This window comes from Panthera pardus, unplaced genomic scaffold, assembly GCF_024362965.1.
Source record: "Panthera pardus isolate Hobbes unplaced genomic scaffold, ASM2436296v1 HiC_scaffold_27, whole genome shotgun sequence".
NCBI classification, from domain to species: Eukaryota; Metazoa; Chordata; class Mammalia; order Carnivora; family Felidae; genus Panthera; species Panthera pardus.
The window spans coordinates 85,235,501-85,307,205 of NW_026526843.1; the positions used below are offsets into that span (position 1 = coordinate 85,235,501).

At 45.3% G+C, this 71,705-nt stretch overlaps 2 long non-coding RNA genes across 2 annotated transcripts; both read left to right on the plus strand.

Annotated features, from left to right (window-relative positions):
• The first annotated feature begins 3,434 nt into the window (after positions 1-3,434).
• On the plus strand, positions 3,435-15,928 carry LOC109248057 (uncharacterized). Its single transcript, XR_002071926.2, has 3 exons — positions 3,435-4,794; positions 12,287-12,437; positions 15,163-15,928. It is a non-coding gene; the product is annotated as an uncharacterized LOC109248057 (long non-coding RNA).
• Positions 15,929-40,576: 24,648 nt separating this feature from the next.
• On the plus strand, positions 40,577-64,413 carry LOC109248056 (uncharacterized). The gene is made up of 3 exons (XR_002071925.2): positions 40,577-41,562; positions 41,701-41,867; positions 64,195-64,413. It is a non-coding gene; the product is annotated as an uncharacterized LOC109248056 (long non-coding RNA).
• Positions 64,414-71,705: the final 7,292 nt, after the last annotated feature.

Consider the following 71,705-nt stretch of genomic DNA (forward strand, 5'->3'; position numbering starts at 1 on the left):
CACTCCCTCTGCGCGTGAATTATTCATTTTGCTGCCCTTGTGATAATAGCCACAGTGTTCCGTCTCTAAGACTGTCTTGTGATATATCCCTTCTTGTGCTAAAAGGCTCCATATGATTTAGAAGCCAATCCTTCCTGCTATGAAAATGTCATGCATGCTTCAAATGACAAAGGTTGTCGCCAGCAGTAGTTTCGAGTACTTTGTAATTCTTCTAGAATCTTCAAAGCAGTTTAATTCGAGGGTTCTCATTTTCAGTAAGAGAACTCGCTGAAATACTTGTTCTGCTCCTTAATATCCAAATGTTGAATTGGAAATTGAGAATGGCCAAAACGTACGGTGAAGGCAGTGTGTGTGTGTGTGTGTGTGTGTGTGTGTGTGTGTGTGTGTGTGTTTAATCGTGGTAAAAAAAAAAAAAAGAACTCGCATACCATAAAATGTGCCATTTTAGCCATTTTTAAAGGTATACAATACAGTAGTGCAACGGACCTGTAGAACTTTTTCATCTTGTAAAACCGGAAGTCTGTACCCATTAAACAGCCCCACCCCCCGCTTCCCCCGCCCCTCCCCCAGCCCCTGGCAACCAGCATTCTGCTTTCTGTTTCCAGGCGTTTGACTCCTTTAGATACCTTGTATAAATGGCATCCCACCATATTTGCCTTCTTGAGACTGGCTTATGTCACTTAGCGTAATGCCCTCGAGGTTCACCCAGGTCGTAGCATGTGACAGGACGTCCTCCTTTTTTTTTTTTTTTTTAAGGCTGAATAATATTCCATTGCCTGCCTGTACTCCATCTTATGTATCCATTCGTCTGTGAAGGTAGCGTATCCCGTTTTGTAAAGTGCTCTTCTGAAAGCTTTTCTTTCGAGTGAAAGCAACCGAACCACGGAGACCGTAGAAAAATCCAGTCTGAGCCCCTCGTGCTGAGAGAGATCAGACTTCCGGTGATGTTTTGTATCAGCTTTTTATACTGGCAAAACTTGGCATTTCCTCAACTGAAACTCCAGTGTAAGAGGTTCAGGCTCACACTCCGCCCCCGCCCCCCCCCACCTCCCTCCTGTCCCCCCACACACCCCTCTTAGCATTAAAGTCCCTCAGATTGGCCGTTTTAGGGGATGGTGCGCCTGGGAAGCAGGACAGTGGAGAGCGTGTGATGAACATGGACGTTTTCTCCTCAAGTTGTGCTTCCCTCCAAGGAATCTTCTAGAAGGAAGAGATAAGGGGAAAGGGGCGGGGTGGGCAGGCAGCCGTTGCAGCAGTTGCGAAGATGAATGAGCTCATTAGGGTGAATAATGGGTTTTCTCACTGGGCTCTGGATTTTTCTCACGCACGGGCCTCTCTGTGGATTCCAGCCCCCGACTCGGAGTTGAAGCAGCTCTGGCTCCAGCGAAAGCACACACACACAGTAGGCTCCGTGGTCTGGGTTTGGTCTAAATGTTGCCCGAGCGCCAGAAAGGCAAAAGGTTGGACTTGAAGACGGAACACACGGTTTGGGAGACTGAATCCTGTAGCGTTACTCTCGCCTTTTCTTGACCTAGGGTCTTCCTCTGAGCCAACGGAGGAGGCAGATTGGGGAGGCCTGATGTGGACGGTGGAGGCCTCCTTGTCCTTCCAGAAGCCGTAGTGGCAGCCGTGTCCTGTCTTCAGAGGTATGAGCTGTGAGGATGAGCCTTTCCTTGACTATTCTTGGGTAAGGGTGAGGGAGGAGCAACAGAGGGTGGGAGCCCCTCTTCTCCTTCTCCCTGCAGGAGTGAGTGATCTCCATTCTGTCCCGGAAAATGGCCGCCCCCGTCCCAGGCCCACCCTAAGGCGGGCCTTGCCCGGCTCTGCGGCTGTTTTTCCTCCCAGGAAAGCCCAGCAGGGTGCCGTGGGGTGGGTGAGGGCAGGAGGATTGCCCGTGGCCGTGCCCAACAGCTTGAAGGAGAGACCTGAGGTGCCTGGGGCAAATGCCTGTGTGCTTGGAATGTGACTCCCTGGGGATCCCCAACCCTCAGGCGCTTCCGCGATGGAGGCCGAGTATGGGGTGAACGGGGCAAGGGGGGAGGGGGATTGAGGGGCCAGGTGTACCGTTCTTCAGCTGGCTCTGGCCTGCCTCCTGGGATGCCCAGGTAACTGCCACGTGTCACGGACAGTCAGCTGACTGACTTTCAGGCACGAGTCGGTGAGGGCCCTGACAGATCCGTGTGCCTCATAGCAAGGGATCGTTTTATTTAGGAGGCAGATGGGAAGGGAGGCAAGGACTTTCTGCCTCGCGGATGACCGTTCGGAGACCCGAAGAAAACACTTTTCAAAGATTTTTGGCAAGCGGCTTCTAAAGATAAGTTTACAGTGTGGGATTCGTCTCCAAACATTTTTTTTTTTATTTTTTTATATGTTTATTTATTTTTGGTAAAGAGAGAGACAGAGCATGAGCAGCGGAGGGTAGGGAGAGAGAGGGAGGCACAGAATCGGAAGCAGGCTCCAGGCTCCGAGCTGTCGGCCCAGAGCCCGACGCGGGGCTCGAACCCACAAACTGCGAGATCGTGACCCGAGCCGAAGTCGGATGCCTAACCCACTGAGCCACCCAGGCGCCCCTCCCAACATTTTTCTTTCTTTTTTTTTTTTTTATGAAAAACTCCCAAGTCTACAGCAAAGCGGAACCTACCTGGATTAGTAGCATCTTAAGATACTTGCTTTTTCAAATACCTAACCATCTAGTTGCTCATCTAGCCATCCATGAGCCCATCTTATTTTCCGATGTGGTAAAAAAAAAACAAAACAAAACACTTTTCCCCAAATGCTTCTGCATTAGTAGTTCAGTATTTGTTTTTCAAAGGCTTGGTAGGTAAAATCTGCATGCGAGGAAATGCACAGATCTGAAGCGTAGGGTGTGGTCTTTTCCATCATTTTGTCAGATGTTACCAAACCAAGCCTCTGGATCTTGTCGCAGAATTTCTATCAGTTATTCAGGAAGTGCAGTTTTAATTTTTTTTTAACGTTTATTTATTTTTGAGACAGAGAGAGACAGAGCATGAATGGGGGAGGGTCAGAGAGAGGGAGACACAGAATCGGAAACAGGCTCCAGGCTCCGAGCCGTCAGCCCAGAGCCCGACGCGGGGCTCGAACTCACGGACCTCGAGATCATGACCTGGGCCGAAGTCGGCCGCTTAACCGACTGAGCCACCCAGGCGCCCCATGGAAGTGCAGTTTTAAAAGCCGTTGGGAATGAGACCGTATGAGGAGCATGTTGTAAAGATTCTGTTCGCTGTAACATGAAGTTTGTGCCTTTACCACCCTGGCCTTTCTCTTAGTTCTTTTCCCTTCTCCATTCCCTTTCTCCTCCCCACCCCCTCCCCGCCAGGAGGGGGTGGGTGGTAAGAAAGCAGAGTGGTTGATTGAAGATTTTTTTTAAAATTTTACTTCGATACCTTTATGAGGCATTCTTTTTTTTTTTTTTTTTTTTTTGAGGGAGGAAGGGGACAAGAGCAAAGGGAGAGAGAGAGAGAGAGAAAGACAGAGCACAAGCAGGGGAGGGGCAGAGAGAGAGGGAGGCACAGAATCCGAAGCAGGCCCCAGGCTCCGAGCTGTCAGCACAGAGCCTGATGTCGGGCTCGAATTCCTGAACCTCGAGATCGTGAGCTGGGCTGAAGTCAGACACACCTTCTAGAAGGAGTGTACCGTTTACTTGGGAAGAGAGGATGGAGGTATGTGGTAGGTCGTGAAGAAGCAGGATATGGTAAGTGTAGGAAGTGCTCCAAGAGTAAGCAGTGGTTGGCAGCCAGCGATTAGGGAAGGTTCTGGAGCGGTATCTGCTTTGAGGTGGTTCTGTGTGGAAGGAGAGGAAAAGGGGAGAGGGCTTTCAGGGTCCCTGTGGCCTGCTCACAGCAGGGACGTTTTGGCCTTCAATCCAGCAGAACCGATGGCCGATTCGAGGAGGTCTTGACCGATAATGTTGAAAAGGCAACTTGTCACAATTGTGACGGGCCGTTAAGTGACGGGTCCTTTGGAAAGGCCAGTACGGTCTCTAGTGTTCCCTGGATTATTTTCCATTTCTCCCCTGTGGTTAGCAGAAATCTTACTCTTTGATTTTTTTTTCTTTTGGTCAGGAGAACGAATGGTATCCATTTCTCGATCCATGGTTTGAATAAGAAACTTTTCATCTGAAGGTTTAAAGGCGAGGGTCCCCTTTTCACGAGAAGAATGAAGAGTTGTACTCCTTTTATTAATGGGGACTTGGTCACTGTTGAAACCACAAACAAACAAAAAAGGCCCAGCAGCATTTCTTGCATATAGTTACTGGGCTCCTTAAACGTTGCCAAATACCGAGGGGAAAGGAAAATCAGAAAAGTTTTGGGGGGGGGGGTTGGTGGTTTAAAAAATATAGTGACTAATTCCTTGTGCTGACTAATGCCAGTGAACTCATAATGAGTAACAATAGTGAATTTAGAAGGGAGATTAAATAGAACAGCTATTTAAAGGTTGCTTTAATTCAAAAGACAGCCGAGTTGGTCACACAAGTCAGGATTCCCTTTGGGAAATTCAGAAGTAGTTCATTTCACCCCTACAAGGAAGGTTCTGTCTCTCTCCTTTATCGAAAGGAGTCCTCTTAGGGTGGTTAGAGATCAGCTCTGTCAAGGGTGGCTCCTTTTCCACTCGTCTCTTGGGGTGGGGGGATTCTTGGCAGATGATCTTGCTTGTGCTTTTGTGTTGGAGAAGTAACATAGGAGGCCGCTGATAAGCAAGAACAACCAATCGATGTAAAAGAACAAACAAACAAACAAAACTTGGTTGGTGATGCCCGTGAACTGGAAACACAAGGTTTGCTTGAGTTTATTTTCTCAGTTTTTGTTGCTAACCGTGGCATACAAAGAGAGGAACTGCCCGACCATCCTTTTCGTATCTGTAAATTTTTTCAACTGAATATTTTTTAAAATGAAGATTATATAATCGAGCAACAGTGCAGCTGACCAAAAGGTACAAACATGGGAAAGTCTGTTGTGGAATTTTCAATGATCTGAGTGTTAACCGGAAAATGGTTTGTTTGTTTTTTTTCCATCCTTGTTGAAAATATTTAAAAAATATATTTTTTCAGTTTATTTTTTGGGAGAGAGAGGGAGGGAGAGCAGGGGAGGGGCAGAGAGAGAGATAGAGCGAGAATCCCAAGCAGGCTCCGCACTGTCAGTGCAGAGCCTGAAATGGGGCTCGAACCCATGAACTATGAGATCATGACCTGAGCCGAAATCCAGAGTCGGATGCCTAACCGACTGAGCCACCGAGGCACCCCGCAAATATTTTTAAATGTTCATTTTCCTTGGAACTCCTTTTTCCCAACTTCACTTGACCCTGAGACAGATAAGGGGACTTGTCATTTCCTATCACACCATCTGTCGTATTTTTATTGATGCAGATTAGTGAACCGGTCTCTAAGTCCCCATTAGACTCCAGCCCGGTGCCCAGCATGTAGTAGGTACTTACTAGTTGATCAAGGAAAAAAGGTAATCACATTAAAGATGGATTTGTCTAGATGTGTTTTGGGGATGATGACGTCGTAGATGATTTTATCTTGAAAAACATATCACACTCATCTAAACCTGCGACATGACTGCATATTCACCTTTTAGCTAAAATCTTTACATGAGTTTATTTTCCCATTGCTTTTTCTTTTTGTAAGTTTATTCATTTTTTAGTAATCTCTACACCCACCGTGGGGCTTGAACTCACAACCCCGAGATCAGGAGTCCCAAGCTCTCCCGACTGAGCCCGGCAGGCGCCCCTCGTATTGTTTTTTTCTGTTACATTTTGTTTTCTCTCAGTATTTGGGATTTCCAGGCACTTAGGTCACTCTTCAATTTTATATTGTGTATGTATTGAGAACATAATAATATTATAATTATAATTCTATATAGATAAATAATTTTCCCCTTTTAGGATGATAAATAAGTAAGAAAATTATCTCAAAATGCATGAATTTGAAAGGCATGAATAGAGAAGACAAAGCCTCGTTTCCTTGGTGAAGATATTATCTGAAGGTCTTTGAACAATTTATTGAATGGGGTATTTATTTAATGAAATTCAAGTCCATAGGCAAGTTCATGAGCAATTTTGCTTTTTTTAAAGAAACCTAATGGCTTGGAAATAATGAATTGAAATTCTTATTAGAGCATATGAGTTTTCTCTCAGTTTAATTTCTTCAACACGAAGAAGCCAATATTTGCATGTAAAGCTGGAGGTAATTTAAGTAATTTTGCCTTCAATTCAGCGGACTTCTTTTTCAGAGTTCGAGGTGCTGAGGGCAGACTCCCAAAATACCCTTCCCCCCCAAACTGGTGGTTCATTTAGATGAAGTTTTAGAGCACAAGAAAAAGCACACATACTATAGAACTTGGTGTGGTAGTTAAGGAAGATTTCTTGTAAAAATTTGGCTTTCACAATCAGAGGAAACAGTTTTTAAAAGGAAATCGTTTGTAAGATCCAATTTGGTCATTGTCTTCTACCCTTTATAGACTTTGTTGCTTATAGGAGAGTGAGAAACGAATAGAGAGAGGGATTTCTATGGACATTTAATTAAAGAATTGCCTCAAGCTTTTTGCGTGCCACCTTAACCTAAACAGGGATCGTCTCCTGTTTTCCTGTCTTCTGGTTGGGGCTGGGGCCAGGTGCTAGAAGTATGTTCTCTCCTGTAGAATCACTATTTCCAGTTCGTTCGGATGTACTATAAATGTTTATTCCGTACCATTCAGAGATCGAATGCTCTCCAATCTTATCCGATCCAGAACTTGGGAAATAGGTTCGTGAACAGCATGACTCGATTTTCATTTTGACATGTAAGCACCCCCAAAGGCGTTTAATCCTTTCTTTTCTTTTTCTTTTTTAAATTGTTTTTCTTTTACATTTTATTTATTTTTGAGAGAGAAAGAGAGGACACGCGAGCGCCAGTGGGAGAGGGGCAGAGAGAGAGGGAGACACAGAATCCGAAGCAGGCTCCAGGCTCCCAGCTGCCGGCACAGAGCCCGACGTGTGGGGCTCGAACTCACGAACCGGGAGATCGTGACCGGAGCTGAAGTCGGACGCTTAACCGACTGAGCCACCCAGGCGCCCCTGATCCCTTTAAAAAAAAAATCGGGGGGCCTGGGTGGCTCAGTCCGTTAAGCAGCCGACTTCGGCTCAGGTCACGATCTCGCGGTCCGTGAGTTCGAGCCCCGCGTCGGGCTCTGTGCTGACGGCTCAGAGCCTGGAGCCTGTTTCAGATTCTGTGTCTCCCTCTCTCTCTGCCCCTCCCCCGTTCATGCTCTGTCTCTCTCTGTCTCAAAAATAAATAAAACGTTAAAAAAAATTAAAAAAAAAAATCACATTAGCGATGCTGGAAATCCCTTGCCTAAACTCAAATTTCAGAATGGAATGGAACTCAGTCTCTTGGGCCTGTTAGAGCTTCTCAGCAGAGAGCAGTGGCAAGGAGCACGGGTGACCGAAATGTTTTACAAGGAAGTTATTGAATGGACCAGGAAATGCTACAGGTCCGTCAGATTAAGGTGCAGAAACCAAACCATCCTGGATCTCATAGACTCTTAGCTGTTTGTGGGAGGACGGGAAGCTTTTAATGTCGGTCGCCGCTAAGGAACATGGGTTGCTTCAGGACGGGGCACGAATGACGGAATTCCTTAAACTTGATCTCAAAATTCTGGAATGCGAATGAAGCTTGAATCCTCAAGAAGACATTTGAAGAAAATAAAGCAAACATTGTTTCATGTAGCGAGAGCCAAGTGATAGAACCCATTGTCCAAAGACGTGGTGCCCGTTGACGCCAGTAAAATGAGCTCAAGAAAAATTTCTATCAGGTGACGCTGAAAGAGGGGTCTCTGGTCACTGCAGAAAATAGGGTGCCGTCTACCCGGACCCTTTCCCTAGTGGAGTCAAATCCTGTTGTGCATTAAATACTTTCAGAAGATGCAGGTTCCTCCTAAAAACCCGTAACAATGGATTTTCTTTCCCCAAGGGTGTGTGTGTTTTTTTTAACCTTTTTCTTTTGAGCTGATTTTGCGTGTGCAGAAGAGTTGCAGAAAACACCATGAACAGTTCCTGTATACCCATCAGCCAGTTTCCTCAATCTCACGTTAACAGTGGTACACCTACCAAGACCAGGAAATGAACGTTGGTGCAAAACGGCCAACGAAACTCCACGTTTTATTCAGCTCTCTCACCATTTTCCCGCTTGTGTTCTGTTTCCGTTCCAGGATCTCATCCAGGATCCTACAGTCCTTTTAGTTATCTCGTATCCTTTCTCCTCCAATCTGAGTCGGTCCCTCCGTATAAAGGGTGTTTATTACCAAGAATCCCTGGAGATCATGGCTGTTAGGTACATTTGATAATAAAGGGGATTTAGGGTGTTGAAAGGTAGTTACGAAATAAGAATTTTAATCTAGACACTTGTGAGCATCACTGAACGTATAGAGTTATCAGCTCTATTTATTTATTTAAAAGTTTATTTTTGAGAGAGAGAGAGCAGAGAGAGGGGAACAGAGGATCCCAAGTAGGTTCTGTGCTGACAGCGGACAGCCCGATGTGGGGCTCGAACTCACGAACCGTGAGATCACGACCTGAGCCGAAGTCGCATGCCTAACTGACTGAGCCACCCAGGCGCCCCTACGAGATTTTATTTTTAAGCAATCTCCACCCAACCTGGGGCTCAAACTCACAGCCCCAACTGAGATCGAGAGTCGTGTGCTGTACTGACTGAGCCAGCTGGGCACCCCTTGAAAGACCCCCCCCCCAACATCTTCTAAAATCATTTTTTTAATATTTGCAAAATGCTTTAGAAAGTTCTACTTGCTCTGAAAAGTCGTGAGAGGCAGGAACCAAGCTTTGACAATTTGCTCATTTTACTTAAAAGCAAATTGAGCCATAGGGGAGTTGTATATTTTGCGTGCACTTGAACAGCAGTTTCAGGCACACTGGCAGGTGGAAAGAAAGACGGCAAATTACCACAGCGATTGAAAAGTAAACCTCACTTCATCAACCTTTTTTTATTATGACAGTAACTGAAATTGAGAAGGAAAGGCAAAATCTTCCAAAATTGTATACCCTCGAATAAATCAAATGTTTTACTCGTCAAAAGGTGAGATCGTAAGTGCTTTCAAATGCCTTCAAAATATTTGTCCCGTATATCTAGTTTGTGTTAAGATTATTTATTTATGTTATGAGAGAGAGAGTGAGCATGAGCGGGGGAGGGGCAGAGAGAGAGGGAGCGACAGAATCCGAAGCAGGCTCCGCGCTGTCAGGTCAGAGCTCGATGTGGGGCTTGAACTCCGTCTCTCTCTCTCTCTGCTCCTCCCCCGCTTGTACTCTGTCTCTCTCTCGAAAATAAATAAGCATTTAAAAAATAAAAATAAAAAGAAGATGCTGTATATGAAAGACGAGAATGACAAATTGGGGGACACAGTCCCAAGCTTATTTTATTGATTGATGGCTTCACAATCCAGTTCTGGTGGAACTGAAAGCAGTGGAAAGGCCCGGAATTTCCACAGAGGATGTAACATTTTCCTTTCGTGCTGCCCCACACTCAACCTTTCTCGAATCAACCCCAACGTGGTGATGCCATTTGAAATGAAACCACCTTCTAAGCAAAGAGGCACGATACGGGAAGGCCTCCCTTGGCCAACACAAGACCCGTGATTTCGGAAGACTCATCATCAGGTTGATGTCGTTGTGAAGGAAGCATGGATGTTCTGTGGTTCCCAGATGCCAACGGTCTTCTGAGTCGAGGTCTGCCCATAAAGTAGCCAGGCTTGCAGAGGTCGCGGGACTTAGGGGAGTCAGAGCGTCTGCTTTCCCAGAATGCTTCACTTGACTGGGCAATACAGACGCGTTGCTTTTCCATGACCTGTGTACCTGGACCCTCTACATCTTCTGCCCAGTACATTTTAATTTCTGTGTTGACCTGTGTGCATGGGTCAGGTTATTTGAGAGTTTCGAGCAAATGCCAAACAGTATTGGCTGCTTTTAAGAAATCAGTGTTTGAGGTTTCTCACCTATTCGGAACCTCCTCTCATTTCCTTGACTTCAGGAAACCCAGTGGGGGTGGGGGAGGGAGGTAGTTTCAGTTGCTTCTCACCTGGGGTCCTCTTTGCTGACGAAAACAGATTAACACGCAGTATTTATTCCTATATGAAGCGGTTAGCTATTACTCCTTTCGGGTAAAGTGGTTGAAACTTAACCAAAGCCTTGCGGAGGTAATAACTGAGGGCCAAGGACTTAACCATTTCAGGTTTGGGAACACTCGAGCAAGCGAGCATGTTTCTGTGGCTCGCTCTGTTGCTACACACACTGGGGCCAGCCCTGCCAGTGTCGAGTCACATGAGAAGCACGCAAAAGTGAATCTTGTAAGAAACTACTAATTATAAATACAGTTTCCTCTGGAACACAGGAAGCAAGCATTTGTCAGGCCTGTGAATGGAAGAATGCTTTCCAAATGAAGCCATTTATGCAGCGTCCTAGGTAGATTGTATTACGTCTCGCGAACTGAACCTACAGGCTACGTGGGCACGTTCCGAAGGATATGGGAGAAATAAAGAACTTGTCTCTTTGGCCGTATCCTTCGAGAAATGTGTATATCTATCTGTTCGGTCTAGACTGGACCCTTCAATAAGTTTTACATTAAAAATAATTTTTATGGGGGCGCCTGGGTGGCTTAGCCGGTTAAGCATCCAACCCTTGGTCTTGGTTCAGGTCAAGATCTCACAGTTCATGAGATCGAGCCCTGCGTCGGGCTCTCTGTCAGCACAGAGCCCACTTTGGATCCTCTGTCCCCCCCCCCCCACTCCTCCCTTGCTCGAGCTCACTCTCTCAAGAAATAAATAAAACTAAAAAAAAAAAAATATGTCGACTCTCAACATAGGTGCTTTGTTAACTTTTGAGTAATAGTTCATTCAGTTCTTCAGAATGGACATTTATCACTGCAAATCAAGAGCCCTTCAGGTGGTCAGAGAACAAGGCTGTTGTAACGAACAGACCGTTAAACTGTTCCCTCGGTTGGCCATTGTTAACCTGCTCGAGTCTTTATGTTCTGTGAGTGAGCAGTCTGTTTGTGCACTCTGTATGGTTGTTATTAGCGCGTAAGAAGTGTTCGATATCCTATAGCCGCATTGGGTTGCCAGGGCACGTAGCATTATCAGATTTAAGGCCTGTGAAAGAGGCTGCTAAGGTTTTCTCCGTATTGGGGCTTAGGAAAAATACATTTTTCTTCATGTACTTTGAATACGGCATGCTTTTGAAACAGGCCATTTTGGGCTCTCCTTTCTTTTCGTGACTTTGCCTTCATGAGGATTTGATGGCGTTACCAGATAAATCAGAGCGCTCTTTTAAGCCTTAGATTTTCTTTTGGGAACACCTTGCCCTCCGAGCTCTGGGCTAAGGCAAGGGTGCTGATACTGTGTTCCATCTTGTGCTTCTTGTGTTCCTGGCAATCACGTACTTCGCCGGAGGGTTGCCAGCCCGTGAGAAGATTTATTCAATCTTAAGACCCGCCTTGGCCAGTAGGAGAGAGGTTTGTGGCACTAGGAGAACAGTTACGGCAGTTTTTAAAAAAAAATTTTTTTTAATGTTTATTTTTGAGAGAGAGAGAGTGAGCGAGCGCAAAGAGAGAGGGAGACACCGAATCCGAAGCAGGCTCCAGGCTCCGAGCTGTCAGCACAGAGCCCGACGTGGGGGCCGAACTCATGAACTGTGAGATCGTGACCTGAGCCAGAGTCAGACGCTTAACCGACTGAGCCACAAAGGTGCCCCGAGTTACGACAGTGTGACTGAAAGAAAGGGGAGGGATGTGGCCGGTCCTGTTTTGGGGTGAACAAGGTGTGTAGGAAATTTCCCTTTAAGTCTGCGTTTACTCATTGTGTTGTTTTTTTTTTTTAATTTTTTTAACGTTTTTTTATTTATTTTTGAGACAGGGAGAGACAGAGCATGAACAGGGGAGGGTCAGAGAGAGAGGGAGACACAGAATCCGAAACAGGCTCCAGGCTCCGAGCTGTCAGCACAGAGCCTGACGCGGGGCTCGAACTCCCGGACCGCAAGATCGTGACCTGAGCCAAAGTCGGCCGCTCAACCGACTGAGCCACCCGGGCGCCCTGTGTTGGTTTTTAAACCCTGGTCCCTCTCACTCTTCTGGGGAACCACATGTTAGAAGATAGGCATATTTGGTAATACAATACCTGGCATAGGGAGACGTGGCGATAATTGCTATTTTCAGAAGAGAAGCATAGCATTTTAGAGTTTGCCGGATCCGTCCCTCCCTGCTTTTCTTTTTTTTTTTTTTTTTTAGGCAGATGGAGAAACTGAGTCCTGAAAGGCTGAGACATCCTTGAGGTTATACAGAGAACTCAAGTGACATATGGTTCATCTAGAAGGTAAAGACGAGAACCATTTCTACTTGATGGACACCCGCTTGCCGAGAAACGCTTTTGCTCCGCTCGGTGAGTGTTGCCCTTCTGATTGCATCACGTTAAGATTTTTAAAAGCCTGTTAAACTTACGTTGAACAAATACGTGTGTCGCTTTTCAAATGGAGGCTTGCGACAGCATTTCGATCTCTCCGTATGTCACGGCTGAGGCCAGATTAACCAGCCAATTTCAGATCTGGTGTTGGGAGAGCTCAGATGTAGATTCACTCGAAGTTTCTGTCAGATCGCAGCTTCTGGAAGCCGTTTGCAAATGGTAGTAAACGGTGGAGGGCATTCGTTATTTTTGCGTGTCCGATTCCACCCAACTGTTCTCCGAAAGAAAAGAACAAAACAGGTGTTTGGTCTTCCCTTCCATCCCTTTCTTCCTTGCGTATCGCTGTGAAAACAGAATAGCGATTTTTCAAGGCACATACTTCCGGTTTGGCAGAATCACTGCCTCATCGTTCGACTGTGCATTTATGCAAAAACACACCCCACTTTCTGAAGTTGTACTACGTGCCAGGCTCTGTGCTAGGCACTCTGGACACAGCCGGGAATGTATTTAAAAATAAGTATTTTTTTTACCAAGGCCGAGATAAAAATTAGACGCTTCACCGCATTTCACCGTGTTCTTTCTTTACTTATCAAGGGGTCGAAACAAAGCGCCTGAGATGAATTGTCATTTTCCCGTCGACTCACAGAATTACTGAACTGATTGGGTACGTCTGAGATTTCGTAGCCAGCTTCTGAGGGTCTGGGGGAAATGCAAACTAAATCATTCTATTATTAATAATTTTTTTAAAATTTTTTTTAATGTTTATTTATTTTTGAGGCAGAGAGAGACAGAGCATGAACGGGGGAGGGTCAGAGAGAGAGGGAGACACAGAATCCGAAGCAGGCTCCAGACTCTGAGCGGTCAGCACGGAGCCCGACGCGGGGCTCGAACTCACGGACTGTGAGATCGTGACCTGAGCCGAAGTCGGCCGCTTAACCGACTGAGCCACCCAGGCGCCCCTCTATTATTAATAATTTTTAAGGAGGGGGATTCCATTAAGCCTTTACCATGGGTGCCGCTTTAGACTCTTACAGCCTGCTGTGATGATGATAAATGATTTCTGCCCCGTCAGAATTGCCTGGTATACATGTGCATTTTCAGGTGAATACGTTTTAAAATCTTAAATTCTATACCTTTAACCAAACTAACCACCAACTTAACATGCCTACTTTGTTGTTCTTCTGTTAATTGTCATGGTTAAAAGAGTCTGGTCTTCTGTTGTAATAGAATTAATCAGATCGTGGGTTACAGACTTGAGTCTTTTTTTTTTTTTAATGTTTATTCAGTTTTGAGAGAGAGAGAGAGAGAGAGAGAGAGAGAGAGATGGAGGGGCATCGAGAGAGGGAGACACAGAATCCGAAGCAGGCTCCAGACTCTGAGCTGTCAGCACAGAGCCCGACATGGGGCTCGAACTCATGAACCCTGAGATCATAACCTAAGCTGAAGTCGGATGCTTAACCGACTGAGCCACCCAGGGGTTCCTGAGTCTGCTTTATCAAGCACTCTCCCATATGGTAATTTGCCGTCTGTAAAGCTACTTTCACCTCAGGTCTCCGATTGTAGGATTGCATTTATCCCTTGAAAGAATAGGGGGAAATTCGAGACGCTTTAAAATGATTCCATCATGAGAGTGCCAGTTGTAGGGGAAACATCCCCTGCAAGAATAACTTGACCAAACATCTGTAAAAGTTTCCCATTTAAAAGTGTTCTGACCGATCAGGTTCTGAGGTAAACCAGAAATTCTGTCTGTGTGTGTTTCTTTATGTCCTTTCTTCACTGTCAGGGTGTTGAAACACGGAATCCTAGGTTCATTCCCTGCTCTCCAGAACTACCTGGTTTATTCAGCAGAGAGCTCTTGCTCTCTGGAGTATGTCATGCTTGGTTGCTGGAGTCTGTGTCAGGGCCTTCGTGGCTCCAGGGCTATTTCCCCTGGAGTATCTGGGTCATGCTTGGCTTGAGTCACCACACAATGGCTCCTTCTTCTTGGTCCCACAGAATGCCCGGGGCTAGAATCATTACTTCTTTGAATGTCGGTCTTTACTTCTTTGAATGGCAGTCTTTGCTCCGTGGTCTACTAATATGGCGTCCCCCCGCCCCCCGCCCCCCGTAGCTACCCGAGATGGTGCTTCAGATACAGGACTCAAGCACTTTCTAGGTTGTAGACTTCACCAACGTGAAGTTTTATTCAATCACCGAAAGATCCCATATAATAATTTCTCAATTTGCCAAGGTGAAACTTTTCCATTGGGACCACTATGGCCGACTCTTAGTGCTGGTGGTGGTGAAGTTCTCATTAGTAACTTAACGCTCATTTCTACTTCAGTTACCTGTGTCACTGTTTAATGCCTGTGTATTCCCCGCCGAAGTTCAAATTCTGCGGTGACAGGAAGTGTCCTCACATTGCCTCACGTATGCAGTGGGTGTCCAGTGAATACTTGTTTTTATGTGTAGTGTAAAGAACACTGAGCTGGGACCCTGGGGGAACTTGGACCCCAGTCCCATTTTTGCCTCAGCAAGGTATGCGACCTTGAGCCGGTCACTTCCCTTATCTAGAATAGAGTCTCCTCATCTTGCGAAATGAGGCCACGGGCAGGGAGACTCATGAGGTGGCTCTCAGCTTTATGAGTCTCGGTTTGTGTCTGACTAAACGGAGGAAGAATTTCAGCCGGCCAGTTGAATGCCACGACTTTGTTTCCATACCCAGGCTGATTCCATTGGAGTGCCCTGCCTTGGGCTGGGAATGGCTGGCCCCTTGCCCTCTCGAGAAGCCTGTGCCAGAACCCGAGTCATCTCCTTTGGGACGTCTGAGTGGTTTCCCAACTTTTTCTGTAGCAGCTGAATTCTCCTTACGATAATAAAAGAGTTAGAAGGACTGGTCCGTATAGGTGGGTAGAAGCCATGTTGGCACTTAGACCTGACTTCATCTCCCACCCCCAGCACCAGCTCCAGTCCTGTGGTTCCAAGCTCACACCATAGAACATTCTGGTCTGGCCAGGTAATAGGCATTTGGATGACTAGGAGTCTGAAATGTTCCCCCTTAACACCCTTCCCTAAGCCTCCCTGTAACCTCCCCCTCGGTCCCCCCGCTACTGCTCTCTGACTACTACCAAGAAGATTGGAAACCTCTCCGTGACAACCTGAAAGATCCTGGGTCACCTTATCTCTTCTCTGATCCAGGAGGAATCAAAGAAGACTCCAACGGGAACTTACTTCTTCCGCCAGTTCCCCCTCCCCACCCCCCCCAAAACCCCACAACCTATCCAAACTCACCTGAGTTGAAATGCACACCCCCAGTGATCCTAGCATGATTAATAAAACTGGATTCATAGTTACAAGCCTGAAAAAGGAACGTCCAGTCCCAGATGGCTTTTCACTGGTCAATTCTAACAAGCGTTGAAGGAAGAAATAACACCAGTTTGAGACTGTCTCTTTGAGAACAAGAGGGAAAACGTCCCATTGTATGACATGAGGCCAGCATTTAAGGATACTAACGGTGGTAGAAAGCAAGACAGCAGCGACAAAACCACAGTCAACTCTCATGAGCACAGACCAAAAAAAAAAAAAAAAAAAAAAAAAAAAAAAAAAAAAAAAAAAAAAATTCATCGAAAGATAGAAGCAATATTAGGGGGCAAATTTATGTGTGTAGAGTTGTTACGTGCCCCTGTCCTTTTAACGTCCGTGGGATCTGTGGTGACACCATTTCTTTCCTTAGGAAGAAATGAGTTTTTTCTTCATCAGTCTTGGTTTCCATTGATTTTTTTTTTTTTCTGTTGTTTGTTAGCTTTCAATTTCATTTATTTCTGCCTTTGTCCTTGTTACTTCCCCTCCTTGCTTCGGTGGTATTTTGGTAGTTAGGGCAGGTGGAAACAGATTATTGATTAGAGACCTTACTTTTTCTCTAATACAAATATTTCATGTAAATTTCCCTCTAAGCACTATTTGAGCTGCATCACACACGTTTTGTTGTGTTGCATTTTTATTTTGGTTCAATACAAAAAAATGTTCCCACTTGAGACTTTTTTTTGGACCTGTAAGTTATTTAGAAGTATGTTGGGGGCGCCTGGGTGGCTCAGTCGATGAAGCATCCGACTTTGGCTCAGGTTATGATCTCATGGTTCATGGGTTCGAGCCCCACGTCGGGCCCTGTGCTGACAGCTTGGAGCCTGGAGCCTGCTTCCGATTCTGTGTCTCCCTCTCTCTCTGCCCCTCCCCTGCTCTCATTCTGTCTGTCTCTGTCTCTCAAAAAATAAAATAAAAATGATTAAAAAATTAAAATGAGAAAAAAAGAAGTATGGTATATAATTTCCAAGAATTTAGAAGTTTTCCTTTTCTCTTTTTGTTGTCTCTTTCTGTTCTCTTTTGTTTTGATTTCTAGTTTAATTTCATTACGGTCAGAAGACATACTCTGTATTATTTCAATTTGTTTAAGTTTTATACTTGGAGGTATGGTTAGTCTTGGTGAATGTTTTTTCAGTAGTTTAGAAGAATACATATTCTGTTTTTGTTACTGTTTTATAAATACTAGATTTAGCTGGTTGGTGGTATTTTCTATTTACCATTTCCATATATTACTGAGCGGAATGTTGAGGCCTCCAACCGTAACTTTAGATTTATCTCTGTCTCCGAAGTCTGTCAGTTTTTGCTTCCTCTATTTTGAAGGTTTGTTGTTGGGTGCAAACACGTCCTGTCTTGTCAACTTGACCTTTTTATTGTTATGTAATGTATTTCTTTGTCCCTGGCAGTTGGCTTTGTTTTGAAGTCAGCTTTGTCTGATACATAGATATAGATACAGATATAGATATAGATATAGATATAGATATAGAGCCACTCCATCTGTTTTTTTAAGTTGTCTCTGCATCCAACTTGGGGCTCGAACCCACAACCCCGAGATCGAGAGTCACACGCTCCTCCGACTGAGCCAGCCAGGCACCTACCCCGACTCCAGCTTTCTTTTGAGCAGTGTTTGCATATCATCCCTTTCTCCCTCCTTTTACTTTTAACCTACCTACTAATAGTATATTTCACGTGAGTTTTTGTTAAGATATAGTTGGCTCATATTTTTTAATTTATCTCACGGTCTCTGTCCTTTAATTTACATGTTTAGACCATTTAAGTTGAATACAGTTATTGATCTGCTTGGATTTATGCCTACCGTTTGATTATTTATTTCTTTTCAGTTTCTCCCCTTGATTTTCATTCTGGGTTCCCGTGTTCTGCCTTCTTTTGCGTTATTTGAATATTCCTTAGTGTTTTATTTTAATTGATCTCTTGTATGCCTCCTATGTCTTTGTGTGTGTGTGTGCGCGCGCGCGTGTTTGGGTGCATGCTGTAAGGATTCCAATATACATACTTTATGGTGGATTCAGAGTCAGCATTTTACCTCTTGAAGTGCGGTGCGGAGACCTTACCCCTCTTCTTTTGTTACATTTATCTTCGGGTTACAATGGCATACACTGAAACCCCCATAGACAATGTTATAATTCTTGCTTTCAACAAAGAGCTCAAGAGGAGACGAATAGTGTTTTATATTTACTCAGATGTTTACCATTTCTGCTGCTCTTTCCTAATTTTTAATGTTCCCCGTTTCCATCGTGGTATCATTTCCCTTTTGTCTGAAGAGCTTTCTTTAGCTATTATCTTAGAGGAAGTCAGCTGCCAGTGAGTGAGCTTCTTAGATCTGAGAATATCTGTGTTTCACCTTCATTCCCGAAAGACAGATTCGCTGGATATAGAACTGCGTGTTGACAGTTCTTTCCCGAAGTGCTTAAAAAATACTGGGCCACCTCCTTGTCTCCTCCACGGTTTCCAGTAAGGAATCTGTAGCCTTTTGAGTTTTTGTGCTTCTAGGTAATAGGCCATTTCTCCCTCGCTGCCTTCAAGATTGTTTTGGGTCTCGTTTTTTCTTTGGGCCTATCCTAGGTGAGGTTTGCTCTGCGTTTTGAATTTGCAGATTTGTGCCTCTGGGGAAATTTAGCAAATTCTCAGCCACTAGTTTGTTAAGTTTTTGTTTGTTTGTTTTGTTTTGTTTTGTTTTCTGCCATGCCCTGTCTCTCCTCTCTTTTTGGGACTTCCAGGACACAAAATGGCAGACCTTCTGTTACTGTCCCTTGAATCCCTTGGGGCTCTGCTGTTTTGTTTTCAATCCTGTATCTCTTTGTTGTACAGATCGGCCAATTTCCCTGGCTCTGTCCTCAGGTTCGGGCACTCTTCTCTCCATGCTGTGTTGAGCCTGTCCAGGAGGTTTTGTTTTCCGTTATTTGATTTCTCAGTTCTAGAATTGCCCAGCTTCTGTGTCTCTGCCCAGACTTCTCTCTCCCGTAGGTTTCACGGTTCCCTGTGACTGGTTGCCGGAGCAGTGTTCTAATAGCTGCTTTCAAGTCTTTTGGATTTTAGCCAGGACGTTTTGAATGTTATGTTACGGGCCTCTGGATCTTGTTTAAATCCCATGGAGAATGTTGATATCTTTGTTTTAGCAGGCAGTCGACTTGGTTATGTTCAGAGAGCAAGTTCTAACCCAACCTCCTGTGACTGTGGCCCCCCCGGTGTTCTTAGTCTCAGGTAGGCTGTTTAGGATGAGATCCATGCTGGGGGCGGGGGAGCCTGGGTGGCTCAGTCGATTAAGGATCCGTCTTCGGCTCAGGTCATGATCCCACGGTTCATGGGTTCGAGCTCCGCATCGGGCTCTGTGTGGACGGTTGGGATTCCCAATCTCTCTCTCTATCAAAATAAATGAACTTAAGGGGGGGGGGGGGAAAGGACAAGATCCATCCATGCAAAGCTCGTGGGTGAGCACAGGAGTTTATAAACAATTTATGGGGTGCCTTTTCCTGAGCTGCTCCCTCTACATAATTTCTTTAGTACTTCCCGATTGCAAGGGGCTTCCCTGTTTCGGTCATTTAGCTACCAAGCTTGGTCAGGAGGACAGAGAATAAAAAAAAAAGGCATGGTCTCACCCCATCTTCTTGGAACCACAGCTCCGAGGAACGTAGAGGAAGGCTCTTGGCCCTCAGAGTTCTGGCCCTGCGGGCTGCCATTGCCACTGGGGGGTGGGGGTGGGGGGTTGTGACCTGAGAGGACAGAGCGAAGGAAAACAAAACAAAACAAAAAATAACCGGGGGATTTCCCCCGCTCTCTGAGCATCAGGAGTTCTTTCCTGCTCCCCGAGCCAAAGCTGACAGTGCGTTGGGGTCAGGCCGTGGGGTAATACTGGAGGAGACAGTCATGGGAAACTCACTGGCCCTTTGGTGGCATTTTGAATTCCTGCCTTTCCTAACCTTTCCTGTCTTTCCTAGCTGCTCTGTGCAGTCTCTCCAGGTTTTCTAGTCTGGTACCCTGGGAAAAGCAGGACGATGGAGTGTGGGCGCTCTCTTTTTTGCCCAGCCGGAACCTCTCTGGCCATTTTTTGAATATGGAAAATAGTAGGGGTCTAAACAATGAGTGCATGAACTGCCTCTTACCCAGCTTTACGTCTTTGCCTGAGAAACCACCTTAGGACCCACATGCATCTTTTAGGAGGAAGGTAGGATTAATACTGCCCGTCACCTGATGAAACAAACAATTGCTTCTTTCTTGATTCTACAGCTGAAAGGAAATGGGGAGTACTTTTCTCATTAAATCTGTTTTATTTAAATGAACGTTCTTTTTCAAAGAGCAGGGTTATGCATACAACTCACATGTTTCTTTTTTTATTTAAAATAATTTTTTTATAGTTTATTTATTTCGGAGAGAGAGAGCTCACGCGAGCCGGGAGGGGCAGAGAGAGGGGGACAGAGGATCTGAAGCAGGCTCCGGGCTGACAGCCGAGGGGCTTGAACTCACAAACCACGAGACCACGACCTGAGCCGAAGGGGGACCCTTAACCAACTGAGCCTCAACAACTCCCAAGATTTCTAAAATCCTTCTAGTCCCAACTAGAAAAGGACCGGGAAGGTCATGCTTCTGTAAATCTGAATCCAGCAGGCAGCCTCTGTCTCCTAAGGGAAGAAGCATTTCTTTAATGAAGATCGCTTCGTTGTGCACATTTTTCAGCATCCTGTTTTCCATTCCCAAGGTCCTATGTGCTTATTGTAATTCCTGGAGAAGTGATGATCGTGAAAATCGTTTAGTTAACACGAGAGAGAGAGAGAGAGAGAGAGAGAGAGAGCGCTTCTGCGAACATCCAGAGTGAAGTTGCAAATCCCTCCCTTTGCGCTAAATGGTTAAAGGGGTCACCAGGGTGGTGCATGATATTCAAAGACCTGTTGTTCAGGAGGGGTGGGGAGCAGGAAGCTCCTGGTTGTTAGAAGAGAATGGAATGTTTCAGGGAGTGAGGGTTTGTCACGGTGGGAAGGTCTGGCTCCAGCTTGAGCCCACTCACAGGATGTCAGGGGGAAGTGTGACTAAGGTCACGGCCACGCCACGTGGTGGGCCAGCTGGAGCCAGAGCAGGGGCCCCTGTGGCCACACATCCTGAGTTTCCATGGTCTAATGCAGTGGGCTTGACCGAAAGGGTGGATGCAGGATGCTGGCTGGGCGTGCGGAGTGCGTGGGCTGTATGTCTTAAGTGACAGTGGGTGGAGATTACAGTATTTCATCTGCTTTTCCTTTGACACCTTTTAAAGCTACAGCCCACGTTTTTCAAAGGTGTATGCCTGTGTCAGCCAGAGGCCTCTTAAACCCCTTCGAGTGCTCCAGAACACAGGGAAAATTTCCATTTGACCGCCATGTGCCACAAATGGGGAAATTGCAAGTGAGATCGAGAACCTGAAACGCCATGCCCGTTGAGCAGTTTGTCAGGGGGTTATTTTGAAATCCTTCTCCCACGATTTTAAGACGCTGCCGTATCTGAACGTGGCTCCTAACTTTTCTTGGGAGAGAAGGGCTGGCTCTTCAGGATGCCTCGCAGCCCGGGTCTCAGGATTTCAGCAGCTCTTTGCTGTTGTCGCCCCGTCTGACGGGTTGGATGTGCCCTTAGAGGAAACGGAATGTATTTTTCGTCGCCGGGGTGTATATGTCAGGTATATGTCAGCTGGGAAGAGTATTTTGCCGATGAGTTTCAACACTGGTGGCGTGCTTCAACTCTGCGCCTCCTTGAACAGTGCCTAGTATTTTCCTCATTGCAAAGCGGTTAAACGAGGCTCCGAAGATTGGTCTTAGAAGTTTTATCCTCCGTCCCGATTTGAGAAGGTCTCACGTCCGCCTCACTAAAACTGGGGAAGCGTTCCTCTCTCCTCTCCGCCCTCCCCCAACAAAAGATTTTGAAAAAAAAAATGCTCCAAGGAAGGGGGGGAGGGATTTTCTTCAGATTAGTTAGGTAGTTTAAATTCAGACCTTTTGAGTTCAAGTATCACCATAGAAACACGGGTGGGAGGCTGTTAAGTACTGGAGGCTGTTATTGTTAGACATCATTGTTGAGGAGTGCTGCATTTTTCAGTCCGTGCCTCCTGGCAGGAATTCATTGAAGTGTAAAAAGCATTTCCTTTAAAGTGCTAAGTATTTATTTAGTTCCGGTGTTCTTCCTAAAAATTAAAGACTTGCATTCCTCCTACGGGGAGCGAAAAGATAGCATAAATCACAATCCTTAGTTGTATCATTTTGACTGTAATTGCCACGTTCAAGGTAGGAGTGTACCTGGAAAACAAGGTACCTGAAAGAGACAGGTAACTGCTCGAGAGGCTGTGAAGTCTTCAGCAGAAAGGAAAAAGTGGGGAAACCACCCCCCCCCCACCCACTTCGTTGAAGTGAGTTCATAGGTTTGAAAGAAAATCAATTGAGCGGGGTGGTTCAGTTTGGCTTTTGTTGGGCGGGGGGGAGGATCTGAAGGAGAGGATACACAGATGGGTGTGTTTGGGGACTTATAACACTGGTTCTCAGCTGACTTTGCCCCCAGGGGACATTTGGCAGTGTTTGGAACCGGGTTTTCATTGTCGCCTAAGGGGTGGAGGCCAGGGTTATATAATGCATAGGACAACGTCCCTCCCTGTCCCCCCAAAACAAATGATCTGGCCCCAAATATCAACAGTGCTCATGTGAGGCAACCGTGACTTATTTTTTAACGTTTATTTTTGAGAGCGAGCGAGAGAGAGACAGAGTGCGAGCAAGGGAGGGACAGAAAGAGAGAGAGAGAGAGAGAGAGAGAGAGAGAGAGAGAGGGAGGGAGACATAGAACCGGAAACAGGCTCCAGGCTCCGAGCTGACGGCACAGAGCCCGACGCGGGGCTGGAACTCACAAACCGCAACATCATGACCTGAGCCGAAGTTGGGACGCTCAACCACCTGAAACACCCAGGCGCCCCAATAACCGTGACTTCAAATTAACCCAGAAAAGACACTAAAACCAGGGCCCTCCCTTCGTCACTGAGCTGTGTGGAAGAAATTTCAGCTGGAAGCATCCCTCTTAGCACATAGCTATATCTATCTAAATATTATTTCTAGACTTCTCAGAGAGTAGTTGACTACAGCTCGCTCACGAAAAGGATTGCCTTGGCGATTTCCGGGGTCCATGATTTTTTTTAGGTTCTCATTTTCAGGGTTCACTTCTTTTCCTCAAGCCCAGATTTCCCATCGTATAAATTTGGCTTCTACTTCATTTCATCTCTCCACTGTGGAGGTAATAATTAGCTGGTGGCCATTCGGCGTGAAGGACTCTTTTGTCCAAGGTATTTAGAGGCTGCTCCTAACATTGCCCCTGAGACTTAGATAACCATCAACCAGTCAGCAGCGCTAGGGGCTGTTAACCTTGCTGAGATCCCTGCTAAGTACGAAATAGTAGGGTGGAAAAGTCAGAATACAATGCATTGTAAGAATCCGGCTGTGTTAACATCAAGTGGCATTAATAATTAATTTCTTGCGAAGGAAAGCCTAAGTTCTATTCTTTTTTTTTTTTTTTTTTTTTACTTCTTTATTATTTATTTATTTATAGTAATCTCTAACACCCAGTTTGGGGCTCGAACTCCCCACCCACGAGCCCCCCAGAGTTCCGTTTTTAAATGTCGAGATTGTGCCCGGAGACTCACAGATTGAGTTGCAAGGCCTCAGCAGTGGAGAGGTCCCGGGCTCCCATCCACCATCCAAACAGGTTCCTTTCTTCAGTGTCCCAAGTGGTCACAGATTTGTAAAAGGTAGTGGACCCGTGGTATCTGGCGCGATCTGTCATTCTCAGGCATTTTGGAACACCTAACTGCTGTTTTAAATGTCAGAACGCTAAAATCGATGAGGACAGAATTTAGCCCAAACCGAAAGGATAGGTGGACGGAACAGCAAATAGAACAATCTGGTCTGCTGGTTTTAGAAAACGAAACCTTTTCTCATAGTCCTGGGAGAAGACCAAATGTCTGCTTCTTAGTTTTAATTAGGAAGTGTGCTTTAGCTGCCCGAAAAATAAATGATCTCTGCCCTCTTAAAATTACATTTTGAGAACTATCTCCACCAAAAAAAAGAAGAGGTATGTATGGCTATAAAATAACACATAAATAGAACCATCTTCTCAGTTATAGACAGTAACTGTCAATTTTAAGAAAAATAAAGATTTTTCCCCCCTATATAACCTTTTCAAAAAACCTTGAACATGGACATACAGGCTTTTGTTGTCATGGTTCACTGAATATTAACCTTTTGCTTGCTAACAATTGAAATTCCACAGAAAATACAGAACGGCCTTATCATTTAAAGCAGTATTTAAAAAATACACCCGTTGGGGATGCCTGGGTGGCTCAGTTCGTTAAGCATCCAACTTTTGATTTCAGCTCAGATCTGGATCTCACGGTTCAGATCGAACCCCACGTTGGGCTCTGCACTGACAGTGTGGAGCCTGCTTGGGATTCCTTCTCTCCCTCTCTCTCTGCCCCTCCCCCTTTAACATAAATAAATAGTCTTAAAAATATATATATATATATATATATATATATATATATATATATATATATATACATCTTGGCTTGAAAAGACTTCTATATTATATTTTTATATGTTTTCCTACTGATTTTTTTTTAATTTTTTTTTTAACGTTTTATTTATTTTTGAGACAGAGAGAGACAGAGCATGAACGGGGGAGGGGCAGAGAGAGAGGGAGACACAGAATCGGAAGCAGGCTCCAGGCTCTGAGCCATCAGCCCAGAGCCCGACGCGGGGCTCGAACTCACGGACCGCGAGATCGTGACCTGAGCTGAAGTCGGATGCTTAACCGACTGAGCCACCCAGGCGCCCCCTTACTGAATTTTTAAAAAATTTCCTGAGGGGGAGAGAATCTACTGAAAAGGGTGGTAAGTGATTTTCACTCTGGGTCTGTTCTTTTTATTTTTGTTTCTCTGCAGTTTGAATCTCTCAAAGAGCCCATTACAATTACTTAGAAACTTGGCCTGAGATACAGTTTTCTATCTGATTCTAACAAGGTGGCACTGAGTGAGGCCCTTGCCCTCTCAAACCAATTTTGTTAGAATGATGTTTTTAAAGATTTTTTAATGTTTTTATTTATTTTTGAGAGACAGAGTGTGAGCAGGGGAGGGGCAGAGACAGAGAGAGACACAGAATCGGAAGCAGGTTCCAGGCTCTGAGCTGTCAGCACAGAGCCCAACGTGGGGCTCGAACTCACAAACCTCGAGATCAACCGCGGACCCTTAACCGACTGAGCCACCCAGGCGTCCCCCAAGTTTGTTAACTATTAAAATGAGAGAGGAAAACCAGTGCTGGAGGGGATAGATGAAACAAGATTGGCAGAGACAATCTTTGAAGCCAGGTAAAGGTAACGTTGGTTCATTATACTACTCTCTCAACTTTTGTATGTGCTTTTTAAGAACATCCTTATTAATAAAAATATTTTTATTTATTTTTTTAAGTTTATTTATTTATTTTGAGAGAGAGAGAGAAAGAGAGAGAATCTCAAGCAGGATCCGCACTGTCAGCACAGAGCCCGATGTGGGACTTGAACTCATGAACTGAGAGATCATGACCTGAGCTGAAACCAAGAGTCGGATGCTTGACCAACTGAGCCAACCAGGCACCCCCCCCCCAATTTTTTTTTTAAAGGGCGACAGAAATAGATAAAAGTGTATCTTGCTCTAGGACTACCGTTGGTGTTCTCAAAAGGTCAGGGGGAAGATCTAAATATACTTCAAGGCCAAGTGCAAAGGCCGGCCTGGCATGGGATCAGTTCAGGACCTGTATTTGGTGAGTGGAAGATGAAGGGACTAGATGTGAATGTTTGAGGAGGGTTACACCTAGAAATTCCTTAGTTAGACCCGGCTGGCTGTCTCTTTTTGAGGGGGGGAGGGTATATTCTCAAAAACACCTTTTTAAAACCAGTTTATTTATTTAATAAATCTCTTTGCCCGACATGGGGCTCGAACTCACAGCCCTGAGATGAAGAGTTGTGATGCCATCACAACACGTGCCCTCCTTCATCCCCATCACCTGTTTCCCCCCTCCCCACCCCCCCCACCTCCCCTCTGGTAACCATCACTTTGTTCTCTATAGTGAAAGAGTCTCTTTCTTCCTTTGTCTCTCGTTTTTTCTTTGCTCGGTATTTGTCGATATTTTTCTTTGCTCGGTGTTTGACGGTATTTGGCTTTCTCTGACCGACTTATTTCACTTAGTGTTACACACTCCAGGTCTGTCCCTGTTGTCGCAAATGGCAAGATCTCATTTTTTATGGCCGAATGATACTCCATTTTATATATATATACACACACACACACACACACACACACACACACACACACACACCCCGCGCATCTTCATTCATTCATCTATCCATGGACGCTTGGGTTGCTTCCATAATTTGGCTATCGCCATAATGCCGCTGTAAACATAGGGGTGCATATAGCCTTTGAATTAGTGTTTTTCTTTTAATTTCTTTTTGTACATTTATTTATTCTTTAGAGACAGAGAGGCAGAGCACTGGTCGGGGAGGGATAGAGAGAGAGGGAGACAGAATCGGAAGCAGGCTCCGGGCTCTGAGCCATCAGCACAGAGCCTGACATGGGGCTCGAGCTCACAAACTGTGAGATCATGACCTGAGCCGAAGTCAGACGCTTAACCGACTGAGCCACCCAGGTGCCCCTGAATTAGCGTTTTTGTATTTTGGGGGGTGAACCCCCAATAGTGTGATTACTGTATCAGAGTAGAATAGTTTTATTTTTAACTTTGAGGGACCTCCATACTGTTTTCCAGAGTGGCCGCACTAGTTTGCATTCCCACCAATCGACCTGGCTTCCATAAAGCCTCCAGCGAAGGCACTTTTCCAGTGAAGCCTATTGTGTGCTCATCCTCTTCAGCCTGTTGTTTTCCTTTTACCTGAAAACTGGCCCAAACCATTGCCAAAATCTTACATGCTCTCAGCAAGACGATCAGGAATTCCTTCAGCCCTGGCAATTCTACGATCTGCTCATTTCGGGGACGCTTTGGTCTTTGCCCTCAAGCTCCGATTAAACGTCTCATGTCAGTGGTTGCCTTTCTGGAGCCATCCCCTCATTACCTTGGTAAGAGTTGTTTCTTTCTTTTAAAAAAAAAATTTTTTTTAATGTTTATTTTTGAGAGAGAGAGAGAGAGAGAGAACGAGAATGAGTGGGGGAGGGGAAGAGAGAGAGAGAGAGAGAGAGAGAGGAAGACACAGAATGAGAAGCAGGCTCCAGGCTCCAAGCCTTCAGCACAGAGCCCGACGCGGGGCTCGGACTCACAGACCGTGAGATCATGACCTGAGCTGAAGTTGGACGCTTGACCCACTGAGCCACCCAGGTGCCCCAGTAAGGGCGGTTTCATTCTGATGTATGGGATACACCTTAGGTAGAACTTCCCCCGTGTGCATCTTGGAACTCCCTTGATTCCTCAAACCTCACACTTGGCTTTCTGTAAAGTCCAACCAGAGCTACTGAGAACAGAGTCTTGGGACCCATCTTTAAAACCCCAGAAATACATTTTGAGATAAGAGCTCCAGAGCTATTTCTAGCAACCCCATGAGTGTGCACGTGTCCTTCCTAGGTCTCCTAGCGAGGAACAGGGCTCAGAAGGGCAGACGCTCAGAGCCCGCCCAGGTCCTTGCTACCTTCTGAGGCTGGAGACAGATGTAACGCCACCTGCCACCCTGATGTGCAACTACAATACGCTCCCCATTTACTTTGTGATAATGACTTTCTTTTCTTGGCCCAACTCCAAGTGAAGTCCTTGAAGAGGGTGAGAAGGGAAAAGAGGAAGGGAAGCATTCGATTGCGATTATGCGTAACTGCATAATAAATGAACTTGAGGTTCAGTGCGGAGAGCAAATACAGTAACCCTGACACTGTTCATGGTGACTTTGTAATTTCTACATAGACCTCCCTTTACTTAGAACCTGCTACCCCATCTCTGTCCCCCAAACTGCAGCGTTTCTCTAAGGGAGGAGAGGCAAAGAAGCCGGCTTACCGTTGGCTGCCTATTCTGACATTTGATTCTCACATACTCATTGAACAGATAAATATTGGACACACCGTGTGTGTTGGGACCCCGGGCAAGATGCTGGGACCGTTGTAGTAGGCAAGACAGCCTCAGACCCCTCTTCTAATGTGGCCTGTTGGTACGTTCTCTTTGGCTCACCCAGTGCTATAAACGCTACGGTGTTTTTTCCTCTTGAAAAATTGGGAGATTTGTATCTGGTATTTTAGCTCTCGGGGGCCCCTTTGGTTGGGATCCCCCTCTTTATGCGCCTCCCTACACAGTGATCACCCTCTGAGATGGGGAGCCTTGGGTGAGAGCCGGGGCAAGAGGCCAGGTTGGTTGGGATGGGAGGTGTGGCTCCCAGCAGTTCTCTCTGCCAGTGGGCAATGCTCTTGAACTCTGCCCTTCACCCCGCCCTTCCCAGGCCACTCTGGCTTGCTGCGCAGCTAGCTGCCTTGAGAGGTTCAGGATTAGAATTTAAATCAGAAAGGGGAAATTGTGCTGCCAGTTTTTTCTAGTCCTCCACACCTGTCTTTGCAGTTCTTACCTGCTTGTGGTGCCGCTCACCTTTGAGAGCACACCCTACCTCTCCTTCTCGAGCATTCTGAAGGCTTGGCACTTTTGGGGCTCGAGGCTGGGGCGCAGGCAACAGAGAAGAGAGCTGCACGCTGGGGCTCTTCCAGCTTCTGCCAGGTCACTTGCTTTGATCTGATTTACATATTGGGCTTCCTTTGTACATTTCCTTTGAAGAAAGCCTTCCAGAGCTTAAGGTATTGTCTGTTTCACTAATTTAGAGCCCACAAATTGCCTTAGGTTATTCGTTATCTTTCCTAATCTTTGTATCTGGTCTCTCTAATTGCATCTTGAATTCTGGAGGGCAGGGTCTCTGTCCCTTATGTTTCTACTGACCCAGAGCCCAGCCTTGGACTGCACGAAGTGAGTTAGAAGAATAGATATTTGGGGCACAATCAAACCAATATTTCACTTACTGATGTTTAGGGCACAGGGTCTATAGGTGATACAAATTTAAATTTTTCTTAAAGCATTATTCTGCTTTAACTTTTTTTTTTACATTTATTTATTTTTGAGAGACACAGACAGAGCACAAGTTGGGGGAGGGGCAGAGAGAGAAGGAGACAGAGTCTGAAGCAGGCTCCAGGCTCAGAGCCATCAGCACAGAGCCCGATGCGGGGCTCGAACTCACAAACTGTGAGATCAGGACCTGAGCCAAAGTCGGGCGCTTAACCGACTGAGCCGCCCAGGCGCCCCCAAATTTAAATTTTAATACCCTGAGACCCTCTTCTGAGGGCACATGCATTCCTTGCTCCTCTTAAAATGTGTATAATTTTGAATATGGAAGCCATCCATAGCATCGTCTCTTTATTTCCCCAATCTGTTGGGATCTGTCTTATTAAATCAAGGGCTAAAAGTAAGGGACAAGTGGTGACAGGCCTGGTTGGAACAATCCTGGGAGCCTCAAGCCACCTTATGTGAGGGAGAACCAGGGAGGGCCGGGCACTTTGACAGTATTCAGGGTGGAGACCACAGTCCTGTCAGAAATACCCTGGGGATTCCCAAACTCTCCTGCTAAAAAACATCGTACTTACAACAAGGCATCTCTCCCTAGGCAACTAAGTACCCTCTCGGGAAGACCCCACATCCCAGGTCAAGTTGGAGGCATGACTGAACCTGCAGTTGGGAGCCCTGGTTTACTTGTTAACCCCACCATATTCTATGTATTTAACCCTCAGCAGTCACTCACCTTTTTTTTTAAGGTTTATTCATTCTTTAAAAAAAATTTTTTTTTTTACGTTTATTTATTTTTGAGATAGAGAGAGACAGAGCATGAACGGGGGAGGGTCAGAGAGAGAGGGAGACCCAGAATCTGAAACGGGCTCCAGGCTCTGAGCTGTCAGCACAGAGCCCGACGCGGGGCTCGAACTCACGGACCGTGAGATCATGACCTGAGCTGAAGTCGGACGCTTATTATTATTATTATTATTATGAAATAGGTACTGTTAGTTACCTCCATTTTATAGATGAGAAAACAGGTCCAGAGATGTTCAGGAAGTTGCCCAAAGTTATACGGTTTGTAAATGGTGAAGCTGGGACTTGCTTGACCCTGGCAGTCTGGCTCTTAAAACCTGTGCTCTTAACCTTACTCTGCTGTCTGCAGTGTAGACAAGCTTGATAGAGTAAACGAATTCAAGAAAACCAAGTGATTGTCTGTGTGTGTGTGTGTGTGTGTGTGTGTGTGTGTGTGTGTGTGTGTCATTAACAATGGTTAGAATTTTGGTGCTGCTTTTCACAGCCACTATATGACGCACAGCGTTTCTGCAATCAATTGTAATGTCATTTCCAGGTAACTTATTTATCTAGAACTCAAGAGGCTCAATAGTGGGGCTTCGTGTCCTCATTTAGCCAGAACTTGGTCAGCCTCAGTTCTGTGGCCACAGACAGACTCTACCTGATAACCACCAACTCCTCAGCTTCTGAGAGATGCCACAGAGGGAGTGCCTCTCTGATTGGAGTGACCCGTGTCAGACTAGAGAGAGATTCGGTCTGAAGTTTGTGTCGTGACATCAGGTGATGGATCTCCATAAACCATGTAGTTGGGGTGTTTTTCCAACAGTGTGGCTCAGATACAAAAGATACCGATACTGAAGTCGCTGTGGTGGCTTTGCAGTGTTATTTGGTACCGATGCTCTTTACTTAGCGTGCATTGTGTTTCGTAGCTATGTAAACTAAGGCTAATGCCATTCATTACCCACAACCCCGTTTAATGTTTATTCTTGATATGGCGAGAGACCGAGCATGAGCGGGGGAGGGGCAGAGAGCGAGGGACATCCAGAATCCGAAGCAGGCTCCAGGCTCGGAGCCGTCAGCACAGAGCCCCATGTGGGGCTTGAACTCGTCAAACTCGAGATCGTCACCCGAGCCAAAGTCGAGTGCTTCACCGACGGAGCCACCCAGGTGCCCCCATGTTTCTTTAGTCATTTAAAAAATTGTTTAAATATTTGGATCAGGACGGTAGGCTTTCTGTATCCATTAGGGCAACAGCAACAACCCAAAGTCACGGAGGACAAATGAATCCAGCTCTAAAAAGAAAGGTCTTAAAGAGACGTATGACATAGAATTTAGACCTTCCACACATCCCACCCTGGATCTACTGGCATATCGCAATGGGTGTGCATGGGGTTGTTTTCCTGTACTGCCTTACGAAGGCCGACCTCTCCGTGGCAAACTGGGTCCTATCCTCTGTCTCCTAATTGAGGCTCCCGCACTTATCTGTGTTCCCCAGCATCATCCGTTTCTTCCACCCGCATCGTCTTCCAGCTACTGTGCTATTTCTTGGTGTTTACGTTATCTACTGCCTCAAATACGTTTCCTCCTGTGCCCCATTGTTTGCTCTCCAGTTAGGTTGTCTGCACCTACAGCCTACACCCCAGCCCCCCAAATGACTCCTGTCCTGAGTGCCTGGGACCTCCATGTGTCGCCTCCAGTGAGGAGCTCCCAATCCTTATCTTATTCAGCCTTCAGGCAAGATTCGACCCCGCTGCTCCTGAAATCGGTTTCCTTTTCCTTGAAATCATTTTCTTTACTTGGCTTTCCTTGGTGTTTTGCCCGCCCGAGGGTGTTCCTTGCCAGTCTCCTTTGCTCATTTCCTGGCATGGCCCCAACCTCTTCATACTCAAGTGCCTCGGTCCTCCTACCACTTCTCTATCTGTCCTCACTCCCAAAGTCAAGTTAATCCCTTGGCTTTACATGCCACTTAAACACTGATGATTTCATCTTACAACTCTGCTCGATTTCAACTTCATCTCTGCTTGGACGTCTGATTGGCATCTCCCACCGAGCATGTCTAAAACTCAGCTCTTCCTTCCCCTCTGTACACCTCCCCACCCCTGCCATACCCAGCCGGTCCCGGCTTGAGAAACGGCAGCTCCTTTCTTCCAGAAACCCTGGAGTCCCCATTGAGTCTTCTCTTTAGCTTACCCCGCGTCTGCAAGTCCCGTCGTCCCTTCCTTTAAAAGATACCCTGGGGGCGCCTGGGTGGCTCTGTCCGTTAAGTGTCTGACTGCGGCTCAGGTCATGATCTCTTGGTTCGTGAGTTTGAGCCCCCGCCCCGCCATGCGGCTCTCTGCTCTCCGAGCAGAGCCCGTTTCAAATTCTCTGTCTCCCTTTCTCTGCCCCTCCCCCGTTCATGCTCAATGTCTCCCCCCTTCAAAAATAAATAAACATTAAAAAGATCACTCAGATGTGATCAGTCACCATTATCTCCACTGATAACCACCAAGGCCATGTCACTGTCCTCTCTTTTGGTTTAGTCAGCCAGGTGCTTTGTCCTACCTACCCTTGCCTCACGAGCAGGGGAGGGGCAGAGAGAGAGGGGGACACAGAATCCGAAGCAGGCTCCAGGCCCCGAGCTGTCCGCACAGAGCCCGACACGGGGCTCGAACCCACGAGCCGTGAGATCATGACCTGAGCCCAAGTCGGACGCTCAACCGACTGAGCCACCCAGGCGCCCCCGGCCATTTGAAAAATCTGGATGCATGTTAGAATGGAAAGCCTCTCTTAATAGCCATCTGTCAGGCAGTCATCACGATGCTGTCGCCCGTGCATGCACAAAGTTGGCCACGGCCGTTTGCACGGGCACCAGTTTAGTTGAGTTGCAGTGTTGGTTCTGTAAATGGCTGAGGGTATCTGCCATTTGATGTGCTCTCAGTAAGATTACACTTCCTGAAATAGAATTCTATTGGCACCAAAACCGAATCCTATTGTGTACATAAAAAGGAAGGCACTCGCACCGCAGGGAGTAAATTTGACATTAGCGAGGTAGATGTGCATTGTTGGAGACATGAGGTGAAACCCCACGTCTTCTTCTAAAGCAGCAACCAGGCAGACAGAAGTAGTTGAAACTGTCCCTGGCTGCTCGAGGTGCATACAGGGGGACTGCCAGTCACACGCCAAGCAACATAACTGAAGGCACGAGAAATAACCCACCTCCCGGACAGCGCAAACGAGACTGTCTTTGAGGCGTGGTGTCATCGGTCCCAGCTTATCGGCGAAGTTTGTTTCTTTCCTAATGGCACATAGAAAAACGGAGCGTCTTAAATCCACGACGTTTCAGGTTGGGTGAAATAGGGCGGGTCTCTTTTCTGCACCTTGGGATTCTAAAACTAACGTGTACATATTAATGTCATTTTCAGCTACTCACTTTAGCTTCGGAAACGCCGGCGTATCTTCAGGTCGTGCGTATTCATGCACACTCTAGCGCAGGCATTCCAAAAGAAGGGAGAGGCTTGGGCAGGTAACTGGAGTTACGGTGTGCTGGGTTTCTTACCGAACGTTTTCTCCGGCATTGAGAGCCACCGGCACCCTTGGGAGTAATTATCCAAAAATGAGTTTTGCCTTTGGTTTGGGAACGATGAGGCGAAGGTCAGTTTTTCGGACAGCGGCACGTTTTGCTTTCCAGCTCTTTCTTTTGAAATAGTAATAGGCCCCCAGGAAGTCCCGACCAGGATGCAGAGGGCTCGTACACCCATCTCCCAGCTTTCTCCCCCGCTGGTGACATCTTAGGTTAACCGTAGCACAGCCACGGGTGTTAACTGGATCATCTTGTTTTCTCCCAGTGACCTGTGGGGGTAGGAGTGGAGATGATAAGCGGCTTTGTCCTACGGTACAACCAGCCCATTCACTTTATAGCCCCCCCCCGGCGCCGTCACGGGAGCTGAGATCAGAGGCAGAGACGTCACAGAGGGATTCACGTATTGATTGTCACGTCACGGAGGAAATAATCAGGTTGAATTAATTTGTGACCTGTTTCTCCAACAGGGGAACCCTGCATCGACTTGTGTTTTTGCTTCAGCACAAGCTGTCTTGTAACGAAATTTAGAGTGAGTTACAATGCTCTACAAAAACTCTGGAAATAGTGCAGTTCTAGAATCGCACAGTCAGAAGGGACTTAAGGCCAGCCACACGCTGGATAGGGTGAGTTCTCTTTTAACCTCCCTGCCAGGTTTCTGTTTCAGCCCTCCCCCCTTTTTTTATGTTTATTTATCTTTGAGAGAGAGAGAGAGAGGGAGAGGATCTGAAGCAGACTCTGCACTGACAGGCTGACAGCACAGAGCCCGACGCGAGGCTCGAACTCACGAACCGTGAGATCGTGACCTGAGCCAAAGTCAGATGCTCAGCCGACTGAGCCACCCAGGTGCCCCATCCACATGATAGGACTTTTCTTAACCGCACATCACACAACACACAGGTATCTCTGTGCCTCCCTGCCTTCCTTCCGCTTAAATACGTCTAGATCCTTTAATCCCAGGGTGCTTTAGACCCCCCCTCATTTCCCTGGCTGCTGCGTTTTTTGATAGCTTGGCCACATCCTGGAGACAGGATAATGATGGGTCAGGTATTTTAATTAGGGAGTGAACTGGGAGATACAGTATAGGAAAAATAATAATAAACAGGACTTGGTACAAGCTTGGAAATAAAAGCTCGCCATTAAAATAGTAGTGGTTTTTTTTTCCATTTTTTAAATTTGTTTTAAAGTTTCTTTATTTTGAGTGAGAGCGCACGCACACACAAGCCGGGGAGCAGCAGACAGAGAGAAGGAGAGACGGAATCCCAAGCGGGTTCCGCATTGGCAGCTCGGAGCCCGACGTGGGCTTTGAACCCATGAACCGGGAGATCATGACCTGAGCCGAAGTCGGACACTTAACCGACTGAGCCACCCAGGCGCCCCTACTGTTGAGGACATTTCAAAAAAAAAAAAAAGAGAAAGAGCTAAAACAGGAATAGAAAATTTCTGGTCACTCCTAGCCCCTTGCCATAGAGACAGTTCAGGATGTGACAAAATCAAGTTTGGGAGTATTGGTTCTGCTGCAAGAGAAACTAGACAGTCTAAGTGGGGAGAGTTACTGGCTTGAAATGTAGAAAGTTAAATACTGCAATGTCGTGAACTTGGCTGTGACCAGGTAGCAGGTAACTGGGGGGCTGGGGCTATCCAGAGATCGCCAAGTCACCTAGTCTCAAAATACATCTGGCTCATGTTGTGTGAACCTTCTATTGCTATATCTTTCTAGATTATGTAAATAGATCTTGACTAAAATCTCCAAAATGTTAATGTTACATGACAGGTTTGGAAGTGTGTTACAGATTACAATTTCCAGATTGAAGAACACAGAGGCATGGAAAAGTTAAAAAGTTTTGCTTATTCAGAGTACTCTTGAAATCATTTATTTGGAGACCCTCCCGCCCTCCCCCCCCCCCAGTAAAAGTTGTACTGGCACAAAGTACGTTGTCCCATAAATAGAAATGAACTTTGGAAAACGTGACAGTGTGATAAAGACACTATCCTCCTCGAGCTCCTGTGTGTGGAATGTTCTGTAAGGGTACTGAATTCACAGGGTGCACTTGCCTATGTATAGAATATCTATAGATATATCGCGCCTTTCTCTTTAGGTAGCCAGTTTTTTCCCATGGTAATATTTAGATGCCATGAATTACTAAATAGATCGGGTTTAAAAATACGGCCTAAAAGGAAGTGCCTTTCTATAAATCTGGTTAGGTCTGCTCCCTGACTACAAATAACTGAGCTGTGTTCTTCCTCTTTACGTAAATTCCAGAAAACCTGATTTTATATGTTCTGAGCCATTGTTGTCTCAATATGACTCCTTGTAAATTCTCAAACCGATGAGGATCCACTTATGCCAGCATAAGGTAGTTCAGAAATGTTGTGCGGCAGCTTTATTCTCGCCGAAAACCCTTGTGAAAGGATGCCCACTTCCCCCCCCCCCCCCCAAGGGTTTGTTGTTGCACACAGCATTCCCCTTGGAGAGCTCCGGAGAGGTTAAACTCATTTCTGAGCAATTGTTTTCATAAACTCAGTATTTTGCTTCCAGCCCTCACGGCTAGAGCCTATGTAACCTGGTCTCTACCCAGCGCTAGCCACGTTGTTTTCACACTTGTCTCCAAGGGCCAAAGATTATCTCACAGAAGCTCCGAAGTGATTCCTGTTTCTGAAATTCGTGTGTAAAAGGAAATTTTTAAAGGGAAGCGGGCGAGGATCAAGTCCAAGCCCTTAAGAGGTCTCGTAAAGGATTATATTGATGAACAAAAGCTCTCCGGCATCTTCTGGCAGACGAGCGAGAGAAGGCAGTGATTGTAATTAATTTTCAGTGAGTGCCGCATATTTGATAATTGCTCTGATTCATGCTATTATATTCCTCTTCCTTCACCCACAGCAAAACAAGCTTAATTTGATTCATACCCTTAGGAAGAAAAAAAAAAAAGCCTAAGATTACTCACATGGCTGTGATTCAGCTCTTGGTTCCTACCACCACCTTCTCCTCATCCCCCTTTCTCCCACCCTGCCGCCCCCATACTCACTCCCACCCGGTGGCATTGCCATCAGAAAACTGAGTCAGTTCGTTCTTTAAAATGGGTGGGGGAAAGCAGACGACGAATAAAAACTTTTCTGAGCACAGTATACTGCTCAGCTCTGAGAGCACTGCAGGAAGACGGGCAAAGTGGCTGCTTATATAACACACAAAAAAGCGTGGAACCAGAGGCAGCGCTCTCCTAGAGAAACGTTCAGATGGTCTTACGTAAGCCTAGACTTCGTTTGCGTGCATGTCCATAGGGCGTGCACACCCGTCGCCACGTAGGCAGGTTTTCATTTTGTTCAGATCGGGACTCTCCCTTGTACCGTACACACACGAAGGTGGTCTTCTGATCTCCAAGTAGGGTACTTCGTGAGCAGCCAAAAAGTGAATCGAGCAGCCGTCCGAAAGATTTTTGATCATTGGGCCATGATGACGTTGCTCTGGAACCTTCAACCTTCAAAGGAGCAGTGTGGCTTGGAAGCCTAAGATTGTTGGGTTCCCCCTGCCCCCCTCCGAGCCCCGCCAGGAGTCGTCAGGTTGGTAACTGGGGATGGCAGCCATGGAGTTCTTCTCATCGATTCCCCTTCTCCAGATGAAACAGACAAGCAAACAAAGCCTCCGTGAAATGAAGTGTCTTTCCCACGTCCCTCCCCACGTGCTAGTCCCAGAGCCAGTCTTGGAACCGGGAACCCAGGCTGTTTGCGTCCTGACCTGTAGTTCCAGTTCGTGGGAACCCGACACAGTTGGGTCATTTGGTATTTTAGCGATTGCCTGGGGACAGGAGTGGTGGCCCAGAGGAAGCTCTGTGCCGGGGCTCCGGACCTGCCTTTAACTGAACTGTTGAACCGGGTCTCCGGGCGTCTCGGAACTGACATGCAGGGGAGCAAAACCAAACCGTCCCCCAAACACTCATTTGTAATCCTAACCACCTTCTCCCCGTGTTGCCGGCTTTCCCCCCATCATGTTACCATCTGTCTCACAAACGTTGCCTGGATAAAGACAGGTTGGAGCAGTTGTTCGCCCTCGAACAAAACCTAGAATTACTTCTCATATCCCCCAGAGCAGTGTCGAGCACCATATTTGAGGAGCTCCATATTTATAAAGCTTGCCTGAGCCTCAGAAATGTCTGGTTGCTGTCCTTCTTATCATTCTTCAAATATGTTATATGCTGGATGGAAACGATTAGCTTTTGTTACTGAAGGGTTTGTGGGATGCTTGAGTGTCTTCGTATGGTTTTCAGATGGAAACCCATGTAGTTTTCTCCTTTAAGAAATGAAATTTCTTGGGGCGCCTGGAGTGGCTCAGTCAGTTAAGCGTCCGACTTCGGCCCAGGTCATGATCTCGCGGTTCGTGAGTTCGAGCCCCGCGTCGGGCTCCGTGCCGACGGCTCGGAGCCTGGAGCCTGCTTCGGATTCTGGGTCTCCCTGTCTCTCTGTCCCTCCCCCGCTTGCGCTCTGTCTCTCTGTCTCTCTCGAACATCTTTTAAAAAATAAAAAATAAAATTAAGAAAAAATCAATAAATATTAGGATAAAAAAAGAATTGAAATTTCTTAATGAAAGACCACAAAGGAGAGAATGCACCCTCCGTTCCATGATTTTCCCTTAGGGTTAACCATCATAAAGTTTTGTGTCTTGACCCTGTATAAACAGTGGATCTCACGTACTGTTTTCTGAGCCTGGGACCCCTTCCTCATACCTCTGTTTGCCCCCCCCCCCCCCGCCCGTGGCCCCAACAGGGATATAGTGTTACCCCTAGTCTTTGACCCATTCACCTTCGTTTCTGGCTGATGAGTTTCATGTCTTGACCCATCTGGGCCGCCTGGAATGGAAGTTCTTTTTGAACGTCTTCCCTGGCCGGCCCGGACCTGATTCTGTACCGGATTTTGGAAACTCCGAGAAGTTTGGACGGAAAGACCCCAAACAGATGTCAAATGTAAAATCAGAGGAATATGTACCGAAACTTTGGTAGGAGAATATGGCCTGGTGAGGTATTTGTCATCATTAGTAAAATAGTTACAAGTGAGTTTTTAAAAAAAAAAAAGTTACAGGATTGTATTTTTCTCGGGCAGAACTGTTGTTTAGACTAAGGTGTCTCTGACTCTAAAACAGTGGCACAAAGAATGGCGAAAAGGGTAGAAGTGACATGATGACAGTAATAGAAAAGCCAGCCTTTATATAGTGCTTACTGTCCTCAGCACCTACATGTATTACATTTTTAACCCAGGTGCTACAGCTAGGAATGACAGAGCCAGGATTCGAATCCCAGCAGGTCTGGCTCCAAGCTTTTAAAATGTTATAGATTCTTTTAGATGCCAAAGTTTTCAGTGTTTGGTTTTACTAATGTTCTGTATTCATAGCCTGTTTTTATTTCCATTGAAAGCCACGTAATTATAGATTTTATGTTCTCTGTCATACGGAGGTAACTTTCTTTAAGCCAGTAAAATTTTACTCAAAAAGTCCGTGGCTAGATTAACACATCCCTTTTGAAGTATGAATATGTTTTAATAACTGAATGACAACTATGTGCGTGCAGTTAAAATACCAAGGCTTCAAAAGTATAATTCAGAAATGCGCTTCCAGGGGCGCCTGGGTGGCTCAGTCGGTTAAGCGTCCGACTTCAGCTCAAGTCATGGTCTCACAGTCTGTGAGTTCGAGCCCCGTGTCAGGCTCTGTGCGGACAGCTTGGAGCCTGGAGCCTGCTTCCGATTCTGTGTCTCCCTCTCTCTCTGCCCCTCCCTTGCTCATGTCTGTCTCTCTCTGTCTCAAAAATAAAGAAAAACATTTAAAAAAATGTTAAAGAAAAGAAATGGGCTTCTGAATTGTATCATGTGACTTTAGTTTCCGAAAGTCAGTTCTCTATGTATATTTAATGTAGGGTTTATTGCAGCAAAACCCTCAAGGGAATCGTTTTGTAAAGTGAATAGTCGGGCCCGGAATTAGCTCTTTTTCACTGTTTCAGTGTGTATACCCTTTCTCTGGCCTCATCTACCAATTTGAAAGTTAGGTGTTTGAACAATTTTGTGAATTCTAGAAATAGAATCTTTTTCCTGTTGTAACAGAATTAGTCCTCCATCAAGGCATTGTCAACCATAAATGTTAAGCCTTAGTCCAAGCGGTTGCTGGCTTTGCTCAAGGTTAAAGGAAGCACTCTGACAAGAGATAACTCTAGTGAAACTTGCTCAGACCAAGCCTTCCAGATTTTTCGGGTGGGGAATTGCACTTCTTAGGACTGCCTTCTTCCTGCCTGTGTAATACCCGGGAACAGTTTATTCCATATAATGCCTCTGCCATCTTGGTAGTAAAGTTTTTCCTGAGGTGAAGACTTTTCGGCATGGCCGTGTATTTAATGGGAATTTTCATAGATGACAGTTGATGATTTCCAAGTTTTTCTCTTGCAGCTCTTAGCATGTTGGGATGAGAGGACTGTATAGATTTGTGTGAGTGTGCGTGTGATGTGGTTGAATTGCATGAGTGTGTGTGTGTGTGTGAGAGAGAGAGAGAGAGAGAGAGAGAGGGAGAGGAGCTCAGGTTAGTATGTGAATTGCAGTAAATGCAAAAGTGAAAGCCTCAACGTGGCTCTTATGCTCCCGACCACTTCCTGAAGAACCTGCCACGTGGGCCCCAGACTTGGACTTGCAGTTGGGTCCTGAGGACAGAAGGAGTCTGAGTCCCCCCTCCCCCAGTGAAAGCCTCTAGTAGACCTAAATGTATAAAATTCGTTTACGGCTGTCCTGTGAACTCAAAGGTCAGGTTGCCTCAGGTATGACATTTTCAAGGGATAATCAGGAAGTTTTAAGGATTTGGGACTAGAACCAGAGCTTTGCCGTACCTTAAAAATCATCTTGCAACTTTCTCGTTTCCGCGGTCCAGTTCTTTGAAACTGTTTAGAACGTGCATTCTGATCCTGAAATGTACACGTTATAATGGAAAAAAAAAATGTGAGCTTGTCAGATGAACTACAATCACCAGTCTCATAAAACTGAGTCACATCCAAATGGGCTGCACTTACGCTACCCTCCCATTCTAGGGAAAATGTGGCTGGGGGAGGCAGTGTGAGTCATCACCTGGTTTGTTTGACATACGCTTCCTTCCATAAATTGGGAATGGCCAGCAGCACAGTGTTCTGGGCTTGCCTAAAGAGCCGTTGCAGCCTTGCACGATCAAAATAGGGCCTTTAGGTTTGAAGGATGAAGTTGAGCGCATGTTTTGGCTTCAGATGTCGGGGGAGGGGGAGAAACTGACAGACCCAAACAGACAACATTTGTAAGTACCGTTTTCGGGTGGGAGGGGGCAAAGAAATGGTAGGGGGTTTTCACAATTGAATTTTTCCTAGGACATAAATGTGTAAGCAATAAATCGGAGGTGTTTAACATAAATAGATTGGTAGCTAGTACGTGGTGGTGGTGGGGGGGACTCATTTACTTAATGAGAATGTTCTTGATGTGAGCAGCCTAAAACGATTACATGAGAGAGAGAGAGAGAGAGAGAGCGGGGGTGGGGGGAGACACATAGGACTTGGTAGCTACCGAACAAATGTGTCACGACAAGGTTTAATTTGGCCTGAGTTATCCAACCATTTTGAAAGGAATGCATTTTGGTTAAGAAACTTGTTGATGGCGCACTTCGAATCTCCGTTGGGGGTATTTTGAGGGGATGGGAAGAGAAGGGACTCGCGTCTCCTACCCAGTTTCCTACCGGAGTTTTCCCGAGGCTCACTGGAGCCTTCTGAACTAAAGACGTTTAGAATGCAGAATTGTCGGGGAGACTGTAGAGGAAGGACGAGTGTATTTATAGCTGAAGTGGGTTTGTAAACTCAGCCTTTGCTTTGGGATTAATTTTTAATAAGTGCCAGGCATTCCTCTGATTTTCATCCTGGCTTGGCTGTGGCTTTCTCTCGGTCTGTGTGAAGTTCGGGTGTTCCCTGTTTTAAAGCCGGAGTTGTCACAGCCTGGGCGTTTTCTGTTTCGGCTTATGGCTTTTTTTTTTTTTTTCTCTTTTCCTGAATGAGTGTCCTTTGTGTAACCCCAGTAATTCAGAAATCCTGCAGTCATAGGGACTGCCCTGTCATGTGACTTAGGTACTAGGTGCTGTCTGTGATTGGTCAGCAGCTAATTGGCGGGTCCCTATAAGAGGTCCTGCTTTGGGTGTCCAGCCACCGTCCTGCCCGGAGTGCTGCTCAACAAGGGTGGAGGTGTGGGGGGGGTGGCGGGTGTCCAGTGATTCAGCTACATGTGATAGATGACCAAGTGACTTCTTCCTTGGGGTCTGCACATCACTAGAAGACACCCAACACCGGTGGTGGCCGACTTGATCAAACTCTGGCTCCCCGAACTGGTAACTGTCACTTTAATATAGCTTACTGATTAAACTCAGAAAAATGCAGCTAAAATTTTTTTGCCAGGAACTTGTGTGGACTTAACTCCCTGTTCCCCACCCCCCCCCCACCCCTTGTTCTTGTTCGTTTTGTAACAGGAATGAAATGCAGTTAACTCTTTAGAAAACTTTCGCAGGAAAAGCGCCTCGTGTGATCTGGAACAAAGACATTTTATAATCAGATTTATCAAGCTGTGAAGAGGGAGTTGTAGCGAACGGAAGCAGCAGCATTCTGTCACCAGGAAATACTGCTTTATCCAGAATTGGTAAGTGAAAAGTGGCATCACTCCCTAATAGATATCATATGGTGTATGTGGGAATTGTAAAATTGTTCACAGACCCCTAACAACTGTGTTGAACCAGAGAACACATAAACAGAGGGAGGAACTCTCGAAAGAAGTCGCCCAGGAATATACCATAAAGTCTGAGAAGAAGCCAGGTTATTAACAAAGATGATGAGCTGGGCTTTGCCGGTTTAGACAAATACATGTAATATAACCAGTTGGCTTCCCCTCCCTCTTTTTCTTTTTAGTGGGGAGAAACAAATCAAACGGGCTGTTTGGTAGAGTTGGGGCACTGATAGTCCATGGGTATAGGTTTCCATTTAGTCTGAATAGTCTGTATAATATTTGAAGGGTTGCTTTCAGAATTCCCCAGCTTGCCCTCCTAGCCCTCCCTCTACCCGAGGATGACAACTATTTACTTAGAACTCTACAAAATGAAAGTTTAAGTAATGCATTGGAAACATTTCCTACCGATCGTGAGGGGCTGATTCAGCTGGTAATAGGTTTTTTTACATTTTAAAGTGTCTGATTTCTCGATTTGGCTTTTTAAGAATGACTGTGCCGGGAAGGGGGACTAGAATAAGAAAATATAGTTAGAATGGGGCTGGGGTGGCTACCTGATCTTACTATTTTCTTATTGGTCACTACGAGCAACCATGTGATGTCTCCTTATAGAATCCGACAGGAAAAAAAATGTTGTTATTTAACTGCTAGCAATGATATAGGTAGTTTTGGTGATGTTCCTTTATGAATGTGACTATATATAATTAAAACCGTTACTGACAGAGTGGTTACGTTTGGGGTTCTGTAGGACATAATGCTGTTGATTTCTGTTTTAAGTACCTTAAGGCAAATTGAAAGTCGAATCTGCCCGTCTGACTTTTGCTTCCCATTCCGTTACTTTCAAAATCTTAAAAATCCTTAACTTGAAAAGGAGAAAAACGTATCATAAAAAACAGGATGACTTGTAAGGTCAATTTTGCTCAGACTAAGAGCTCTCAAAACTCCGGTATCAGGATTTAGTTTCAAAGAAAGAAACAAAAAGCAATGTGAACATGGCCAGCAAACCAGATTGGTGATCCAAACGTGTGACTGTTACAGGTTATTTGACTTTAATTAAGGTGTGGCTGAGGACAGGAAAAACTCTCCTGGTTTCCCTGAAGCCCCTGAATTTATAGGTTTGAGATATTTACAGGTAACTTCTATCCAATTGTTAGCTTGTGTTCTGTGATTCTCAGTTACCTTGAGCTCTGTATTTCATGTAAATACCTGGACAAAACTTGATGATTTAATAATCTGGCTACTGCCATGCTTAATGAGAAAAAAAAAAAAGCCTCTTAAGTTTTAGGTTTTACTCATCCACTGAGAAGCCGTTGTTTTGAGTGATAAAAATATAATGGAAGCAGAAGCAGGTGGAAACAGTAAATGCCCGGAAGTATATTCCAGAAGAGTTCCTTTAGCTCTTCATGTTTTTAATTCTCTTTGCTCTTTTGTTACCAACTTACTGATTTTTAAAAATACATGTAGGATAAATGCCATTAACATTGCCCTGACTTCTCTACTGGGGTTATGGAGAGTATTTTTTTTGTGTGCTCTGAAAAGATACGAGCACCTTGGCTTTGTGGGGCATGTAAAACTACAGACTGAAGGTGTGCAGGTCAAGTGACAGACCTCAAAACAATTTCTCGCAAATAGCATTTGATATTTGCATACTCAGGGATATGAACATGCTCCCTTTGGGCTTGTTTCTTAAGTTTTTGGTGTAGTATACAGTTTTACCCAGAAGTATTTTTTTTTTAAGGTTAGGTATATGGGGTGTGTGTATATATTTGATTGGGGGAGGAGGCTTAATTTCTTAGCGAAACAAGTGGCTGTTTGTTAGAATCTAGATAAGCCGCCTAGTGTTGTTCCTATGACAACTGAGGGGTTGGGTGTTGAAATGTAGCTTTAAGTTCTCGGTTTGGAAATGTCATTCAGACCTCCCACTACAGTCTCATTGAGTAGGAGGATAATGAGAAGGGGAAAAAACCATGAAGCAACATTAAGTACCTCCGTTCATTCCACATCTTCCTGACTCGCCTTTGTGTCCGGATCGCCATGGGAGTGGTAAACACAGGTTTCGAACAAAGCAAATACTTCAGGAATAGAATCCACGGAAAGGGGTCCGAAAAGTTGGGGAAGGTAAATAACAACATATGGGGCTAATAAAGAGGCGGGAGAGGTCGGCTTCCATGGGTTGGTGCAAATCCTTTGGTGGCAGGATCCTTTAACCCCTTTGGCTGACTTTAACCATTTTGGCTGATGAGTTTCTTCATCTCCTCTGGGCTGACTGCGGAGAACACTGTATTCTTTTAAGGCACGTGTTTTGAAGTCAGTTATTTGCCCTTTGATAGCTTGTCTGTTTCCTGTGGGAAAGAAGGTTGTACCCTGGAAATGGTGGTAAAACCCAAGTATTTCGCCCTGTAGTGAAAAACTACTTTAAGACCTGCCGTTCGTAGAAGTGACTCGGTTGACCGAGTCTCTTACGGTGCCCTGTATTTGGAGGGGGGAGGGGTGGTTTAGATACTGTTTGGCATAGATTAATTAGGGAGTCATGGATTTTCCATGCCTGAAGGGCTTCCTATTTTCTGCTCCTAAGTGGTTTTGACTATTTATTTGGTCATTAACCATGACCTGAACTGAGGGGAGGCTATTTATATATAGTCTCTATTTATCCCACTTAGTACAAGCGTTCGTATGGTTTACTGGTGTTTGATTACGGAGTGCTGTACCAGACCCCCCGGGAGTTTTCATAGGTAGAAGAGTCCCCCTGTTACCGTTATCAGATCGTCATCGTAATGATCACAGTGTCCGATACAGGTCGGTAGACCTCTAATTACTGACAACACATTGAGCTCCTCTCATGTGCCAGGCACTGATGTAAATGCATCACTGACGCCCACAGCAGTGTCCTGGCCCCTAGACGTATCAAATGCTTTACCTACCTTAACTTATATTGAATCCTCGCAAAAAGTGAATATCGCCAATCCGTTCACCCCTGTTTTACGCGGGGAAACTGATGCACGCAATGGGGAAGCGACTTGCCCAATGTGACACCGCCCACGCGGTCTGCCCTTAATGAGCCCACTTAGGTCTGAGAGACGCCTGTGGCACAGGAAGTCTTGGCTGAGTCAGAGGGGCGGGTCAGCTACTTACCTGATTCCTAGGTCACCCGGTGCCCTGCTGTCATCAGAAGCCGATGACCTCGCCCCCGTGGTCACGGCCAGGAGCCTGCAGTGGAATGCTTCTCCCAGGTCCTCCTGGGTGGGAGTGTGGGAGCTCCAGGGGTGTGAGAGGCTGTTAATCTCTTTACAGGCTTGCCAGCATTGATCTCCACCAGCAGGCAGCAGGACTTCTTGATCTTAAAAAATTAAGACACACGAAACAACTCTTTCCTCAGCCCCAAGGAAACAATCTTGAGTAGCAGGGAAAAGTCTTTTCATAGACATTTTCTGGGCCCCTGAGCCAGCAGGTGGTGTGGGCCCTGTGGAGGGCATGGGGTCACCTCGGAGGGGGTGAGCACCCTGGCATGGGAGCCACGTTGGGACAAAGCAAGGGCCCTTTTTGGGGGGGGGGGGCGGATTCAGGCAGTCTGTGGAACTTGAGCTGCATGACCTTGAATGACCATGAGATCATGACCGGAGCTGAGATCGAGAGTCGGTTGCTTAACTCACCGAGCCACCCAGGTGCCCCACAAAAGGAAACTTGTTAACAGCACTTTTCAAACAAGTATATAAGGTGTCTCTTCAATACCTATGCATTTCTAGGGCTAAAAAAGATTCATTCCAAGCTGATAGCAACCTCCCCATTCTCCTTCCCAAATTCTCTGTCCCTCTACCCTGCTTCATTTTTCCTCTTAGCACTTGTCTCTCCCTGATGTATTACTTCTGTGTTCGTTTGCCGGTTCAGTCAATCACTAGCAGAAATGTTATTTTTGAACTAATGTAAGGATCTTCGATTTATTTCTCTTTGATCTCCGTCTGATTGTCCCTCCCATCAGTCTCAGGCTGCTGTCGGTAATGAAATTTTTTCTGCCCATTGGATTTCTCTTACTTATTAGTTACCATTTTTGTATTCACAGCCACGAGAATTTCTTCAACAGCTTTGATTGTGCAGTCAGTATTCAGAGAACTGATGGCTTCATTCAGGAGAGGAAACTAGCCAAATTTGAACATAATCATTGAGGATTTTTAAAATCAAGCGTATTTTAAAGGACTAAGGAGGATATGCAAAGTAAAATACTTCCATGCTTTGTGAACTGCCTTCAATCTAGATAGGGAGCTGGGGAACCATGCAAAATTTTTATTCCAGTGAAAACATGGAAACTCATGTTTCCAGGGGTTAACATGTTAAACTCACCTACCTGGTACCAGTATTTTTTTGGGGGTGTTGGAAATTAAGAAAAATTTCAATATAAGACAATTCTACAAAATTACACTAAGGAATGTAAGTGATTAGGGGTCCCTGGATGGCTCATTCGGTTAAGCATGTGACTCTTGGTTTCTGCTCAGGTCATGATCTCACATTTTGTGAGTTCAAGCCCCACATCGGACTCTGCCCTGATGGTGCAGAGCCTGCTTGGGATTCTCTCTCTCTCTCTCTCTCTCTCTCTGCCCCTCCCTCTGCTTGATCTCTCTCTCTGTCTCTGTCTCTGTCTCTCAAATAAACTTTAAAAAACATAAAAAGAATATAAGTGATCAAATCTTGGACAGTTTGTGGGTCAGGTTCCTAAGTTCTCAACTATAAGCTATTGCCATAATATCCTATATTGATTCTGGTTTGCACATTCCAAAGTATTTAGAGCATTTACATAGTTGATTTTCTTTCTTTAAATTAATTCCTAAAGGAACAGATGAGATGCCTGTAAAACTGAATACAATATGCTTTTGTAAGTCGATACAATATTTGGGACATTTTGTTTTTCTTCGTTACATTTTAATAGCAAAATAGTTTCTCACTGCTTTCGATGATAAAGTAATACCTTGCTTAAAAGCACAGTGTAACGGCTTCCTTTAAGGTAGAAGGTGGAGTCATCGATTGTGAAAAGGAAGGTAAGGTTTTATTTTAAAGGATCTTCTTTTTCTGCCTTGGAAGACTTTAATTCTCCATAAGCACCTGTTCCACTAAAAACCCATTGCCGGTGGTGGCATTGGAAGAATGCTTTGTTGTCCCACCTCTCTTAAAAGTAGATGGATAAAGGCTTTTTCAATGAAAACCCATCGATTTCTCTCCGTTAGGATGTGTGTGACCTCTGTGTAAAGTGAGACCCTAAGGTCTTACAATTGAGAGAGACTGAGTTGAGTTTGTACGGGCCCAGCGAAGCTTTCCAGGGTACTTTCGAAGTTCTGATCACCTGGGGAAACAATCTCCAAACCTCCAGGTATTGTCTAGTGAGTGGATCAAGTATGTGGCAGTGGTTACGGTGACCCCAAGAAGGTGCCCGTTCACGGCACCCATTGAAGCGTTCGCTCCCCCAGAGGTCTAGCCTTTGGGCTCCAACAGAGTAAATGAGTCCATTTATTTCCCGAAGCCCTCGAGAGTGGAGGGTCAGGACTCACAGGCTCACGGGGCTATGGCAGGAAACGAGAGAACCACGTGTAAAGCACGTGCTGTGGTCCCTGGAATCATGGTGCTTCACACACTTGAGTGCCCTTCCCGGATCCTTTCGGGAACAGGCTTCAGTTCGGTCGCAAAGCCTGTGGATCCACTCTAAGGTATGTGTCTTTCTTTTTCTGTTACAACAGAGCGCCATTATAAGTGCTCTGTCCGCGCTGACCGTTTCGATCCCCTCGACATCCCACTGGCGCGATTTGGGGGGGCCCGTTTCATAGATGAGGACACTAAGGCACAGGGGTAAAGGAACGTGCGTAGGGCCATTCACCCGGTAAGCTGTGGAACCAGAATGTAAATCCAAATAGGCTCTTGGCCGGTACGGATGGGAAGTCCTTCTGGCAGAAAAGCAGAATAAAAGTTGACTGAACCTGAAAGTCTCAGAAATGGTCTTCTCATTTCTATTTTGCAAAGTGTCACGTCTTCCGAGCCTGGCCCTCTCAATAGTGAAATACACAGTTGACTTTTTCTGTTTCTTATTTCACAGATCAACGGGGGCAGTTTTAGTCATTTGTGTGTTATGAGTTTAAATTAGGCCACGAAAGGCCAGGAGGGGAATTCCTTGTTTTCATTTGATCTCACGCGCTTCACAAATTTACTCATGTAACTTCCCCTGCTTTTTTTTTTTTTTCTCGAATGTTTTCACTTGAAAGTGGGGGGTGGAAGTGAGAAGTTTGTGAGCCTTTGGGTCCCAGGGATGCACGGTTATTAACCTTTCTGGAGATTCTTCTATCTGGCGTGGAATTAATCCCTAGAAATGGAAAATGAGTACGAATCCGCAATGACTGATGTCTTTCTCCTTTATCTGCATCTAGTTCTGGGTGCTGTCTAGGAGGGCGAAACTGCCGAGCAAAAAATTGCAGGAACCGATGTGCATAAAAAGCCTATGTTTGGATGAGGAGTTCATTTTCAGAGTGTGGGAGAGGGGGTTCACATTTGAGAATTTTCCTCCTCTTTCAAATGTGGCTTGAGAATTTGACTTGGAAGGTGAGGGCAAGCTACCCAAGCTGACGGGTTCAGGGCGCTTTGAAATCTCGGGGCACCTGGGTGGCTCAGTCAGTTGGCTTCTGACTTCGGCTCAGGTCACGATCTCACGGTTGGCGGGTTCGAGCCCTACGTCGGGCTCCACGCTGACATTGTGGAATCTGCTTGGGATTCTCTGTCTCTCTGTCTCTCTGTCTCTGTCTCTCTCTCTGCTTCTACCCCACTTGCCAGCTTTCCTCTCAAAAATAAATTAAAAAAAAAAAGAAATGTTTTAAAAACATCTCTTGGCCTTGGATTGACCTTGCCCGTAGGAGGATATAATAATCCTTCCTTCCTTCCTTCCTTCCTTCCTTCCTTCCTTCCTTCCCTCCTTCCTCCCTCCCTCCTCCCCTCCCTCACTCCCACTCTCCCCCCCCCTTCCTTTATCCATATTCTCACATAACTCATTCAACGCCTACCTGCAGACAGATGAAAGAAAGGACAGTGTGAGGGTCCATTAGGGGAAGGCAGCCCACTCTTTGTTCCTTTCCCCTCAGTGACTCCATCTTTTATTTGATCCTTTGCCATTTTTGCTACAAGGCACATTTCACAGGCTGACATTCATAAAAGTCTTTAAGCATCTTCCTTTGGCAGCCAGGCTTCTTTTTTTAAAGTAAGGGAGAGAAAAGTCTTGTGACAGGAAAATAATGCAGAGAAATGGTCTTTCTTTCTTTTCTTTTTTGATGGTGGCAGAGGAAGGGCCCCCTAGAAGGGAATGTGGCAGGAAATACAGTCTAAGAAGCCCCAAGCTTTCAACTCCTTTCCCTGTTTGGAGCACATGAAGAGACCACAACGATGTATTGGAAAAGATTTTTTAAGTAGGATTTAGGCTAATTTGGAGGGGGGGGGGGCGAAATCCTGCTCTGCCCTCAATTAAATTTATTGTGAGATTTTGGAAAACATCTTTCAGTAGGGATGGGAACAACGAGGGATACCCTCTCTTTTGGGGAGAGGAAGATACGGAGGGAGGAGGATTTGTACTCACACTTGGTGATTATTTTTTTATTAAAAAATTTTTTTTTAACATTTATTTTTTATTGAGAGACAGACACAGAACATGAGCATGGGAGGGGCAGACACAGAATCCAAAGCAGGCTCCAGGCTCTGAGCTGTCAGCATGGAGCCCGACGTGGGGCTCGAACTCAAGGACCGTGAGATCATGACTTGAGCCGAAGTCAGACGCTTAACTGACTGAGCCACCCAGGCACCCCTCACAGTTGGTGATTTTTAGGCTGGGAGTCATTTGGCATGGTTTTTTTTTTGGGGGGGGGGGGAGAAGCCAACAACAACACATAACTAACCATTCAGGTTCTTTGTCCTGGCACAAACCGTGTGTGTGTTTTCTGGTAGAGGGTTGACCACACAGCAGCAAAGGTAAAACCTTTCCTTCTCTTCTACCCATAAGGAATCTATTCTTCCTCCCCCCCGGTCCTGCCTGCATTCTAATGCTTGGGGATATGGGCTCTCCTCTAACCTCCGTCCACCCGGCCCTTGAAGTACAGGGCGTTTGGGTGAGGGGTTAACAGAAATTGTCCCGGGTGCCGACTAGACTTCATGAGCTTGTCGCGGAATAATTGGCAGAGAAATGTGCATTTTGCAAAAACGTGTTGCACACCTCCCACGTGCTGGGTGGTGTTTTGGGTCTGGGAATACGACCGTGCACAGGGTTCCTGCCCGCATGGCAGCGGGGGGAGGCTGACAGCCAGGTGTCAGTAGGTACTTAGGTCAGACAGAGGAGTATCCGAGGGGTCCAGGAAGAGCGGCTTATCCGGGGCTCTCGGGAAAGGCCTCTCTGATGTCATGATACTTTGCTCAGAGACACCCACGGGTATGCGGAGGAAAAGGATTGTAGGCAGAGAAGACAAAAACCACTCCAGTGGAGTTGGGGGCAAGCTTGGTATGTCCATGAGTTAGAAAAGAGGCCAGTGTTGGGGCGCCTGGGTGGCTCAGTCACCTAGGTGCCCGACTGTTTATTTCAGCTCAGGTCATGATCTCACTGTTCATGAGTTCGAGCCCCGTGTCGGGCTCTACGCTGACAGGGTGGAGCCTGCTTGGGATTCTCTCTCGCCTTCCCTCTCTCTCTCTCTCTCTCTCTGCCCCTACCCCGCTTGCTCTCTCTCTCTAAAAATAAATAAACTTGAGAAACTTTATTTTTTTAACGTTTATTTATTATTGAGAGACAGACAGAGACAGAGCGTGAGCAGGGGAGGGGCAGAGAGAGGGGGAGACACAGAATCTGAAGCAGGCTCCAGGCTCCGAGCTGTCAGCACAGAGCCTGACGTGGGGCTCGAACTCACAAACCGCGAGATCATGACCTGAGCCAAAGTCAGATGCTCAACCGACTGAGCCACCCAGGCACCCCAAACTTGAAAAAACTCTTAAGAAAAGAGGCCAGTGTGGAACAGTAAGCAAGGGGGAAGGTAGCAGATGAGGTCTGGGAGGTAGTGAGTATCAGGTCTCCTAGGGCCCTGTTGGCCACAGAAGCTGCTGGAAGGTAGGAGACGATAACTAGAGAGAAGGAGGATGGCGTTCCGAGAGTATGGGTGATTTTATGTAGGGATCCCAGAGAGACCAGCCCATGGCGCCTCATAACTGGAGTGTGTACAAGTTACACAGGGCTCTCTTTGGATAAAATGCCATTTTTGTCATTTAAATTACCTGAAAACCTTGGGAGGAGGAAAGAGGGAGACAGAGAGAGAAAGTTGAGCTAGCAACTCCTTATCAGCCAAGGAGCCAAAAGTGGGTTAATGCTTCACTCTCCAAGGGGCATGTCTTTGCTGATTTTATACTCAGTGAAACAGCTGAGGATTGGTAACTTCCCTGGTTTCCACGTAACTCTGTGTCAAAAACTCCGTGTTTTCTTTTTGGGGGACCTTAGTTTTATGTTCAGTTACTTGATCAATGTCCTCTCAATTGTATATGAAAATCTGCCCGATACAGGTGAAAAGGCTGTGTTCCACCGTCCTTATTCTGCAATCGGAGGCAGGAAGGGAGCGTACCAAAGTCAGAACAGTTGCTCAGTCGGGAGGAATGCAGGTGTATCTACTTACTGTCTTTTAAATAACTGTGTTAAAGCCATTTTTTTTTTTTGCAATTTCTTAAAGATAGAGTCGATTGCTGCAGATGGGTTGCAGTCCCTTGTCATCATCCGCTCTGTCATCATCTGATGTTAGAAGTCCTCCCTTTTGTGTTAACAGACGTGGCATCAGTGAGAGCGGACGTAAAATGCGTATACACGTCATTTTACCGACATTGGACCCCGCAACCAGGTCTAACAGCACGCACCTCGCCACAGGGCTGGAGAGCTGTTTGTACGTCTTGTCCACGTTTATCTTCCTTCACCCGCCCCCCCCCACCCTTGAGACTTTATTTTCTTACCGCCTCGCCTGACTTTCCACTAGTTAGTTATGCATTTGGGTTAGCACTCCTATTCTTTGAGCCAGGGACCCCACCTGCAGAAAAGAGTTAACTGGTTTTGTCATTTATAGTTTAGTTCAACTGGACCGGATTTCCTCACTGCCTCTGGCTGAAACTGACTGAGAGATTGAGAGTTTCACTTGTGGGTTGGAGAAATGAGTAATTGGGGAACATAGAGTGTTTGCCCGAGGAGGGCCTGGTTTGCTCTTGTCCCCCCCCCACCCCCCCCCCCCAGAGGTGGGAACTCTGGACTGGGAGAAAGGGAGCTGAGAGTTGGCACTTCCTGTGGAAGCCAGCCCCCTTGGATGAGCTTGGGAGTTGAGAGAGAAAGGTGTAGAAGTAGATAAGGAAGGAGGTAGGAGAACCCGCCCCCCAGGGTACCTGCAGATTTCTGGTCTGAAGCCCAGGTGACTTCTGTCTGTCATCTTCGACCTGGGGGCCCATTCCCGTTTAGCTCCTGAGACATGGGGGGCGGGGGTGTGTTCCTGATTTATCAAGGAATACAGGAATGGGAGTTGAGACCCAGTGGCCCCCAAATTCCCCTGTGTACGTGTCTCAACCGAATCTGCTTTCTAGGTGAAAGATAGAGAGCTAGATGTTAAGGTCCCTTTGCCACCTGGTTTCTGACTTCTAGCTTTGAGGGCAACACATGTGTTAACTCATGAAGTCGTGTGTTCTCTGTGGTCCTTTTTCTAAAGCCGGTCACCTCCGAGGGTCTCCCAGGGCTTGCGCCGTTTTGCCCCATGCATCCCGGGATTTCCCCCCTTGTCTCCCCCATATAAATAGACCATTTGCTGCCTGTGTTCTAAGACCTTGCTATTTCTGCCTTTGACTGGAGTCCATTCTGGAACGCCTGTGTGGTGTCTGGGCGCTGCAAAATGAGTCAGTTCCTGCAGTTTGGTTACAAGTTCTCAAAAAGTATTTCAGAATGTGGATGTGGTCAGCAGAGTCATTTTCCAGGCATCTAAAAGGAAACCCACATCAACTGTAACAATTGAGCTGCGAACCAATGGCCCCGCACGGCAGAACCCGGCCTGCTTTTCCTCAAAGGAAAGCCTGTAGCTGCCCTCAAACTAGCCTACTCTGTAGATCTTAAAGGAAGACTGTAGCCATAACTGATTGCACAAACAAGTGCGAAAGAGGTTTGGCCTTCCGTCGCTTTTTGAACGTGGGCACAAGTTTGATGCGAGAAATTCTTTTTGCAAAATGGAATCTTCAGGGATTAGAATGCACTGAGCACAAAGCGTGAAATGTGGCCTTGGGGACAGGAACTTTGGGGATCTTAGCTGATGGCGCTGAGGAAGAACTAAGATGGTTTAGGTACCACTGCGACGCGCGGAAATAGGATTATTTTGTTCAGTGATGGAGCTCTGAGCCTATGTAGAGTTAGCGGCAATACCAGTAAAAATAATCCCACCCTTTTCTAGCTTTAAAAGAATTTCAAGTTTGTCCTAACATTTGGACAGTATTTTAGTTCAGCATTGGTGAGGTTTTTTGGTCCTCTCGGGTTCCCATGAATTAATGTGAAATTTTGACCCGAGTTCTTAGGTGTCCGTTTTGCACCACCCATTAAATCCGACGGAGTTTTCAATAATGAAGAAACAGCCTAGAAAAAAGGGGCAAATGGTTTGAACAGACACTTTACCCAAGAAGAGAGACAAATGACAGATCTGCATATGAAAAGATGTTCACCATCAGTCCTCATGAGGGAAATGCAAACCGAAACACCAGGTGATCATTCATTCGAGGGTTGGCAAGTTTGCGGATGATCTAGAACCCTCCTAATACATTTCAGTAGAAACGTAAAATGGCACATTTTGGAAGACCATTGGAGAGTTACATAAATTGAATCATACAGTGTGTCCTCTCTTCTGTCTGGCTTCTTGCACTCAGGGTGGGGTCCTCTATGTTGCGGACTACATTAATAACTCACTTCGTTTCGGTCTTGAGTAGCATCCATCATACGGATACACCATAGTTTGATGATCTATTCACCTGTTGATGGACATCAGGGTTGTTTCCGGTTTTTAGCTATTACTTATAGGAGCAGAAATGTCTGCACCATACGGTAGGTGTATGTTTAATATCTGCAGCAGGGTTCACATGGCAAAGATGAAAATCCCACCTTCAGATTCTACCACCGTTAGAGAAGTAACTCTATTTGCAGAGCACGGGGACATTGATAGAGTACTTTGGTAAACCTCATTTTGTGTGATCATCTCCGCCATCCCGTTATCGGTAGGGTCAATATTCCCCTCGTTTTCTTGGGGCACACGCTGCAACCCAGAGAAGCCAAGCTGTTTGCCTGGATCACAGAGCCCCCAACTTCTTGGGGAGAGGTCACCATTCTTCCTACTGTACCTTGTTGCTTCCCCAAATTCATGTCATTGGGTACTTGGCCAGGGTTCTTTGCTCATTGGTTTGTCACTTACTAGAGTCTCCTCTGTTTGCATACGAGCTGCCCGCGGTGATGGTCTTTAATCCTGTTTCCCCTTGTCTAGAAGGGTAGTAATACAACCCCAGGCTTCACGAGAATGTTCTAAGGGCCAAAGACTCATTTGGTGAAAGAGCCACGGTAGCCCGTAAACATCGTATTCGCAGCGGATATTGATTTCCCTATCAGGCGTGCTTACTGATGGCGCGATACTTAACTCCATTAGAGCTTAACTCCATTAGTTGCGTTGTGGCTTCCATCAACATTGCCACGTTTCATGATACATGAAATCTTGTGCACTGGATTATTGTCACCTTTTCTTTAAAAGATACCAAACAGTCCTGGAGGACCTGGGTGGCTCGGTCGGTTAAGTGTCCGAATCCTGATTTCGGCTCAGGTCATGAGCTCACGGTTCGTGGGATCGAGCCCCGCACTGGGCTCTGCGCTGGGCAGTTTCTCTCTCTCCGACCCTCCCCCCCCCCTTCTCTTGCTCATCTGTGCTCTCTCTAGCTCTCAAAAGCAAAACAAAACAAAAACAAAAACAAAAGATACTACACAGTGCTTAGTTGAGTCCTGACGCCTGAAACTCATGGTTTGAAAGGACACTAAAGAGCTGAAGGCAGGTGCCATTAGGGTTTACTTAGCTAAGAAGGTTGGCCCATCCGTGCCTGGCACCTTTTTCCTCCTTGGCTATGTTGACTGACAGTTCTCTTTGCTCTGTGTCACATTCAGTGGCCCTCTTTCTTTAGTATCCCTCTTCCTTTCTGATGGGTCTGTTGCCAACCAAAGTTCTCCCCAGCTGACGTGATGAACAACGTGGGGACCGTTGTAGCCTTTTTTACTCCCTAGGATGGCCTTTCACAAAACATGTTTTCAGAAGACAGGGAAAAACTTCTCTGGTTGAATAAGTTCAGGAAACACTGGGTTGAACAACATTAAATTAAGTTTCTTTCCTGCAGGACTTCTCAGAATCTTTTATGTTTGTATTGAAACTTCAAGAGAAGCATAGAGTACCTCAGTAACATTTCCCAAATTTTAAGAGATTCACAGAACTGTGGTGCGTGTGTGTGTGTGTGTGTGTGGACTCGTCTCTTGGTTTAATACTCCAAAGTTGAATACACTTTGGAAAATGCTGTCTTGTAACTTGTCATTTGCTGTGTTGGTAAAATGACAATTTCCCTACGAGTTTTCTGTCTGTCCATCCTTGTACATCGAAAACAAATCGTGACTTGTTTTCCTGACTAGGGTCTGGAGAGTTCCAGTTTCTAAACTTTCTATTCATGGTTTTAAAACTCATTCAGGTTTATTTTAACCTTAGAAAAATCAGGAGATGTAATCCTCTGAGGGCACAGAGATAGTGAGGTTTTGCCCAAGCATGAAAGTCAATGGAAGGAATTTCTCTCTCTTTTTTTTTTTTTTTGTTTTTGTTTTGTCTTATTTTGGTTTTTCACCAAATCGTCTAGATTCTGCCGTTTGAAGTCCCTCCATTTATTCCATCCCTGTTCTGGCATCCCAATAGCTGTCCTGTGGGCATGTTAACTGTTAGTGAGTACAGCAGTAGGATGAATTTGACCTCTCAGCATGAAAAGAATTACATTGTATAGATTTTTTTTTTTTTAACAGTTTGTTCCCCCAGACGACACAAAAGTTCAATCATCAGGATAGGACTTAAAAGGGAGCTAATGTCAGAATGAATCGTAATTGTCAGGGAGAAATTCGAATAGTTTCAATGCCGTTGTCTGCCAGCGAGGAACGGGAAGCAGGGGAATGAATGTGGGGCTAGGATCGTTGAGTTGCAAAGCGGACCAGGTGATTCTGGACTTTGGTGAGTTGGGGTCGTTCCTGGCTTGTCACATCTCCCTAGGAGACACGGGGCTCGATCCCACAAACCGTGAGATCATGACCTGAGCGGAAATCAAGGGTCGGACGCTTAACTGACTGAGTGACCCAGGCGCCCCCATCTTCTAGCTTCTTAGGCCTTGCCATTTTCTGTAAATGAGAGCGTTTTGCTATTCCTTTTTGACTGAAAGGCACTGCTTCGGTAGACACATTCTCTCCTGTCCTCCGTAACCAGTCCTTTCAAGGTTGTACATTATCCTTCAGTGCCAAGTGTCTCTCCTGACGCCTTTCTCCGCTCACAGAAAGGGGAACCAGATTTCCCTTGTGTTACTTACCATGAGTATAAACAGCAGTTGTGTTTCTGTTATTTCCCCTTTCAACTTAGCGATAAAGTTTGCCACTGTGTCTTCCCCCACCTTGCACAGGAAGAAAGACTTCCTTCCTTCACATCTTGCCTTTTTGCTCAGGACTGTGAATAATCTTCCCTTTCTCTCGGACTCTGGATGCTCACCTTCGCTAACTTTTTTTTTTAAACGTTTATTTATTTCTGAGACAGAGAGAGATAGAGCATGAATGGGGGAGGGTCAGAGAGAGAGAGAGAGAGAGACACAGAATCTGAAGCAGGCTCCAGGCTCTGAGCTGTCAGCACAGATCCCGATGCGGGGCTCGAACTCACGGACCGTGAGATCATGACCAGAGCCGGAGTCGGACGCTTAACCAACTGAGCAACCCCGGAGCCCCCCCGCCCTTTTTTTTTTTAACTCCGGAGGGTTACTCCGACTGTATCCTTCCTCTCCCAACTTCTGGTTTTCTCCATCTGATACCCTTCCTCTTATACCTAGTGTAACAGGACAGCCCAGGAAGCCTTACCTCATTGATGAGTGCCTAGGTGCTGTAGTTGGGTGTCGGGCTTCTCTTACACCCCTTTTCTTCTTGGCTGTATTGGCCTCTGTCTCTCCTCCTTGCTCTTTGTCGTTTTCCTCTTATTTATTTTTTTATTTTTTTTATTTTTTTTTTTTTTGAGAGAGAGCGTGTGTGCAAGTGAGCCCGGGAGGGACAGAGAGAGAGAGAGAGGGAGAGAGAAAGAATCCCAGGCAGGCTCTGCACTTGGCACTCGCCAGCACGGAGCCCAATGTGGGGCTTGAACCCACGAACCGTGAGATCACGACGCGAGCCGAAATCAGGAGTCGGAGGCTCAACCCACTGAGCCACCCAGGCGCCCTAACTCTTTGTCATTTCCAGTGGCCCTCTGTCTTAAGTAGCCCTCTTCCTCTAAGTTGAGAGCTTGATCCTTTGATATTTTCTTCGTTATTTTTTTGAATCCGGCTCATTTTAATTAGATTGATAGTGTCTCTCTAAACACCGACATGTACTCTGCAGAATCATCCATATATTGTCAAAAACGTACTGAGTGTAGACCAGTCAAGCATCAACTAATGAGGGAAGAAGGGAGAGAAAGTGTTTCGGTGGTAGTAACTCAGTACTGCTCAATAATAATGTTTATTTATTTTAAGAGAGAGGGTGCAGGCAAGAACATGAGCAGGAGAGGAGCAGAGGGAGAGAGACAGAGAGAGAGAGAGAATCCCAGGCAGGCTCCATGCTCAGCACAGAGCCCGACGCGGGGCTCGATCCCACAACCCTGGGCTCATGACCTGAGCTGAAATCAAGAGACTGACGCGTAACTAGCTGAGCCACCCAGGCGCCCCTACCTTTGGTTTCTCTGTGACCAGTTGAAGTGGCCACACATCCACTGGGTGGAGATCGCTCTGGGAGCAAATACTTGATGTGCACGTTGGGACTTTATAAGGCTGTCTTTCTTCCATTCTCTAGAAACCGAAAAACATCCAATTCTGTCCCTTTCCCCAGTGTAACACGCATCAGAACAGTCTTTTATAAATCTCCATCAACTTTCCTGTTTTCTCTTGGTTACATAGTAGAATCCACGTTATCATCCTGTTTGCCCTGGTGAATATCTTGTGGGTATTGTAACCGCTAGGTCATCAGATAGTATCAGCAAGCATGATATATACATGTAGCCCTCCATCATTTCAAACGGTTATTATTGGCCCCTCCAAACCTTCACACGTATCCGTTAGCCGTCTTCCCTTTTCCTTTGTGGTATGAGTCATTTACCCAAACCAATAATTTAAAAAATCAACATACTACCACGGACCTCGTAATAATTGAAGTCCAGTACGACTTCTGGTAGATGGCTATGATTTTCGGAAGAGGCTTCATTTGATTACAGTGTAGTTCATTGTAAAACCATCGTGAGCCAAAGAACCGTAACATGTGGATGTTCCTTTTGTTCTTTTCCTTCTTCTATTCTCTTCCCTCCTCCACTGTTACTTGTTCGGTTGTCTCAATTGTTTTCATTGCACCACAGTACATCTTGCTTACTTATCCTGTGGAATGAAGGCATTTAGGAGAACCTTCCTGAATGCCCAGGACTCTTCGGTACCCGCAAGGGATTATATAGGAACGTGCTGTCACTGGCCTATACTTCTGTTAGGAAACTGGCTCCTTTACAAGTAAATAGCTTGCTCCTATAAACACCCACAAATGTTACAGAAAGGTACCATAAAACTAAGTTGGGAAGCATGTATTGTTTAAAGGATAAGGATACGTAAGAATTTTCCTGGAATGGAGATCCTCTGAAACTTGATGGGAAGAGCAAAGAAAGACCAAACGAAGAATTTCGCACCGTGAGCACATTCGGTGACAAAAGGGAGTTTGGTGCCGCGGCGAAAGCAGAGGCCTGGTGGACATTTGATTCTGAATGAAACCTGCAACACTTACGTGTCTGTGATACTGACACATTTTGAAAGACCCCAGTAATAATGGAAAAGGAGTAGGGGGTTAATTGTGACAAAGTAAAGGGCTAAGTCACAGAATCTTGGTCGAATTGCCTGGTTTGGTAATTACAGGTTCAGAAGAATCACCTTGTTTTGATCTTAACTCTGTTTTTACTTACCATTGATAGAATGCAAATGACCTTTCTTCTTCAGTGATAAGAGTTCCTCACTGCAGTTGCGCACCTGCTGACATTGTATGAAGTGAATTGAGTGGTTTCGTTCAGAGAGAGGGAGAGTGACACAGAGAGATATTTGCACATGGATGGAAGTTCAATTAATTTCTGGACCTTGTCCATAAAAAAAAAAAGGCTCTTCCTTAGGTGAAGACCATCCTTTTTCTCTTGAGTGTTTTTAATGAGCCAAATGATTCATGTTTTCATCCAGCGATGGTGTAAAAAAACAAAAAAATTTGGTTTTCGTTGAGAAGGATTAAAGGCATGTGTCTAATTGCTAAATAGTATTTTTAAGAAACTAGTCTGGGTCTGTCTTTATGGGCTCTAAGTGGTTTCGCCTTTGTAAGCTTGTTTTAGGATCTCGTGCCAACCCCATCCCTTCCCAGGCCTGTTCGGACTAGAATTATCTGGCAGGCAAAGTCCTTTAAAAAAAAAAAAATGTCTTGAGCAGGAACGTCTCAGAAAATGTTCACCTCAGGCTTCAGGTTGACCTGCAGAGCAATTTACTAAATAGAGCGATGCGAAAATCAAGTGACCATCAGCTGGTGTAAATGTTTTTGGTCCGTCTGGTCACAGGATCTCAGGTATGCAGGAGTTGGATGGGCTGCAACCACGTGCTGGTTATGGTGAGACCCTGGCTCACATACCTCTTAACGTAACCCAAAAGGAATCTAGGTCTGCAAGAATGTACTTTAGTTAGTCACCTGTGTTTAAAAGGTTGGGTCGGGGTTTTTTTTTTTTTCCCTCTGACATAGTTTCACCCCATGGGGCCCGGTGTGTATATACGTGTACATTTCTTCCCTGGGCCCGCCGGTTGAGTTCATTAGACTTTTTGTTCTTAACCACACTGGAGGCAGTTTGGTAGTTGTTTTTGCGTTTTTGGTCAACAACTTTATGGAGGGATATGATTGATCGACAAGGAACTGTACGTATTTCTTGTATGCAATTTGATGAGTTTGGACATACGCAAATGCCCACGATACTATCACCACAATCGAGATGTAACAGACATATGCAACACCTCTTAAAGCTGCCTTTATGTCCGTGTGTGTGTGTGTGTGTGTGTGTGTGTGTTAAGAGCACTTAACATAAGATCTACCCCATGGGAGGCCGTTTTTGTTCATTTAAAAAAAATTTTTTTTAATGTTTATTCGTTTTTGGGAGAGAGCATGAGTGGGGGAGGGAGAGGGAGACAGAATCGGAAGCAGGCTCCAGGCTCTGAGCTGTCAGCAAAGAGCCCGATGTGGGGCTTGAACCCATGAACCGTGAGGTCATGACCTGAGCTGAAGTCGGACACTTAACCGACTGAGCCATCCAGGCGCCCCATTTTTGTTCGCTTTCTAAAGTAAACTCTGACTTTGTTAAAATAGCTTTCTGGGGTGAGTCCTGTCAGATCCATAGATATATTTGTATTCCTATTTAGTTTCCGAAAGCTGCTGGGACATGCACTAAAATATGCGAAATCGCATGGGTGGGTGTTGGAGGGGACATCTAGAGTCAAACTTGACCATTTTGACTTGGGAAAGTCAACGTTCTATTCATCCCTCTTTGTTGACTTCCAAATACAGTGCCTGGGGTTAAATTTCTTTCCAAAAACCACAATTTCTAAAGTCAGTGATACTTTGGGGGTGGGGCAAATAGAATTGTCCCAGTAATCCCTTAAAAGAGACAGGGTAAGTCTACTCTTGTTTCGTTGAATGACCCGCGACACTGCGTTTCTTTCATTTCCAGTGGAACTTTGATGAGAATGCCATTTTATATCTCTCATCTTAGCTTGAAACATCAGTGGGTTTCTTTACTTCTTGATTTGGTTTATAGGTCACCCCTGTTCTAATTCTGGAGAGTGAGCTCTTCAAATTCTAGGTTAACATTTCAAGAAATGGGCTTTATCTCCATTCCAACAAGGCTTTCCAACAGCAGGTGTCAGGCTTCACTGTTCATCAGCCTTCTTCCTTCAAACTCCCTTTCCCATTCTTTACACCTCGAATAAATGGTCTTTAGCTTGAATGGACAGAAATTTTTTAATCCGTTGTCTTTATTTTGTTTGCTTGCACCGTGAATGAGACTTGAGCAGCTAGCACCTTGGTTATAGTTCTGTCACCCGTCCCTGGGGCTTAGCTGGCTTCTTAATTGCTAGATAATGGAATTATATATAATGTGACATTTTCAGTTGGACCCAATTCCTTTTCTTTGACTTTTACTTATAAACTCTGAAAATGGTTCTTTAAAATTTTTATCTAAAAATTTTATTTTTTTGGGGGGGGGCGGCGCCTGGGTGGCTCAGGTGGTTGAGCGTCCAACTTCGGCTCAGGTCATGATCTCACAGTTTGTGGGTTCGAACCCCGCGTGGGGCTCTGTACTAACAGCTCAGAGCTTGGAGCCTGCTTCGGATTCTGTGTCTCCTTCTCTTTCTGCCCCTCCCCTGCTCACGCTCTGTCTCATTCTCTCTATATCTCTTTAATGCTTAATAAACATTAAAAAATTAAAATAAAATAATTTTTTTTTTTCATCTCAGATTGAGTGCGTGCTCAACTAGGGGAGAGGGGCGGAGGGAGAGAGAATCTTAGGCAGGCTCCCCACTCAGTGCAGAGCCCAATGCGGGGCTTAATCCCAAAACCCTGGGATCATGAGCTGAAATCAAGATTTGGATGTTCAACCGACTGAGCCACCCAGGTAGCCCTATACTTTGAAAATGTACCATTGGTTAACACTCTGTGCTATAGTGTATTCCTTAGATATTCTATTCTATATTTTAATAAACTTTAAAAGTGTGTTAGTGGCTGACACTAATCTATAGTACAGTCTTTAGTAAAATCTTACTTAGTTTTCCCTTTTGGTATTACCTAGATAAGTTTAAAAGGAGGGGGGGAAAGACCACGTTAACTTCATAGTTCTTTAAATTTAGGAACATTTGGAGGATAGGCAGGGCAAGCTTTAACAATTAAAAGTATCATTCATTCTTCTAATTTAAATATGGACCAAAACTTATAAAAGGTAATCCTTTGGATTTTGGCATTAAAACTAACCAAACTGAACCCTTGCTTCACTGTAATTGTCAGTGTTATTCATAAAAAGTAGAGTTATGAACATTTAGTCTTAGCGGCTTATGAAAAATAAATTGGCATGTTCTATAAAATGCTTCATTTTATATTGAGGGTGAGATTCAGCCAAACCTGCACAAACAGTCTTTTTTTTTTTTCCACTTTGGTACTTCTGCCCGGGCTTTCAGGCAGGGCCAAAATGTCCTTCACCATAGAGTTGGTTTTAATTTAATGAAAAAGGAAAAAAAAAACCAATCAAACTAAAACCTACTTCACCTTGTAAATTTCACCCTCCTCCCCTAAGAGCGAACCACCTGGTGAAACACCATTATTAGAACTTGGCAAGTAGCTTCTGTCTTAAAATTAGACATCTGTGATTAAATAGTTAAATCATTCCTTTGAAATGTATGTATTTAGAACTCCCAGAAAGCTGGTCATCTTTTCTCACAGCCAACACAGTTTTTTTTAAAGGCGCTTTTCCTGGCCACGAATATTTCAGTGTCATTCCGTGGTCTAGGTACATGTCCAGTCGGATTGCCGTGATTTAAAGTTCTAAGTATTGGGGCGCCTGGGTGGCTCAGTCGTTTAAGCGCCGGACTGTGGCTCAGGTCATGATCTCGCAGTTCGTGGGTTCGAGCCCCGCGTCGGCCTCTGTGCTGACAGCTCGGAGCCTGGAGCCTGCTTCAGATTCTGTGTCTCCCTCTCTCTGTCTTTGCCCTTCACCCGCTCACGCTCTCTCTCTCTCAAAAATAAACGTTAAAAAAAAAATTAAAGTTCTAAGTATAGGCTTTCTTCCAGTTGATGATCACTTTCCTCAGTCTTTTCAAAGTGACAGCCAAAGCATTTTAAATTCATAAGAAGGTAGGATTCTAAGTAATCTTAAAAGTCAAAAATAATAATTGGCCACGGTGGTCATGTGCCAGTATGAGAGTGCCTTCTCGAAAACACCGGGCTTTTTCCTGCTTCGGGGCCTTTTTTCTGACTCTTGCCTCTCTCCTCGGTGTTCTTTCTCACCCCAGGTCTGTGACAGGTTCCCCACCTCCCTCCTCCTCCTCCTCCTCCTCCTCCTCCTCCTCCTCCTCCAAGGATCTGCTCAAATGAGGCTTTTCCCTGACTACCTATGCAAATAGCGTTCCTCTTTACTGTCCCATTACTCTGTGAAACGGTCATACATATCAATCGAGTTTCTTTTTTGTCTTTGCCTACACACCCCTCGGATCTTAGACACTCAGTTCTATGAGTGCAGGGCCTCTGGTCAGTGTCACACTTCCGGGGCCCAGCAGAAAGTACGGAGAAGGCACTCAGTAGGCATTTCTGGGGTGAATGAATGAATGAATGAATCCATGGAGAGGACATCTATCCTCGAACTTTTTTGTCTTCCGACATCGGATTAGGGGAGGAAAGCTTGGAACTGACATACTGGCGAGCTGCTGCTTTGAATACTTGGTGACATCTCTTTTTTGCAGGTTTCTTTGGTGTGTTAGACATTTGGTAGAAATAACTTTATCATCCTCAATTTATAGTGGGGAAATATTATTTCTTTACTGTAATTGATCAGTTTTTCATATAATAACATTTTACTGCAAACACGTGCCAGGTAATCAGTTGTAGATTTTCTCACAATCATGTGCCCAGAAAGGCAGGGATTTTCATCTCTTGTTTGCTGCTGGATCTCTAGCACCTGGGAGAGTATCTGGCCCTTGATTCAATATCACTCAATCAATACACACTGAGTGAATAAATCTAGAGGTTTGTTTTAAAACTGTATACATGGGATTGTTGTCAGCTATGTCAATAAAGAAAATACGGAATTGAAATCCATTGATATCACTTCCCCATAAGTTTCCAGGATTGATGTTTTTCTCTTTCCTTCCACAGAACCCCTCCCCAGAAGGCTGCGGATCACCTAGCTGCTGGCGTGTGTAGGTACCCTCAATGGCTCAGTAGCCAGTGTAGATCCTGTCTTTTGTAATCAGTAGCTACATCTGGCTACTGGGTCTCTGATGGCATCTTCTGGCTTCTGTTACAGCATCCTGAGCAAGGTTATTGGGGAGTCCTTAATAATTCAGTTGTTGCCTTGATTTACACACACACACACACACATAGAGTTAAGTTCCCGAGTGGTAACTCTTCCATTATTAGCTGGAGTGTGAGAACCATCAAGGTTTTATGAATGATGAGGTGACTTGATTTCAGCACCACAAGACGGGGGAATCCATAGACTCTCTTTTTCTTTCCTCTTTTCCCCATGTGGAAGGTGTCATTTGGTCACAAAACCATCTGTCTACCTACCTACTTCTCTACCTGTATATCTTATTCATCCTTCCATCCACCCATCCATCCACCCATCCACCCACCCATCCATCCATCCATCCATCCATCCATCCATCCACCCATCCACCCACCCATCCGCCCATCCATCCGCCCATCCGCCCACCCATCTGCCCACCCATCCGCCCACCCATCCGCCCATCCACCCGCCCATCCATCCATCCATCCATCCACCCATCCGCCCACCCATCAGCCCATCCATCCACCCATCCACCCACCCATCCACCCATCCATCCATCCACCCACCCATCCATCCATCCACCCATCCTTTTCATCTCTTGACTTTTAAATGGCATTTTCACAATTATGTGATTAAATAATGACAATCTGACGGTATGGCAGTTTAAGGAAATTTTACTTGTCGTTGATAAGTCCCAGCAGTGCATTCTGACTTGTCTTTTCAGTGTGGTAGATAAGATACATACCAGGAACTTTGATCATAGCCGGCAATTGCGTTGAAATCATGCATGGGGAGGACTTGCAAGGCCAGTGTCCAGGTCTGGGGCGTGAACCTGGCATACAATGTAGATATCTGTGTTTCTTGGGCAACAGCTACATTGTCTGCTGGGTTTCAGGCTACCTGGAAACATGTTCTTCATGGTTATGCCCTCACCGCTTCACCTGTACGGGGTTGGAATAACTGTTTCCCAGGAGGCATAAACCTGTGGGCTTTAGCATTGGACAGAGCGTAGAGAAAGACCTCATGAGAGCTGATCACCTTAGCAAAGAATTATTTTGCCCTGATTTCACCCAAGATGCTCTCCCACACCAGCCGAGGAAACGGAATGAACCAGAGAAAAGGCGTAATGCCATTCTTCCTTCTTTCTGCGTCCGCTCTCAAAGATTGATCCCCTTCCATGCCGTTATTAATTAGTGTTTGGTTTCTGTTCGTAATTACGATCACAAGGCACGGCACCTATGGGCCCCGATCACAATTCCGTGCTCATTTTGGTTTCTTGCCCAGGAACCCAGTTTAGTTTTGTTCTCCCCTTACCACAGCCCCGTAAGTGAGTGACTCTGTCTCACCAGAATCCAGAGCTTTCACTCTGCCCCAACATTCAACCCCATCATTTGCTCCCTGAACTGAGCTCTGGAATTTATGTAAACTGGATGTTTGTTTGTTTTCTTACCACTGCTCACCATCTCTGTTATGAAACCAAAAGAACAGCTTTATGGCATGACCGAGAACTTGTAAAGACAAGACACCAGTTTGCAAGAGAAAGGGAAGAAGAGAATGGAAATAGCTTCTGGAAGACTTTTTACGTTATGTTTTGTTTGTCTGCTCCTGGTAAATAATGTAATCGTCTAAACATTAAAAAAAAAAAACCCTAGCAATTTAAACCATTAAATTCTCACTAAGAAAGGAATATAACTTTTTAAAGAAGTTTGTAACCTCTTGGTTATATGAATTGGAGAATTTTAGTAAGAGATCATGTGTTTTTAATATGTTTAATATGTTTAATTTTAATATGTTTGATATATTTAATATGTTTTTAATTAATATGAATTAACAGATTTAAAGTAGAAAGTGAATGATAAGGAAATGTTTGTATGTAATGGTTGATTTTTGTGATCATAATGCATTTTTGTCACCCCATGCTGAATTCAGGAAAAATAAAGCTAATGACTTGGAACTTTTTTTGTGTGTGCATCTTGTGTGTGTGTGTGTGTGTGTGTGTGTGTGTGTGTGTGTGACTTTTGGCTTTTTATCCACCTGTCAGTTCTGTTACCTGTTCTGCACTGAAACCACTGGCCTGTCCTTGCACTTGAGAGAAAGTCCTTGCACTTGAGGTATTTGACATCCTTAGAGGAGGGATAAAGGTCTCTGGGTGGCATGCTTATATTTAATAAATCATAATTCCCAAAAGGACAGTTTTCTTTCTCCTCTGTCCACTCCCATACTTGTGATGCCCTTTGAGTCCCTTTGCCTGTCATTAAAAAAAGAGTGTTGACGACGAGACCGGCTGTGAAGAACTCCTTACGTGGTCAGGGTTTCATTTCCCACTCAAGTGCAATGTGCCAGTTATTGAATTGATCCCGAAAGCCAGATTAAAGGTACAGATGACAAGGGGAGCTTATATTCTCCATTCTTCTCAACCTTTTCTCTCTCTCTGGGACCAAGAAAGGGATGGACATTTGGTGTGTTGGCTCTTCCTAAAAGACGCACGGCAACGCGGCTGTAGTCTTTTTTTTTTTTTAACTTTCCATTTTGAAACAATTTCAGACTTTCCAAAAATTACAAAGAATACTATAAAGACCGTTCTGCCGAAAGTTCAATAGAGTTCCCATGTGAAGGGCAGTTCTGCTCCCAGGTATGGACCCAAAAGCATCGAAAACAGATACCGAAACGAATCCATGTTCATGGTAGCACTATCCTTGGCTTGGAAAACAACCCAAATGCCCGTCACCTGGTGGATGGATAAAAAGGGATCTATCCACGCGATGGAATAGTATTCGGCCATAAAAAGGAATGAAGTGCTGATACACGCTATTAAGGCGGGATGAACCTTGAGAACATTACACTAAAGTTCAAGAAGCAGACACAACAGGCCACATGCCATGTGATTCCGTTAGCTTGAAATGTCCGGAATAGGCAATAGAGAGACTGACGGGAGGTGAATGGTCGCCAGGGGCTGCCTGGAGGAGGGAGCAGGGAAGGAATGCTAGTGGGTATAGGGTTTCTCTTTGGGGGTGATAGAAATGTTCTGGGATTCATTTTCTAGTGATGGTTGCACAACTTTGTGAATACACCAAAGACCCCTGAATTGTACACCTAAGGGTGAGTTTTATGGGATGTGAATTCTAAAAATATGAAAGCCTCACATATCCTTTATCATCTCCCCAAGTGTGAATACCTTACGTAACAACAGTTACGAAAATTAGGAAGTTAATGTCAGTAGAACACCGTACTCTAGTCACCTGATTCACATTTCACCACCTGTCTCACTAGTGCCCTATTTCAGGTTCAAGATCCGTCGAAGATCCCTGATCTAGCTGTCCTGTGTCTAGTCTCCTTTAACCCGAAAGAGTTCCTCGGCCTTCCTGGCTCTCATGACTTTGACACTTGACGAGCACGAGCGAGCTACTGTGTAGAATGCCCTTCAACTGGTATTTTCTCTGATGGTCCCTTCTGCTTCAGGTTACGCATATGGCAAGGATACCACACGAATGGCCATTTGCTTTTCTTCGTGATCATTTAGGAAGCATATTCTGTTGGTTTGTCCCACTACTGGCATCGTTAACTTTGACCATTTGGTTAAGTTGGTGTCTGATCCTGGCTATTTATATTTTTCTTTTTAGAAGGTTTCCCCTGGGGTGCCTGGGTGGCTCAGTCAGCTGGCTCCGACTCTGGTCATGATCCCAAGGTCGTGGGATCCAGCCCTCCGTCGGGCTCTGTGCTGAGCATGGAGCCTGCTTAGGATTCTCTCTCCTTCTGCCCTGCCCCCCTCTAAAAAATAATAAAATAAAAAATTTCTTTTATCACCATCTTGTACTCTCCATTTTCTCTTACTCCTCACCCAAAGTAATAACATTTCATTTTTATATGTTCTTGAAAAATCGTTTTTGACATTCAGGTATTTTTAATTTATATGAATGATATTGTGGTATGTCCCATTCTGTTTTTTTTTTTAAATTTTTTTACATTTATTTATTTTTGAGAGACAGAGCATGAGCAGGGGAGGGGCAGAGAGAGAGAGAGAGAGAGGGAGACACAGAATTTGAAGCAGGCTCCAGGCTCTGAGCTGTCCGCACAGAGCCCGACACGGGGCTTGAACCCACGAACCGTGAGGTCATGACCTGAGCCCAAGTCGGACGCTTAACCGACTGAGCCACCCAGGTGCCCCTATTCCATTTCTTTTTTCTTAAACACAATGTTTTTAAGGCCAATCCATGTTGCCGTCCAGTTTGTTGCTTCTAATACCGCAGGGTGCTCTATGGGGTATAACGACCACATTTCAACGATACCGTTTCCAACGGTGGACCTCAAATGGGAATTGATACGTTACCACCACAAATAACATTGTAGTAAACATTCTACCACCTGTCTCCTGGATCGGTGTAGGAAATTACTTGGATCATATAGTGAAGGGTGGAGTTGTTGGGTCATAGAAGATACACACACACACACACACACACACACACACGTGCACACCCCACATCCCTCAGAATGCCTTGATAAGTGTATGCTTCCCACCTTAAGCGAATGGGACTTCTTATGCACGTTCCTGCCAATAATTAATACAACGGAGCTGTTTTTGCCAGTCTAAAAGATGTAAAGTGATATCCTACTGTTTTAATTTGCATTTCTCCAGTTACTAGTGATCACGGACATTTTTTCACACGCACTTGGACTTTGGGAATTTTCGGTAAGGTTCATACGTTTTTCTATTTTTTAAGTTACGATCCTGAACTACAGCACACCTGTGGGAAAATGTACATAAAATAAATGGGGTTCCTGGGTGGCTCAGTCGATTAAGCGTCCGACTCTTGATTTCGGCTCAGGTCATGATCTGACAGTTCGTGAGTTCGAGCCCCGCATCGGGCTCCGTGCTGACAGTGAGGAGCCTGCATGGGATTCCCTCTCTCTCTTACTTTCTCACTCTCTCTGCCCCTCCCCCACTCACGTGCACGCATGCGTGCGCACTCTCTCTCAAAAGTAAACTTAAAATATAAAATAAATGAACGACTCACTGAATGGAGTTGTGTGACCACCACCGAGATCAGGAAATGGAATACTGCTGGGACTTCAGAAACCCCACCTCTATGTGTCCGTCTCACCCATTATCCCTCCTCCCAAAAGGTGACTACTATCCTGAAGTCTAAAATTACAGCTTAGCCTTGCTTGTTAATGAAGTTTGTGTAAGTGGAGTTATGTAGTACATAATCTTTTGGTTTTGACTTATTTTGCTCAAAAAAATGGAAATGTATCCATGTTGTAGTCTGTTCGTTTTCACTGCTGCATCGTAATCCACATCAGTAAACATATGGATGCAGCCAGGTGTGTACGTTTCTTGGAGTACTCTTTTTTTTTTTTTTAATGTTTTTTTAAAAAATTTACTCTTGAGAGAGAGGGAGACACAGAATCGGAAGCAGGCTCCAGGCTCCCAGCTGTCAGCACAGAGCCCGATGCGGGGCTCCAACTCACGAACCGTGAGATTATGAGCTGAGCCAAAGTCAGACGCTCAGCCGACCGAGCCACCCTCATTCTGTTGAAGTATATCCAGGGCTAGAAATGTTGGATCATAGGGTATGCGGAAGTCAACTCTAGTAGATAATGCAAATGCTACACGGCGATTGTTAGTTAGTTACACTTTACCCTCCCATCAGCCATGTTGCTGTACATCCTCACCAACACAGCACTATAGGTCTTAATTTTTAAACACTCTGCTAGGTATGTAACAGTATCTTATGGTGCATTTAATCTGATGACTAATGAAGTTCAGCACTTTTTTATATATTTATTGGCCATTTAGATACCCACTCTGGTGACATACCTGTTCAAAGCTCATTTTTATATTAGGTCGGGTTACTTGTTGACTGCAAGGCACTCTTCGTACACCCTGGAAGTAAGCCTTTTACTACACATATCATTTACTCTAATGTCCCTTTCAATGTCTCAGGGGTTTCAATGATCAAACAGTCTTAACCCAATCTATCCATGTTTTCTTTACAACAGTGAGATTTTTCTTGTGTTCCCTGTTAAAATCTTTCTCTCTTCCAAAAGTTTTATTGTTTTGCCTTTCCACATTTACTTTTTTTAAGTTTATTTGCTCATTTCGAGAGAGACAGAGAGTGAGCCGGGGAGGGGCAGAGAGAGAGAGAGAGACAGGGAGAGAGAGAATCTCAAGCAGGCTCTGTGCTGTCAGCAGGAGCCTGATGCGGGGCTCAAGCTCACGAAACCCAAGACCGTGGCCTGAGCCGAAACCAAGAGTGGGACACTTAACCAACTGAGCCATCCAGGTGCCCCTGCCTTTCACATTTAAATCTCCAGTTGTCCTGGAATTGGATCTTGTAAATTGGGTGCATTAGGCATCACATTTCAGTTTTTAGTAGAGGGCTATACAATTTACCCAACGTTGTTGAAGAGCTTCTCCCCCCTGCCCTGGAGTATCGCTTTCGTTGTAAATCAGATGTGCTTCTATGTACGTGTCTAGATATCAATTCCATATTATTGGTCTGTTTGAGAATTCTTGAGCCAAGACCACACTATCTTTATTATCCTAGCGGTGTAGGTTTTCATATCCACTAGAGTTGCTCTTTGATATTGCTTGGGATTTTTTAGGCATTTGGCCTTTGAATGTAAATTTCAGCATCCACTGTCAATTTCGACCAAAAAGTTAGAATTTTAATTGGAATGGCAGTAATTTGGGGACAAGTGACATTTATACTCTACCGATCGGGACCTCTCCTTTGGTAGGTCTTCCTTATTTCCTTACATGAAACTGTGTTTCTGTGTAGTTTCCTGCGTAGAACTCTTAACGTATCATACATTAGATTCATTCCTAGGTATCTGACCTTTGGTGATGCTATCAGAAATGATATCTTTTAAAATTTCAGCCTGTTTGTTTTTTTTTTTTGAGATAAAAAATATTCACTTTATTATTTTTTTTTTTTAAGTTAAATTCAAGTTCATTAACGTACAGTATAGTCTGGGTTTCGGGAGTAGAACCCAGGGATTCTAGTGATTCATCTCTTACATATGACACCCAGTGCTCATCCCGAAAAGTGTCCTTTTAAAAATTTTTTTTTCATTTATTTATTTATTTATTTATTTATTTATAATATAATTTATTGTCAAATTGGTTTCCATGCAACACCCACTGCTTATCCCAACAAGTGCCCTCCTCCATGCCCATCACCCACTTTCCCCTCTCCCCCCGGCCCCCCATCAACCCTCAGTTTGTTCTCAGTATCCAAGAGTCTCTTATGGTTTGCCTCCCTCCCTCTCTGTAACTTTTTTCCCCCTTCCCCTCCCCTATGGTCTTCTGTTAAGTTTCTCAGGATCCAATAAGAGTGAAAACATATGGTATCTGTCTTTCTCTGTATGACTTATTTCA